At 39.2% G+C, this 72,089-nt stretch overlaps 1 protein-coding gene across 1 annotated transcript; it reads left to right on the top strand.

The window, feature by feature from the left end:
• The first annotated feature begins 22,658 nt into the window (after positions 1–22,658).
• On the top strand, positions 22,659–26,695 carry LOC127117941 (KRR1 small subunit processome component homolog). Its single transcript, XM_051048069.1, has 11 exons — positions 22,659–23,064; positions 23,187–23,297; positions 24,140–24,208; positions 25,024–25,080; positions 25,214–25,252; positions 25,364–25,468; positions 25,555–25,637; positions 25,725–25,806; positions 25,947–26,090; positions 26,184–26,255; positions 26,392–26,695. Exons 1-11 carry the CDS (start codon positions 22,774–22,776, stop codon positions 26,506–26,508), a joined length of 1,170 nt encoding a protein of 389 aa, XP_050904026.1. The 5' UTR covers positions 22,659–22,773; the 3' UTR covers positions 26,509–26,695.
• Positions 26,696–72,089: the final 45,394 nt, after the last annotated feature.

Here is a 72,089-nt window from a genome sequence, read left to right as displayed (position 1 = left end):
ATTATTGAACACTTAGAATGCCCCAAAATTTTGCACTTGTTAATTAAAAATTAGTCTTGATGGGGATGGGCTTAAAGATGCCATCCAGGAAGGTTGATGATGAGAGCTTCAGAGTGCGTCGTACGTTAGACTACATCTGGAGACATGGGTGCCACACTGGGTCGTACGCTAGACCGTATAGTGAGTCATCCATTAGGCTATCAACTTCACTGGGGATAAAAGATCAGAATGGATCGTACGCTAGATCGTATCTGAGTTGCAGAATGAGCCATAAGTTAGGTTGTATCTGACGAAATAAGGATCAGAATGGATCGTAAGCTAGATCGTATCTGAGTTGCAGAATGAGTCGTACGTTAGGTTGTATCTGAAGAAAGTAGTCGTACGCTAGACTACACCTCGGAATGTACCGTACGCTAGGTAGTATCTGAGGAATGAAGATCAGAATGGATCATACGCTAGATCGTATCTGAGTTGCAGAATGAGTCGTACGTTAGGCTGTATCTGAAGAAAGTAGTCGTATGCTAGACTACACCTCGGAATGTACCGTACGCTAGTTAGTATCTGAGGAATGAAGATCAGAATGGATCGTACGCTAGATCGTATCTGAGTTGCAGAATGAGCCGTACGTTAGGCTGTATCTGACGAAATAAGGATCAGAATGGATCGTACGCTAGATCGTATCTGAGTTGCAGAATGAGCCGTACGTTAGGCTGTATCTGAAGAAAGTAGTCGTACGCTAGACTACACCTCGGAATGTACCGTACGCTAGGTAGTATCTGAGGGGATGAACATCCAAATGGGTCGTACGCTAGACCGTATTGGAATAGTTGAAGAAATCATATGTTGGGCTGAATCAGAATAAACCGTATGTTAGGCTATATCTGATAGTATTTGTATACGTTGTATTTGCAGTAAATGTCTGGGATGGGCTTAAAGATGCCATCATTAGGAGGATGTCAGAATGCTTGCCAGAATGAATGTTTATATAGAGTATATCTGATAGATGTATCCGAACCTTGAATGTAATCAATAAGAGTACCCGTCTGAATGGATCTTTATTTTGACTGTATCAGGAGGATAATTAACCTGAAAAATAAAGTTAGCTTCATGCCATGTCATGATGCATGAGATGTTTTATGTTTTCGAAAATAAATGCGAATATTGTACGCATGCGTATGCCGTGAAATGATGTAATGAATGAATTATGCGTCTGAAAAGTTTTTCCAGGGAAGATAAATCCCGAGATTCCGGTCGGAGACATTTGTGTTGATGACCCTTTCTCAGCTGAGGGTATTTGATTTCTGTCTGATGGTAGAAATATTCAACAGAAGCCTGGCTGGGGATGGAAGAGATGACCAGTCTGTCTAGTAATTCCAATTTCTTATAGGGAATAACTGGCTTTGCTGGGGAATAGAATTAGCAACGGATTCATTGGAAAGCATGGTTAGACCTTCTCCTCGATCCTGAAGTCTTTTAGTAATCGCTATTTCTATTTTATGCATGTATTTTTGGTAAACATCGATCATATTCAAATGCATATATTAATTCAAATTAAATCAATGGACGTTTACGCAAACAAAACAGAGAAAGTAAAACAAAAGCATCTTTTTGGAAATAAAATTGTATTGATTCTGAAAGAGGGCCTATAAACAGGCAATTTGGATACAAGGAGACAGAAATCCTAGTAAGAGAAAATTGTCGAGAAAACAAAGAAAAGCTATGAAGAAAAAATCCTATTGATTTTAATTCTGCCACTGTCATTATGTCTTCAAGCATCTCATCTCCTACTGTCGGATAGAAGTGATTGGCTTGTTCAGTCGCTTTGGCTTGGGTGAAGCTGACTGAGAACGGGACATAGTCATACGCTTTAATCCCTAATTTTTGCCTGGACCGCCTTTTCAGGTTTTCAGTCCACCAGGATACCCTTTTATGCCCAAGCCGCCTTTTCAGGTTTTCGACTTGCCGGGTGTACATTTTTATATGTTTATCCCTAATTTTTTCCCAAACCCTTTTGGTTCGCCGGGATGCCCTTACTTTTGCCTAGATACGTTGACCTAGCGGGTCTCTTTTATGCGTAGTATTTTTTGACTATGTTTGCGTTCACGGGATGCGGGAAGTCTTCGCCATCCATTGTAGTGAGCATCATGGCTCCACCAGAGAATACCTTCTTAACTACAAATGGCCCTTCGTATGTGGGAGTCCATTTGCCTCTGGGATCACCTTGTGGTAGAATGATACGCTTTATCACTAAGTCGCCAACTTGATACACCTGTCTTTTGACCTTTTTGTTAAATGCATGGGTCATGCACTTCTGATATATCTGCCCATGACAAACAGCCGCGAGTCTCTTCTCATCAATCAAATTTATCTGATCGAGTCGAGTCTGAATCCATTCATCCTCATCTAAGTCTGCCTCTTTCATGATTCTTAGAGAGGGAATATGAACTTCCACTGGTAAAACGGCTTCCATTCCGTAGACTAAAGAGAAGGGAGTTGTCCCTGTCAAAGTGCGTACTGAAGTGCGATAACCATGAAGAGCAAACGGTAACATCTCATGCCAGTCTTTGTATGTTACTGTCATCTTTTGTATAATCTTCTTAATATTCTTATTAGCAGCTTCTACGGCGCCATTCATCTTTGGCCGGTACGGAGAAGAGTTATGGTGTTTTATCTTGAACTGCGTGTAGAGTTCAGTAATCATCTTGTTGTTCAAATTAGTGCCATTGTCAGTGATAACTCTTTCAGGGATGCCGTATCGACAAATGAGATTATTCTTGATGAATCGTGCCACCACATTCTTGGTGACAGAAGCAAATGAGGCTGCCTCTACCCACTTTGTAAAGTAATCAATAGCAACAAGGATGAAACGATGTCCATTAGAAGCAGTAGGTTTAATCTCTCCAATCATATCAATGCCCCACATTGCAAAGGGCCAAGGTGATGTTAACACGTTCAATGGAGCAGGAGGTACATATACTTTGTCCGCATAGATCTGGCACTTGTGACAAATTCTGGAGTGATGGTGGCAATCAGCTTCCATGGTAGACCAATAATACCCTGATCTCAGAATCTTCTTGGCCATCGTATGTCCACTAGAATGAATCCCAAAAACACCGTCATGTATGTCTTCCATAATCTTTTCTGCTTCCCTTTTATCCACACAGCGCAGCAAAGTCGAATCATGATTACGTTTGTATAATACTCCATTACTCAAAAAGAATTTAGCGAAGAACCTCCTCAGAAATTTTCTGTCATTGATGGATGCCCCTTCAGGGTATTCCTGAGTCTCTAAATATCTTTTTACTTCGTGGAACCAAGGTTTCTCTTCTACTTCATCGGTATTAAGTTCATAACAATATGCTGGTTCATCTAATCGTTCAACGGTGATCATGGGAGCTTCATCATCCCATCTGACTCTGAACATAGATGACATGGTGGCCAATGCGTCTGCCAACTGATTCTCTTCTCGTGGAATATGTTTGAATGTAATCTCTTCAAAGTATGGGATTAATGTCAACACCCGCTCTCGATAAGGGATGAGATTCGGATGTTTAGTATCCCATTCTCCTTTGATTTGACTGATTACCAAGGTTGAGTCTCCATACACACTCAAAAACTTGATTCTCAGGCCTATAGCAGCTTTGAGTCCCAAAATACATGCCTTATACTCGGCCATATTGTTGGTACAATCAAAACATAGTCTAGCAGTGAAAGGCGTGTGGCAACCCTTGGGGGAAATAATTACAACCCCAACCCCATTGCCCAATGCATTAGAAGATCCGTCAAAAACCATAGTCCATCGGGATCCCCTTTCGGGTCCTTCATCCGATCCAGGTTCTTCATAATCAGTAACAAGCATGACATCCTCATCTGGGAACTCAAAAGTCATAGATTGGTAATCATCAACTGCTTGTTGAGCCAAATGATCCGCTAACACGCTTCCTTTGATTGCTTTCTGGGTAGTATACTGGATATCATACTCTGTTAAAATCATCTGCCATCTTGATATTCTTCCGGAGAGGGCAGGTTTCTCGAATATATAATTGATAGGATCCATTTTAGAAATCAATAAAGTGGTATGATTCAATATATACTGTCTTAGTCGGCGAGCAGCCCAAGCCAAAGCATATTAAGTTTTCTCGAGCAATGAGTATCTTGTTTCACAGTCGGTAAACTTTTTGCTAAGGTAGTATATGGCATGCTCTTTTCGACCAAACTCGTCATGTTGCCCCAACACACACCCCATCGAATTTTCCAACACGGTCAAATACATGATTAGAGGTCTTCCTTCAACTGGTGGCATCAGAATTGGAGGTTCTTGGAGATACTTCTTGATTTTGTCGAAAGCTTCTTGACATTCATCATTCCATATCATCTCTTGATTTTTCCTCAGTAATTTGAAGATGGGTTTGCAAGTAGCGGTCAAATGGGAGATAAATCGGGCAATGTAATTCAAACGTCCCAAGAAACCTCTGACTTCTTTATTTGTACGGGGAACTGGCATTTCTCGAATAACTCTCACCTTGGCCGGGTCAACCTCAATTCCTTTACCACTGACAATAAAGCCCAAGAGTTTACCGGATCTTACTCCAAAGGTGCATTTGTTCGGGTTCAATCTCAACTTGTATTTCTTCAACCTCTCAAACAGTTTGTATAAATGATCGAGATGTTCTTCTTCAGTATGAGATATGGCTATCATGTCATCCACATATACTTCTATTTCATGATGGATCATGTCATGGAACAAAACCACCATAGCACGCTGGTATGTTGCCCCTGCATTCTTTAAACCGAATGGCATTACTTTGTAACAGAAAGTGCCCCATTGCGTCACAAACGTAGTTTTCTCTATGTCTTCAGGCGCCATCTTGATCTGGTTATAACCCGAGAATCCATCCATGAAGGAGAATACCTTATGTTGAGCGGTGTTATCTACCAGAACATCAATGTGCGGAAGTGGAAAGTCGTCTTTAGGACTCGCTTTATTCAAATCTCTGTAATCTACACACATTCGCACCTTACCATCCTTCTTCGGCACCGGTACCACATTAGCAACCCATTGAGGATAAGAAGTAACAACTAGAAAATCGGCATTGAACTGTTTCATAACTTCGGCTTTGATTTTCTCGGACATTTCAGGACGCATGCGACGAACCTTTTGCTTAACAGGGTGACAATCTTCCTTCATCGGCAAACGATGTACTACTACATCAGTATCCAGTCCTGGCATGTCTTCATAAGACCAAGCAAAAATCTCAATATAGTCATGTAACATCTGAATCAATCTTTCTTTGATACTGTCTCCCAAGCCTGCTCCTATTTTGACTTCTTTCTTGTCTACTTCCGTACCCAGATTTACAATTTCGATTGATTCCTCATGCGGCTGTATAGTCTTTTCTTCTTGCAGTACCAGTCTGGAAAGCTCTTCAGGTACTTCACAATCTTCCTCACTTCCATCCTCGGCTTGGTAGATCGGATTTTCAAAGTCATAATTAACAGTAGCAGAACTATTATCAACAGGATCCAGAGTGGATATGGATCTGCAATTCGTTACGTGAGTGTGTGTAAGAAAACATAGCTTGTTTGAAAGATGATAGGAAAGATAAAGAGCGCAATATTTGAATGCAAAACGTCCATTGATTTATTGAATGTGAATATGCTTATGAAGATGACAAAACCCTTAACAAATTAGCTGTTGTGCCCCGGGCATAGACACAATGCTTTTAAGAAGTTCAATTGTAAAAAATTAAAATTTACAACACTAAAATAGGCAATAACAATTACTCCTGACTAAAGGAAATCGAGATGGTGTCTTCAGCCTTCCAATTATTGAGTCCGTCACCGATTGTTGGGAAAATCCAGCTATCCAAGTCACAATCGCTATCAGCATCTTCTACAGCATTAATCTGATCTTTGACTATCTTTTCAGAGTTAAACCCCAGGCCAGACTTATCAGACTTGTACGGTACATCGATCAGTTGACCCCAGCCAGTATGACCACCATTTCCAACCACGGCTTGAGCATCTTTCAGAGAAATCATAGTAGGAGGAGCACGAATAACCTTGGGCACATGGGAAGTTGGCTTAAGGACGAGACTGGTCAGAGGAACCATTTCAAATGACTGAGAAGGAGTCTCAAAGAATTCACCATCCATCTCGACGTATCTGAAGGCCTGCACACTACTGACAATATACTCTTCTTCTCCACACACAGTGACAATCTTGCCCTCTATTGGATACCTCAGCTTTTGATGGAGAGACGAAGCTACCGCACCGGCCCCATGGATCCAAGGGCGTCCCAGCAAGCAGGAGTAGGCAGGACGAATGTTCATTACGTGAAAGGTAGTGTTGAAGACTTGAGGTCCTATCTTGGTAGGGAGAACTACTTCACCATGGACAACACTCTTCGCACCATCGTAAGCACGTACCACAAAGTCACTAGGTTTCAACTCAATGCTTTTACAGTCCAGTTTATCGAACACAGCTGTCGGTAGCACATTCAAAGAAGAGCCATTGTCGATCAATACGTGAGACAAGGTGATCCCCTCACACTCAATGGAGATATGCAGAGCTTTATTGTGATTCTTTCCTGCCGGTGTCAGGTCAGCATCGGAAAAGCCTAGGCCATTGTCAACAGCCAAGTTAGCAACATAATGTTCTAACTGATCCACAGATGTCTCCTGAGGTACATGAGCGGTCTTCAAGAATCTTATCAACGCATCAGCATGAGATTCAGAAGATAACAACAAGGATAACATCGAAATTTTAGACGGAGTATGCCCCAATTGTTCTACCACATCAAAGTCACTCTTACGGATGATTTTCAGCATCTCTTCCATCTCCTGCTTGGCGACATCTTCGGTAGTAACTTCGACTGACGTCTTTGACTGAGAAGGATCGATTACTGGTTCTTTTCCTCGAGTTTCAGGGGCGGGAGGTGAGATCTCTGGAGAGAAGATCCTTCCACTTCGAGTAATTTTACTAGTCCCAACAATGTCATTAGGATTAGCAGAATTATCAACTTGCTTTATGCCATGGATGTAAACATCACCTCCATAATTCCACGGAATGGCTTTGCTTGAGGAATACGGTACTGGGCCAGGTGCAGTAATGATTAGGGGAGCCACCTTGGGCTCAGTAGTAATCTTCACAGGCACTCTAGTAGCGGTAATCTTCACTGGAACTTTGGACCTAGCAATCATAGATATTTCTTCAATAGGGTTTTCCACCTTAGGAATCTTTTCAAAGAGAATTGTACGATCATCCATCAGCCGTTGAATACCATTCCTTAACTTCAAGCAATCATTGGGTCGGAGTATACAGAGATCACAATTTTCAGCACAACCTGGAAATAAACCAGCTTGCAATAAATTCCTCTTGATGATCAGGAGGGGAGATGCTAAGTCGGCCATATTAGTAATGTGAGAATTGTCATCCACAACATTAACAGTCTTGTCATGATTAGGCATAGGTGCAGTGATGACATTGGGAGTCTCCGGAGGATCAAATTTGATTTCTCCCGCGTCGATCATATCCTGAATCTTATTCTTCAACAACCAGCAATCGTTTGTATCATGCCCGGGGCTATCGGAGTGATATGCACACCTGGCATTAGGATTATAACGAGGAGAAGTAGTGTTGAGATTTGCAGGAGGGCCTCTGAGGGTAATTAAATTTGCCTTTAGCATACCCTGCAGGGCTTGTGCTAAAGTCATATTGATCTTGGTAAACTGCCTTCTTGGCCTGTCTTGTCTGTGCTGGAAGTTTTGAGATGGCGGTGCTGCAATCGTAACTGCTCCAACGGTATGGTCACGGTTTTTCTTGTTATGACCTCTTTCACCGTACACGGCATTTGATTCATTCTTTCCCTGATAGGACTTTTTGGTGCTTGTAGAGGTAGCTGCCTGTATCTTTCCACTTCGAATGCCGCTTTCCACACGTTCACCTGTCAATATGAGTTCAGTGAAACCCGATGAGGAACTTCCCAATAGGTGGCTGTAGAATGGGCCAGTCAGTGTACTCATGAACATGTCCACTAATTCTCGATCAGTCATAGGGGGTTTGACTCTGCCAGCCAAATCTCTCCATTTTTGAGCATATTCTTTGAAGCTTTCTTTAGATCCCATAGTCATATTCTGCAACTGTAGCCGAGTAGGCGCCAATTCAGAATTATACTGGTAGTGCTTGTAGAAAGTTGTCGCTAAATCAGTCTAGGTGCGGATGTTAGAGCTCTCGAGCTGATAATACCACTCCAACTGTGTGCCAGACAGACTCTCTTGGAAGAAATGGATCCATAGCTTCCTATCAGTGGTATACGGCTGAATCTTTCTCACATAAGCTCTCAGATGCATCTGAGGACAAGACGCACCATAATACTTAGTGAAAGCGGGGATCTTGAATTTGCGAGGAATGACCACATCAGAGACCAGCCCCAAGCTTTCGAAATCCAGACGGGGCGCCTTCTGACCCTCCATAGCTAGCATACGTTCTTCCAGCAACTTGTACTTATCATCTTTTGGAGAGTACTGTTCATTTTCATAATCTTCATCGTCGTCCTCATGGTTGAGAGGATCAGCATTCTCATCTTCCGAATCATTTTTTGTCTCTCCTTCTTGATCCTTCAGAATTCTAATCTTGACTCCTGCAGCCTGTCCTTTAAGCCTTCTTCCCGGGTTAATGTAACTCACAGGTTTCTTGTCTTTCTTCTTCTCGAGCAAGAGAGCCTTCAGTTCCTCCTGCCCCTTGGATAAGCTCAAGATCATCTCCTGGAATTGAGCATTTTGAGCCTGGAGATCTTTGACAGTTTGTTCGAGGGCCATTTTTCTGTTTAATAGGAAGACTGTGAGAATATTGATCCTTTGGAATACCTGTTATGCAATGTTATGTTATGCTATGCAATGTATGAAATGTTTTCAAGGACTTTTGGAATTTAACTTTGCGTAAACTGCCAAAAAAAGGAAACTTTTATTAATAATTTTTAATCAATATTCATTACAAAAAATAATAAAATACAATAAAAGCTCAAGTCTCCCAGGGGCGGCTTCTTTTTGGGCGAAGATATGCGTTGAGTCTTCGTTCCTCATTAAGCTGGCTGGTGAGCTCTAACACTTTCTTCCTTTCAGCACAGAACTGAGCTTCAAAAGTATCCCTTTCCTCTCTCAACTGGATCCAGGATTTCTTTAATTCTTCAACATTGGTAGGCATATCTGGATAAGGGATGATCTGAGGAGTACCTCATTCAACTTCTGGTTCAACAATCAGCGGTCCGACTGCAAGATATGGCATGACAAGTTCACGAGCTCTGGCGCGTACCCATCTGAGATAAGGTTCCATAGGAATAGAGTTTTTCTGTCCTAAAGTGCTTCTTTTCACCATGCCCCAAGCTCGTACAAACCTTTGACGGAGACCTTGAGAGTCGTTGTCATAGTCAAACACAGTGCCTTGGATAATTATTTCATGTGGACCATCTCTTCGAGCACAACCAAACTGACGTAGGGCTAAAGCAGGATTATAAGTAATACCTCCTCTTATCCCCATGAGTGGTACATTAGAGAATTCTCCACAACGGTCAATGATGATAACATTTTCTTTGAGATGAGGACACCAACGGATGTCTGAATGGGAGAGCGACATTATCGTTTGAGACCATTTCAAATTCTGCTCATTCTTCAAGACTGATTGAGGAAGGTGCGAAATAAACCACCTAGATAATAAAGGTACACAACACATGAGAGTCCCTTGCCTTTTCATAGTACGACTGTGAAGGGAATGCAAAATGTCTCCAAGCAAGGTGGGCACCGGGTTATGAGTGAGAAATATCTTAACGGCATTCACGTCTATGAATTGATCCGGGTTAGGAAATAGCACCAAACCATAGATTAGTAGTGCTAGAACATCTTCGAAAGCATGGACATTCATAACTTTTAGGAATTCTCGGGCCTTATTTATCAGAAATTTGGCAAGTAAACCCTTAACTCCACTTCTTATTACCCAATTGGTTTCAATGTCGGACTTTGTCATGTGTAAAACTGCGGCAATTTCTTCAGACTTCAGGACCTTTTCTAAACCACTGAAAGGTATTTGATCAAGGATAGGTATCCCAAGCAGCCTGGAAAACTCTTCTAATGTGGGTACCAACTGATAATCTGGGAAGGTGAAGCAATGATGTTTAGGATCGAAGAACTGGAATAGGACTCTCATCATATCTTCTTTGAAACCAGTGGTAACCAAATTGAGGAGAGAACCATGTTTCTTGATGAACTGAGCCTGATCGGGAAGTTCTGACACTAAATCCTTGAGTTGAGGAGAGATGGCTACAAAATTGATCCGGATGGTCTTCCTGGGAGCCATAGCCTTACAAAACAGAGCAACGTTAAATCCCTAAGTCCTTGAAATGGTTAGTACAATGCCATGATGTTATGATGTTATGATGTTAAATAAGTAACAAGCACAAACAAGTCACACAACAATCATTCTTAGGTTTTAAGGCCTGCATGAGTTCCATAGGTAAGTACCCTCCCCCCTGAAGTTTGGTTGGTTCAACCTGTCCTATAATAGTAACCGGGTTCTAGAAGGATCTCAAATCATTGACCTTTCCTTAAGTCCACTTCAGTGCAACACCAAGTAGTTGACCAAAGCTTCCATAAAGTCCAATCTCAAAGAGTGTAGTATCGAGTCTCAACCAACCCCAGTCGGAACCGAAGTCAGTTATTTCACTACTTTCTTATGGCTAGGATGAGTCAATTAGGGTTCTAAAGGTCTGGTTAACGCTTTGATGACACCACGCGGACGCCAAATTTTTCCTCAAGTAAACATGACGAACATCAGGACATCCAAAGTGTCACGTTAACCGTAGCCATCATTTTAACCATTCCAGTATACGCCGGATAGTCGCGATGATCTCTTGCTACTTACCTAAGGTACACTAGATCCGGGTGTAGGATCTTTCACTCAAGCATAAAATACCCAAGCAATCCCTTAAAAGTAAATCAGACAATTCGAATACATAAGTGATCTTGTTTTTTAAGGTAACCTCTCTTTTTAATATTCCCCAGTGGAGTCGCCAGTTCTGTCATACGGTGAACTGACTTTGTATGTTTTTGCTTTGGAAAGCAAATGTCGCGGATAGCAAGAGTCGCCACCGACTTTTCTTTTATCCAATAAGGAAAGGCGGAAAAGAACATGAAAGACCTTGATTAGATTTTGGGTTCGGGAGGTACATTATACAAAGGGAAGGTGTTATCACCCTTTGTATCCATGGTTATCCATGGGCTCTTAATTGCTTAATCACTTATGTTTTTCTTGTTTGAAAAAGTGTTTGAGAAATGTTTAGAACATGCTTTGAAAAGAGAGTTTAACTTTGTAATGATTCTTGTACGAATGTATACAAAGTGTTTATCTCGTTTAACTTTGACAGTTGTTTAGAAAAATATAACTCGGTAATGATTCTAGTGTGAATGTATACCAAGTGGTGATTTTCTAAAAGATGTTTTGAAAGGTGTGAGGTGTGAAAAGTATTTTAAGTTGTGAGTAAGCATTTAAGAGTTATACCTACCCGAGGTCTTTATAGGTATTTCCTATCCTTATGAGGGTAAAACTGTCCTTACTATTGAGAAGTAAGTAGGCTTATCCTTTGGATGTAAAGGGGCATCGTAGGGTCATCGATTGGTCATAGAAGGCAACATTTGTAAGGATACCTTAGCATTCGAAGGGACGGTCATCATTTAACCGTAGGCTACAACGACGGGCCATCGAGGGACAAAATCATATATTCGAAGGCAACATCCGAGGGACTATGATTTATCTTATAGGGACATGATGATTTAATCGAAGGGTCTTTGCTAAGTGTATCCCCACATTCGCGGGACATGACCGTAATACCGTAAGGCAACAAAGAGAGGGCCAAGATCACATGTATTTAAAGGCAACATTTGTAATTAGTTAGGTAATTAGAATAGATCTCCACAAGGGTATCCCACAAATAAAGTGGAATACCTAGCAAGCTACCTTCTTCGGGAGTATGTGAACCCTCAGAAAAGTCAACAAACGGGTTAGAATACCAAAACGGGATGCAATCGAGAGTTGCACCAAACAAAAGAATCACAGTAGTAAGAATATCAGGCAAATAATAAACGGTTATAATAAAACATGTCAGATAAGCACAGAACAGAACAGCAAAATCAGCGACTGTCATGTTCGCTACTGCCTCGCCTAGCGAAGGCTTGGCGAACACTCGCTACATGTTCGCTGAGCGAGGTGCTAGCGAACGGTTGCGAGTTTTGAGTTTGATAACAGTACGATTTCCGGAACTCCGAACTCTATGGCATCCATTACAGAAATTACACGGTTAAACATTCAGGATATTCATGCATACTTAAACCCACATGCAAAATTTAGTTACATATCCAAAAATTCAATCACAATGCATCATGTATTTAGAGATTACAAATTGGAAGCATAAAACGGTAGTGATGTGCAAACCTGTTTGCAATTGAATTGCACCGATAAATTTGCAGATCACTCTTAGGGTTTGTACCGGATTGAGTTGGGCGGAGGTAACCTTTGTGCAGATGAGTTTCCTTCAGGGTTTCCTTTAGGGTTGCTCTGAATTCTTTTGGTTAGCCTCCCGGGTTTGCTCTCTGTGTATGTTTGTGTTTCTCCTTTTCTCCTCTGTCCTCGTCCTCCCTTTTTCTGAATGAGGTCTTGGTATTTATAATAGTTTTTTTGTGACCTGATGGGCTCAGAATGAAGCCCAAAATTTCTGGTATTCGCAAGCTTCGCTAGGCGAGTGGTGCAGCGAAGAGTTCGCTAGGCGAATGGTTTTGCTCGCCTAGCGAGCATGCCAGTTTGAGTCATTTTCTGGATTTGGCCACCTGTGAACTGGGTCTTTGTTCCTTTAAGATCAATGTCTTGAACAATGAGTTGGAGTGCCTTGAAGAATGTCTTGAAAGACTAACGGGCAAATTTTGGGGTATGACAATACCAGTGATGCTATTCTTGCCCAAAACAAGTTACTTTCTCAACAAGTGGATTTACTCACTCAACAAATGTCCAAACTTCCACAACAAATGAAGGAAATTCAAGGATCTCAAGCTAGACATCAAGTGGCATGTTATGAACTATGTCAAGGAGATCATCCCACCGGTTATTGCCCTCCATTGGAAGAAGTGAGTTATGTGAACAACCAAAATCAAGGTTATCAAAGGCAACCTCTACATCACAACAACTCATATCAAAGGAACAACCAAGGCTATCAACAATCAAGATTCAACAAGCAAAATTTTCAGCAACAAAGTCCATATCAAAGTTCAAACTCTCAAGTCCAACAATCGCAAGGCGGAAGTTCAAAGATAGAAGATACTCTCACACAATTCATGCAAGCCTCCATGGCAAACCAAAAGAGTAATGAGGCAGCTATCAAAAATTTGGAGAATCAAGTAGGTCAACTTGCGAAGCAATTGTCGGAACAACAAACGGGTTCTTCTTTCTCCGCCAACACTCAAACCAATCTGAAGGAGCATTATAAAGCAATTGTTACTAGAAGCGGTAAAGAGGTGACAAGTGGAAGAAGTGAGGAGGTTGCAGTAGAGGATGATATGAATGTCGTAACTGAAAATGAAGAGAATGAAGTGGTGGTAGAATTTGAAAAGAAAAAAGAGGAAAAAACTGTTCAGTTCGCGCCGCGACCCCCTTTGGCGCTGCGAAATGAGCATGGTCTGAATGGTTCAGTTGAACAGGAGGGTGAAGCAGGTGAGAAGGAAGAATCAAAGGCAAGAAAGAAGAAAAAAGGAGATAAAGGAGTGAGTGCTATTCCAGCTCAACATCTACCTTACCCGCACGCACCATCAAAGAAGGAGAATTCTAGACATTATGCATGATTTATGGATATATTTAAGCAACTTGAAATAAATATTCCATTTGCCGAAGCATTAGAGCAAATGCCAAGGTATGCGAAGTTCATGAAGGATATCCTCACAAAGAAGAAGAGATATGTGGAAGATGATACAATCTTGCTTGATGCACGTTGTTGCGCCATAATCCAAAAAACTCTCCCAAGGAAGGAATCCAATTCGGGCCGAGTCGTTTTACCGGTGACCATTGGAGGCACTTACATTGGCAATGGTTTGGTCGATTTGGGATCTAGCATCAATTTAATTCCCTTATCCATTGTTAAAAGATTGGGGAATGTTGAGGTGAAATCTACGAGGATGACTTTGCAACTAGTAAAGGTGGACAAATTCTTATTTCCGGTAGATTTTGTGGTAGTGGACATGGATGATGATCATGATGTTCCTCTAATTCTTGGAAGACCATTTATGAAAACATCCCAAATGATGATCGACGTTGATGATGGACTCATGAAAGTAAGAGTGCAAGATAAAGAGGTAACTTTCAATCTTTTTGAAGCCATGAAGCACCCTAACGACAAGCATGACTCTTTCCGAATCGATGCCACCGAGGAGGAAATCGTGGAGGTTGCAAATCAAGTTCATCTTTCTAATCCGTTAGAGAGATCTCTTATAGGAGCTTACAATGTTTTAACCGAAAATGAAGAAAAAGAAATTGAAGCATTTTTGGATGAATTGGAGTCTTGCAGATAGATTGCTTATCAGGAGGAGAAAAATAAGGACTTGGATGTGAAAAAGAAAGTGGAAGAGTCAAAGTTAGAGTTAAAGATGCTACCTCCACACTTGAAATATGTGTTCCTTGGTGATGATTTCACTAAACCGGTGATCATTAGCAATGCCTTGTCCACAAAAGAGGAGCATACGTTGATACAAGTGCTGAAAAAGAATGAAGGTGCAATAGGGTGGGTATTATCCGATTTAAAGTGTATTAGTCCGGCTTATTGCATGCATAAGATCATGATGGAAGAAAATTACAAGCCCGTTGCACAACCTCAAAGACGCTTAAATCCATCAATGAAGGAAGTGGTGAGAAAAGAAGTTGTCAAACTATTGGAGGCCGGAATGATTTATCCTATCTCCGATAGTGAATGGGTGAGTCCGGTGCAAGTAGTCCCAAAGAAGGGTGGTATGACGGTTGTTAAAAATGATAAAAATGAGTTGATTCCAACTAGAACGGTAACCAGATGAAGGATGTGCATTGACTATAGGAGGCTAAATCAAGCTACAAGGAAAGATCTTTTCCCGCTACCTTTCATGGACCAAATGTTGGAAAGGTTGGCCGGCGAGAATTTCTATTGTTTCTTAGATGGTTATTCGGGTTACAACCAAATTTTGGTCAATCCGGCAGATCATGAGAAAACGACTTTTACATGTCCTTTCAGCATTTTTTCTTACCGAAGAATTCCTTTTGGATTATGTAATGCACCGGCAACATTTCAACGGTGTATGCAAGCAATATTCTCGGATTTGATTGAAGAGTGCATCGAGGTGTTTATGGATGACTTTTCTGTTTATGGGTCGTCCTTTGACTTATGCTTGAAAAATCTTGATGTGGTGTTGGAAAGATGTGTGAAAACAAATTTAGTGCTCAATTGGGAGAAATGCAATTTTATGGTCACCGAAGGTGTTGTTCTTGGTCACAAAATCTCTTCCGAAGGGATGGAAGTTGATAGAGCAAAGGTGGAAGTCATTGAAAAACTACCACCTCCAACAAACATTAAAGGATTAAGAAGCTTTCTTGGACATGCCGGATTCTATCGAAGATTCATCAAGGACTTCTCAAAGATAGCAAAGCCCTTGAGTAATTTGCTCAACAAAGGTACGCAATTTCTTTTTGATGAGTCGTGTCTAAAATCATTCCATGAATTAAAAGAAAATTTAGTCACCGCACCCATAATCGTTGCACCTAATTGGACACTTGATTTTGAACTTATGTGTGATGCAAGCGATTATGCGTTGGTGCGGTTTTGGGTCAAATAAGAGCTACATTTTTTCATGCCATCCACTATGCTAGTAAAGTTTTAAATGAGGCGCAAGTCAATTATGCGACAACTGAAAAGGAGTTACTAGTTATAGTGTATGCATTGGAAAAATTTTGAGCTTATTTGATCGGGTCCAAAGTTGTAGTTTACACCGACCATTCGGCAATCAAGTATCTGCTAACCAAGCCGGATTCCAAACAAAGACTAATTTGTTGGATTTTGTTATTACAAGAATTTGATTTGGAAATCTGGGATAAAAAGGGTTCAGAAAACTTGGTAGCGGATCATTTGTCCCGATTGGTTAATGTGGAAATTACAAATAAAGAAGAAGAAGTGAGGGAAGAATTTCCGGACGAAAAGCTTTATGCGATTCAAGTGAGGCCTTGGTTTGCCGGTTTTGCTAATTATAAGGCAACCGGTTTGACACCGGAAGACCTCACTAGTAATCAAAGAAAGAAATTTTTAGCGGATGCAAAGTACTATGTGTGGGATGACCGTATTTGTTCAAAGCGGGTGTCGACAACATTTTAAGAAGGTGTGTGACACTTGAATAGTCAAAAGATATCCTTTGGCATTGTCATAACTCTCCGTATGGAGGTCATTATAGCGGTTTGCAAACAACCACTAAAGTCCTCCAAGCAGGATTTTATTGGCCGTCCGTGTTTAAAGACGCACATGAACATGCAAAGAACTGTGACACATGCCAAAGAAGCAGAGGGATAGGCAAATGAGATGAAATGCCCCTAACCAACATGTTGGAAGTGGAAGTCTTTGATTGTTGGGGCATTGATTTTGTTGGCCCATTTCCCTCTTCTTTCTCTAATGAGTATATTCTTGTAGCCGTTGACTATGTGTCAAAGTGGGTGAAAGCAATTGCTTCACCTAAGGACGACTCCAAAACCGTGATAAGATTTCTAAAGAAAAACATATTTTCACGTTTTGGTGTGCCTAGGGTGTTAGTAAGCGATGGTGGGTCACATTTTTGCAATACACCCTTGGAAAAAGTCTTGGAACATTATGGTGTAAAGCATAAAGTGACTACTCCTTACCATCCACAAGCAAATGGTCAAACGGAAGTGTCAAATAGAGAAGTAAAAAGGATACTTTGAAAAAACTGTTTCGAGCTCAAGAAAAGATTGGTCTTCAAAATTGGATGAAGCTTTGTGGACGTATCGTACCGCCTACAAAGCTCCTATTGGACTAACCCCGTTTCAGATGGTATATGGGAAGACTTGTCATCTCCCGATAGAGATGGAACATAAAGCACTTTGGACTCTTAAATTCTTGAACTTTGACTCCACTCTAGCCGGTGAGAAAAGAAAAGAACAACTCCATGAATATGAGGAATCAAGGAACAATGCTTACCACTCAAACAAGCTTTACAAGGAGAAGGTGAAAGCATGTCATAATGGAAAGGTCCGTCCCAAGGAGTTCAGAGTTGGACAAATGATGCTCCTTTTTAATTCAAGACTCAAGTTGTTTCCGGGTAAGTTGAAGTCCAAATGGTCGGGACCGTTTGTAGTGAAAGAAGTGCGAGATTATGGAGCCATTGTGGTAGAGGACCCAAAGTAAAAAGAGAGTTGGACTGTGAATGGGCAGAGATTAAAAGTCTACCATGGTGGAGAAGTAAACCCAGACGTCTATGTCGTTTCGCTCGCCAAACCGTGAAGTATCGTCGAACCGTCGAGCTCAAACGACGTTAAACAAAGCGCTTGTTAGGAGGCAACCCAACTTCGTAAGCCTTCATTTCATTTTTTTTGTTACTTCATTTGTGTAATGTATTCTGTTTTGTTTTAAAGATTATAATGGAGGTCAGTCAAATTTCCAAAATTTTTAGAAAATTCCTTCAGTTCGCCCCGCGAACTGAATGGAAAATTAATTCCCCTATTTTTGTGTGATACTTTGGAAGTTGGAAAACCCTCAGTTCACGTCGCGAACCGAGTTGGCCCCGCGAACTGAGCGGAATAGACCATTTTAATTTTTGTTTTGTTTTACTTTTGTTTCTTTTATATTTTTTTTATAACTTCATCTCTCTCTCTCTCTTCACCACTTTCACAACTCACTCTCTCACTCCTTAACTCAAACCTAACAATCTTAACCCTCTCAATCTCAATAATCCCATTTTTTGCAAGAATCGTCTCAATCTCTTTCTCTCGTCAAGGTATGTTTACTCTTTTTCCTTTTTCCTTCTTTGCTCTCTCGTCAAGGTGAATTAGAGTAATTGTTAGAGGATGATTTTTGTTGAAATTCACTTTGCATGTGTAGAGATTCTTCAAAGTAGGACAAGTTAAGAGTTTGTGGTATCAATTTTGAAAAGATTTTAGCAGTAGGAAAAACCATATGGCTGCTGGTTTTTCTGGTTTTCGCAGAGATCACGCCGTGTTCTGGCCTTCACGCCGCGAACTGGAAGAATTTCAGCACTTCATTTTTTTTTGTTACGTATGCTGACTTAAGTCTTGGCTGTTGTGTGGTTGCTTTGTGGTTTTCTTGCGGATGTCTAAACGCACAAAAATAGTAAGCTTCGGTCCCTCAAGGTCCGTGCGGAGATTCATAAGTAATGAGCATGAGGAGAGGTTTGAAAAGCTGATCAAAAGAACCATCCAGCCAGAGAGGTTCATTCGTTTGTCACCAGGTGGCAACTATAGGAAGATTGTGTTCAAATTTTGAAAAGAGAAAGTGAGGAAAAGGTTATGAGCCGGAAGCGGAGATCAATTATGACATTGTGCGTGAATTTTATGCCAATGCTCTTCAATTGGAAGAAGGTGTAGCATACCACTATCAAACTAAGGTGATTGGGAAGATCATCGCTTTCAATAGGGATGCAATCAATACTTATTTGGGTCATCCTCTCACCTTGGCGGATAACATGCGGTGTGAATACCGTGCTAAAGAGATTGCAAATGATTGGGATCTTGCTGTTGTTAGTGCTCACCTTTACCTTGAGGGAAGGACGTATGACTTGAATATCATCAATAATTTTGAGTCCATATAGTTGTCACTAGGGAAACATAAGAAAGTGGGATAGTGAACTCCAATCTTGGCAAGCCTTTTATATTTGATTTTAAACTAATTTCATTGTCTTAGTGTCATTTTAATTAAGAGATAACAATTCACTCAAAAACAACTTGGTTACTTTTCAAACTTACAACAATTGAGATTATTGAACGGCGGTAGTATCACCCAATCTCTGTGGATACGATATAAAAATATTTGTCGGAAATATACTTTTCAACAATAACACTTCTTCCAAGTGACATCCGGTAGATGTACTGAATATTTAGAGCATTTAAGTAGCAATAACTTCCATGTATCAGAGTTAAGCATCAACAGCAGAAGAAGTCAGAAGCATTAACATTCATATGCTTACACACAGTCCATTTAGTTGCTCCAAACCAAACAAACAACTATGCAATTATTCACATACTTAGTCATGCATGAATATACTATCACATAGTTAGTAACATACAATCCTACTAACTAACATATATTAATATGCAATCATTCAGATACTTAGTGATGCATACATAATCAGTTAGTAGTTGATATAAGAATATGTAATGAATACTACTAACACAGATATATCTGTTTTCACAAATTCAAGGACCAGAACCAGATGTCATGCCTGATGCTCTAACATGGAGCACATCATAAGAACTTTCCTAAAAAGGTTAGTACTAAACAAGTACATATTGCATAGCCAACACCACTCCCCCCCATTTCATAATTTGGTAAAGGGTAAAGTCTCCAACTTGACATCTAGAAGCTAGTCACCCATAGGTTATTATGTTAACACATACACAACCAGATTATGAAAGAACAACTAGAATTGACTGTCTTTAATTTGAACACACCAATCTTAACAGGTTGTGAATCCTTTACATGATCAGAACATTACAATACAAACACAATGACATATAATATTTTGGAGACAACTCTCCTCATATTTGGTCTTTAATTCATCCTCTTGAGTTTATGAAGGTGACCCAATCATTATATGCATCCTAGTCACTATCTTGCAATGAGCCTTCTTCAAAATCTTCATATTAGTCACTTAAGTCTTCACAGTAACAATTACTCCACTTGATGGTCCATCATGTGGTCATTCAACACTTGCATGAGAGGAGGAACCCATTCCTTGTTCTTTTTATCCGTGGCTTCCTTGGTTCTCTCATTATACTTGCTAGTGTTTATTATCAAACTAGAAGTATTCGTCTTAACTTTCTCTTGGTTTTAACTCATGTTGAATAGCAAACACTTTTATAGGGTAGAAGAAATAGTATATTTCACAGAGAAAAATAAGGTTAGATGACCTTTTTCTTGACAATATTTAAAGTCCATATATAAGGAATGATTCGAAATAGATAAATCACCCTGAATAAACGTGCACCATCTAGAATAGGAGAGAGAATTTGGCTTGGTCTCCCAACATATTTCCTTATATTTGATTGTTATAATATCTCACATGTGCACACACCAAGTGCACTTCTTGATATTTCTTCCAATATGTCTCAGTCTAGTGACATTCCATCTTGTCCCACATTATACTCCTTCATTATTTGCTTTATCCGGAGTATTTGCTTACCATTACTTCCTATAATAGTAAGTTCAACTTCATCGAGAGATAAGGTCACAATGACCTTCTTCTTGTTAGCCCATGATAAGATGTTAGTGGCAATAAGATAGCATCTATGAGACGTACTCTTTTCGTTATACTTGTGACTTAACATGATAAGCTCATTGTTTGTCACATAGGCTTCCTTCAGCAGTTGTTATATTTCCTCGAATATCAAAACTCATTTTGACATTTCCTTTTAAAGACATGTCATTTTATGATACAACAACGCACTCTTTAGCAGACTTCTTGTAACTAAAAAATGCACGTTAAGGGAGAGAATCTCTGTCGTTCAGCCTTCTCGGGATATTGGACCTATTGACTAAGGCATTTGCTTTAGTATCAGATTCTGATTTGACCATTCTAGTTTCTTAAGTTTGTACATCCTTCCTTTGTAACTTAGTCTTCAACATGTCTTCCACATCTTGGACAACATATTCCTTATCAACTTTGATGACATCCTTGAGCATTGATTTACTCCACCATAGTTAAGTGCAACTTTTTTCTTGGGAGTCACTTGAGTAATCCTTCATTTGCTCGAGATTAATCTGCCCTTGATGAATAAACTACTTTGTCTAGCTTACCATCAGATCCTCACAATCTACTATGATGACACTATCAAGAGTAGCATTCCGAGAATTGTTCTTATTCATTTCAGCAGATGCCAAGGAAACCTCTTGTTTCTCATTACTTACAATTAAGGATTGATCTTCATCATTATGAGGCGACATATCATCCATAAATTATGTGTTCTTTGACATTACTCCCAACTTCTTTCTATTAGTAACACAATCTATAAGAATGATTTCATTCTCACATATCACTCAATTACTTAGAGTATTCATATCTTCTAAAGCCCGGTCATGGTTATTATCACTGTTGTCAGCTATACCATAATCATCTTAAACATCTTCATGGTTATGACCATCAACTTCCTTAGGCACTTGATATTCAGCCAACATGTTGGACATGATGTCTGACACATCATTATCATCATAAGGATTTCTCAAACCCGAATTTTGGGAATCTTCATCATGAAACATTTTCATAGACCCAATTCCGAGTGAAACCATATTCAGGATCCCCTCAACATATTTATCATACATGTCTGATACATACCCCAACACACCAACTTCCAATTTATCAAGCACCATGACATGTTGTTGATTAGTCATACTTTCATATATATGAGAAGGAATTCTATCATAACCATTATTCTCCATTAGCTGAACTATATTAGGTTGTTCAAAGTTGGGATGACCTCCAACCTGACCGTCAATCTTGCCTTATGTGACACAACCCTCATGAGTTACTTCAGACTCATGAGACATATGTTTGACCATCTATTTAGACATCTTGGTAGACTTTTCTTCTACAAGTATAACAAATTTATCAATTCAGAGGTCTTGCACACCCTTAATGTCTTCCTTCTTTTGCACAAGAACTTCTTTACCCTTGACATAATGCTTAGACGATTTGAAGTTCATAATCCACCTTTGACCTGGAGTAACCAATTTCCATGAGCCTTTGATTCTTCCCTTTAGTCAATTTCCTTAAGATGTCTTATTTATAGCAGTGTGTCCGATACACTCACTATTAAAATACCAATTTTTACTTGAGGAACTTTTGTGTTCTACGGAGCCAGTTGAAGTAGTATTGAAATTTCACTTCTTTTTAGCATGAACTTCCGTGCGTCCTCTGATGTCTAGCTTCAACCATTTGAAGAAACAAGGTCTTGTATGTTCATATTTTCCACAATAGTGACACATCAAAGATTATTTATTATTTCTCCAGTGATAAGGTGACACATATTAAACACGATGCTGGGACATGTGATCTAACTTTAGAATAAAAAATATAATTAATAAATAAATTAAAATAATTTCACTATTAATAAACAAGTCATATATATTTGAATTTACTACATAAAAAAACACAAATGTGTCATTAATAATATAAAGAAATACATCAAACAAATATTTATAACACTATTGTTTTTTACAAAATAATAAATTATTAAATATGGAATAAATGATATTAAATGAAATTTATATTCACATTATTATTAAATATATAAAGAGTGAAGACTCGTTTTACTATTCCTTTAGGGAAAAAAAATCATATTTAATCCTTTAGAAAAATATATTCGGTTTATCGTTTATTTATTTTTTAATAAAAATATCCACACAAGAGTATACGAAAGTCACAAACTGAAACCTAACATTCACATTTCACTCCCTCCTCCGCCGCACCGGCTAACAAACCCGCCGTAATGAAGTCACCATTCACGGAATCAACACTGGACGAGAACGACGTAGAAAACGAAGTACCGAAAGGAAAGAAAAAAGGTAAACACGATAAACCAAAACCCTGGGACGACGACCCCAACATCGACCACTGGAAGGTCGAAAAGTTCGATCCATCATGGAACGAAGGTGGAATGCTCGAAGTGAGTTCATTCTCCACTCTCTTCCCTCAATATCGCGAAAAGTATCTCCAAGAAGCTTGGCCTCTCGTTAAGTCCTCCCTCAAAGAATTCGCCATCTCTGCTGAACTTAACTTGGTATGTATATGTATAATGTATGCTATTCGTATTGATACTGTTTCGCGCTTTTTGAAACCCTAATTGATTGATTTGAGTTTAATGATAATGTGTAATTTTTTTATTACTTTTGGAATTTATAGGTTGAGGGTTCAATGACAGTTTCAACTACCAGGAAGACTAAGGATCCTTATATTATTGTTAAAGCTAGGGATCTTATCAGGCTTCTTTCTCGGAGTGTTCCTGCTCCTCAGGTTATTCTTATTATTGCTTTAGCTTTAGTATATAGGGTTAAATTTGAATATAAGGGTTTGTTCAAAATGTTTTATTTGAGCTTATAAACACAACTTGTGACTATCCATAAGTTGTTTTTAGCTTATTTATATAAGCACTCCATAGTAACTTATGAAAACAACTTATAGCTTATGTGAAAATAATTTGACCTTGGTTTATCTTTTGTTATAGACATCTTATATTTAAAGCGCTTAGTTGAACTGTTTATCCGAACATGTTTTTTTTTTGCTAGGGTCTTAATCTCTCTAGAGAATATCATCTTATCCAATTTAGTTCCTCTGTTATTTTCGTTAATGTTTAGACTCTGATTTGTTGATATCGGGATGTTGGTCCCTAAATTGTTGACTTTGAGGCTAAACATAGATGAGAATTTTCACCAAACTATGCCTAAGCGTTGATAGAATAATTTGTAGGCGCTGACAGTGTTATCAAATAGCGGCGCCATGGCCGCTATGGCGGATATACATAGCGGTTTTTGGGCTTGCCGCAATGGTAAGTATCGGCTGATATTGCGGGTTTTTCCGCTATAATCTGCTATAACAGCGACGCAAAGCGGGCGGTATGGTGGGATTTTGGCTCTCCGTCATGGACCGCCATCCACCATCAACAAGACTGGGTGCTGTATTTGATAAGCGATTGTTTTGTAGGAGTTAAAAACATTTTTAAGTTTAACCCTAAATTATTACCAATATCCAAGTATTTAGATGGATGACTTAAATTTTAGTGTTATTTTTTAATTTATGATATATGAAATAGTTGGTTGATTTAGGTGTTTGTATGTTATGTTGATTGTGTTTCTCAGGCAATAAAAATACTTGACGATGAAATGCAATGCGACATCATTAAAATTAGCGGGATGGTTCGCAATAAGGTAACTTCAATGAGCTGCCTCTCTAATTTTAGTTGACAATATTTTCTTGACTTGTGGGGTTAGTTATCAATTTATTTTGTTGCCATTCTGCCCATTCTTATTGCTGGTTCTTACGTTTATGATGTTCTCTTGTTCCCCCTTTCATCCTGTGTGGTTTTCTTTTCTTTGTTTTGTTTTTAACTTAGAATATTGAACCCTCTGCTGGATTCATATTTAGTTTAATTCTTAATCCTCCGCATTCAGCATGTTTTCTATTCAGTCCGAACTTAAAAATGGCTGGAAAACAATTTGGTAAACTGAACATATGTACATCAAGGGTCAAATTTAAAACAGGCCAGATTATGTGTCTTTGTTTGAATCTTCAAATGTGTACTCTTGTTCACCATAGCAGCTGTGATTTGCTGCAATGGAGGAAACCACGGAGTAGCCCCCTCTGGCTGCAACGCAAAAATTCTGCTACCTCTATTCACAATTGACTGCCACGAGACAATGTTAGGATACACATGCTGTTGACCAGATTGTGGCTCAATAATCATTCAACCTGCGCGACCTATCATTCTGAGACATCACATTAATAAGAGCAACACTTTCAAGTCTTCTTCCTTGATGAAGTGCTGAAAGTCCTAAAATTTTGTAACAAAAAGAACTATCAAACCCTGGAGGTTTTTCCTTCCATGCTCAATCAGCTCTTTGGACTTCTTATTTTGCATATAAGCTCATATTGATTTTGTATAAAGCGTGATGGTTTTCAAAAAATAAGCGTTTCAAAAAAATTAATCTGATGGTAGGAAGCTTCCATTGATATTTGACTGCAGGAGCGTTTCGTGAAAAGAAGACAACATCTTGTGGGTCCCAATTCTTCTACTTTGAAGGTATGTTTTGTGTAGATTTGTTTTTTTAGTACTGAGGATTGACTTTATTGTCTTTTCTATTATTACTTTGTACTCCATTCCCTTGCTTAACTTAAGCTTTGTGACTCACTCTTCTTCATCTACAACTGTGCAGGCTCTTGAGATACTCTCGGGCTGTTACATTCTTGTCCAGGTAATTAATTGTTGCTTCAAATTCTAAAGGCTGAAACATTTACCTTCACTAAGATTTGGGTTGAGTCCAGAATAAGGTGACTGCCATCTAATTTTGCTCGTAATTTTACAGGGAAACACTGTTTCTGTGATGGGTTCATACAAAGGTTTGAAGCAAGTTAGAAGGATTGTTGAGGAATGCATGCTGAATAAAATGCATCCCGTCTACAACATAAAGGTTTATAAATTTGTATTTTTCTCCAGCTTATTTTCTAGTATAGATTTCAGGTGTAGAAAATATCTTATTTCTTTTCACATTGTCAGATTCTTATGATGAAGAAGGAACTTGAAAAGGACCCAGCACTTGCCCAAGAGAACTGGGATAGGTTTCTTCCAAAGTTTAACAAGTATGACCTTAATTATTTGATAATTTGTATATAGAGTATGTATGCATCATCTGCTTCAGTTTTGTTGACACTTCTTTCTTTTTCCAGGAAAAATGTAAAGCAAAAGAAGGTTAGCGCTAAACAGAAGAAGCCATATACTCCCTTCCCTCCTCCTCAACAGCCTAGTAAGGTGAGACAACCAATATCTCCTTCCTCCTTCCAAGACTGATTTTGTTTAGATCCAAGTTTATTTGACAAGCTATGCTCTTCCATCATCTATTCTGTGAAGTAAATTCTGAAGCACCCTTCGTAATTTATGTGATATTTCAGGTTGATATAGAATTAGAAACTGGAGAATACTTTATGAGTGACAAAAAGAAATCGAAAAAGAAGTGGCAAGAGAGGCAGGAGAAGCAGGCTGAAAAAACCGCTGAAAACAAAAGAAAACGAGAAGAATCCTTTATCCCACCCAAGGTATTCTGCTGTTTTCAAAATAAATTATGTCATGCATATTGCTTTATAATTTCCTTCATGGAGTTTCATTAAACTTCTATTTATACTCTTTAGGAATCTGCAAAACCGGTGGATAACTCTGAGGATGCTAATAATAACGTAACTGAAATGGCAATGTCCTTAAAGGTGCGAGATTCTATTGGAATTTGCTGTTGGCATGACGGTTTTTCTTATTTTGTTATTACAAGTTTTCTTTGCCAAGCTAATAGTTTATTTTCAATGGATGATTATCTCACTTGAATACAAAATGGTTCCTCCACAGGAAAAAACAAAGAAGTTTGGGAAGCGCAAATCTGAAGAAAATATAAATGCTGAGACATATATTATTGGGTCGTCAGAACAGTCATCAAGAAAGAAATCTAAGCAACAAAGGTCTTAAGCATGATCTTCATTCTAGAGATGGAAGAGGCATTTGTGATATGAATTTGATCCATAAATTTTGATCCAATGGCTGTAACATGTACCCTTCTGGGTCCTCTACAACTTTTCCCTTTCAAATTCGGTTCCAGACACTTATGTATAAACTATATATGAGACAAATTTGGTGCAGTACAATTTTGGCGGATGTGGAAGAAAAATCGATACATTTTAATCTAGGTTGACACCTTTTGTTGATCAATTTGGTATTGATCTTATTAGAGTTTAGGAAGTGATAAAGAAGTAGTAATATGTTGAGTGTTTGGTTCAGGTGTTTTCATGTTTAAGTGGTTTTCTCTCTTACTCACTCTCTTTACTATATTCACATCATATGCATCATTTTTTCTTAACGTGGATCTGATATCACACTCACCGGGAGCCTCACATACTATGAAATCACCCTTAACTGAATCGTCATCAAATAGCCAACCATAGGCCTAACACAAACTATCAATTTTAATTGATACTAGATAATAGTGAGGACTGGATTATGGATCAAATGTAAGATGTTTTCTGATACACAAGATCCTCATTTGAGGCAAGTGTGTACTTGCATCTATGTGGGGGAATTATGATATGAATATAGTAACTAAAGCTTTTAGGGAGAAAGAAAAGATAATTAGAACATAGTTGTTCTTAAACACACAAGGAGGTTTATTTGTGATTGCTTGATGAAAATATGTTACAAGAGTTCTCCTTTATAGGCAAGGAGGTACATAAAGGACAAAAACAACACTATTTACAAGCATGACATTTTAATATTATAGAAATGTCTTTTTCAAAAGTCTGACACACTTATCTCTTATGGATAAATAATGAAATTATTTTTACACAAAAAGACGAGAAAACACTATTCATAGGTATGCTTATGACATATAAGGGACACTTGTCAACTAGTCTTTGAAAATGAGTTCATGAGATAGGGACATATTCTGATCGGATAAATTCTCATCAGAAAAGCAATCTCCAAAGCGAGATGACCCATGTTGTCAGATGTCATCCATCATGTAAGTGCGATCCATTAATTTTCTATTAGCTTCTTCCACTTGTCCTTTTGAGAATTCTACTTTCATTGGAGAATCTGGATTCTGCTGTGTGGCTTGGGTTGAGCTTTCTCCAATTTCTGGTCTTCTGAATTTTTCATGACTTATACAAATTGTACTATCATCAAGGTTCTTTGGGTCATAGACTAGGAGGATAATATAATCACCAATTGTTTCCCATAAGTGAACATAACTCTTACAATTAAATAACTTAGTTGCGGTATTTGTCTGATAGGGCCTGTGTAGAAAGAAAACAATCTTGAGCTTGCTAATAGCTTCTAAGGCTAATCTTCTCTATTTGATCTCGTCTATGACCGATTTTAATCGATTTCTCCACCATTGTATGGAGAATACCATTCAAGAGTAGTCCAAATCAAGGACTTGTAGTTCTCGGGATTCATTATGTGTTGATACATGGCTTCAGTGGGAATAAGATCAGACATAAATACAATACAGTGGCACACCAAATATACCATAAAAGGTTTTTTGTGAATTTGACATTTGAATTTATTAAAATTGGTAAGAGGAAAGGTATGTCAGGGAAATAAGGAGTATGATCTGGGAGTTTATTCCTTATGATTTTTGTCATGTAATAAAAGAGATTGTTCCTGGCATACTGTTTGAGCTGGGATGGTGAAGAGGAGACTGTTATTTATGGAGGAAGATTCCTGGTTGTGAATGCATGAGCTGGTAGTGGTTTGACCATAAGAATCAGAGGGAAATTGTGCTTGGATGTGATGATTTGGATATGTTTCATAGGTCGGGATAATAGATCAGGGATTACATTCTGGGTTCCTTTGATATGTTTTACAGAGAAATCATATATAGAAAACCAATCTTTGAGGCGAAGGGTTTGAGCATCAGGTAACATCTTATTTTTGAATTCAAGAATCTTGGGAAAAGAGGAATTATCCATCTGGACTTCAAATTAGTAGCCTCTTAGGTGGAAGTCAAATTTTTGAATTTCCATTTTTACAGCGAGAGCTTCCTCGTAGGTGGTGTGATAGTGTTTTTCAGCTTCTTTAAATTGGCCGCTGGCATGACCATAATAGTATCTTTTCCCCTCAAGTTCTTCTATCAGAACTGCTCAATGATCACTGACATTGGTCTGCAGAATTCTTTTCCTATTTCCAGGGATTTTTAGGGCAGGTGGAGTTTATGCGATCTTCTTCAACGCTTTTAATGCTTCAGTTTGCATTGTTCCCCATGGTGTTTTTTTTCTCTTTAGCATTTTTGATAGAGGACTCGTGTATTTCGCAAGTCTTGACAGGAAATCTCTGATATAATTAATTATACTAAGAAATTGTTGAATTTTCTTAACTGTGAGATTTTCATCAGGAAAGTTTAACAGTTCTTGGGCAATATGAGGCTGGGGTTGATATTTCCCTTGGGAGTAATGCATCCCTGAAAAATTAATCTCTGTTTGGCTCAATTGACTTTTCTTTTCAGAGAGCATCATTCCATGTTGTTGGGTTATTTGAAGGAATCAACCCAATAATTGTTTATGGTTTTTTTCCATCTTTTGAGAACAATAACACATCATTGATATATATGAGGATACTATTGATAATGGCCTAAAAAATTATTGTCATGGCTTTTTGAAAAAGTGACGGAGTTACTTTAAGCCCAAATGGTAGCACAGTCCATTGGTACCGGGCGTTAGGAATGCAAAATGCCGTTTTGTAACGATCCTCGGGGTTGATACCTAATTGCCAAAATCCTTGTTAGACTATGGCACGGATCTAGAAGGGGGGGTTGAATAGATCCCAATTAAAAACTTGAGTCGGCGCTACCAATTTGAAAGAAAATTGGTTTTGAAAATTTGTTTTAAGTGCGGAAGCGGCCGAGGAAAATTTTAGTCTAAAACGAACCGTTATTGGAAAACCGGATATGCGTTAAGCTAATGGAGTAGAGATAAAATGAAATACTAATTACTACACTATTTGCACACTCAAGAGATATATTTCACTAACTAGCAAGCCTAGTTCCAATGATCCAAAATACCAGATAAAACTGAATGTAAACTTAAGACAACTTTGGCTTATGCAAATTTACAAACACTTGGTGTGCATACACTCCAAGAGATATTTGAGTTGAGTAAGTAATTCAAATTTATCTAGTACAATACACTATTGTACTTTGTATTCTAACAACAGTTTTAATCTCTTACTCAACTTATATCAACGTTTGGGAAAATTGCTTAAACTAAAATCACTTAATTTTTAAGCTGAAAAACAGATTATGCAGAAAATTAAAGAAGACAGAGATTTGATGAGGCAGTTCCCCCGCCGTCCTCGCTTCGAGGTACGTCTGCCCTCAATTCTAAAAATAGAATTGAGATGATTAATTAGATATCACCTGTGAAATTTAATCGTTTATACAAGGATTGCAAAGCATGTAAACAACAGAACTTCCAATGTGTTGAACGATGCTTCCTATCCTTGCTCTTTGATTCAAGATGAATCAAGACCTTCGATCGTTGTTGCTAGACCTCCGATTCCAGCCCCTTTGTTGAAGAATCTTCCGTTCTTCAAACCCTCGGCCCGGCTGATCTCAAACACAACGAGTCGAACCCGAATCCTTCACTTCAATGCCCCCGAATCCGCTACTAGACTGATGAAGACTTCCTCTTCTCAATCACCTTCGCTCGGCTGAATATTGAAGAACGATTCGTCCAAAAACCCCCAAACACAAACCCGTATTGGAGGACAAAACCCTAACGGTTTTATTCAAGAAAGAACCTGCCACAAGCTTCAACCCGAACTGGATTCTTCGATCACAGCTTCGAACCTTATCACCTTTGCTCGATCACGAACCACATCAAAAGTAATTGTTTGCAGATGATGAGTTGTGAAATGTTGAAGATGAAGATGATGAGTCTTGGACACCTTTTTCACTTTTTCTTGTTTCCTTGAACACTTGAACTCAATTAGCAAATGTTGGTTAATAAAAGTGTTTTAACTTCTATATATAGTAACAAACAAAACCAATTAAAAATAACAGAATTTCAAACATTGGAAATAGCTCAGAAAACTGAGTTTACGCACGAGCGGTCGACCATAGGTCGGCGTGCGCTGAGCCGTGAGTGATGCGCCGACCCCTATGGTCGACCCATGGTTCTATGCGCTGACCCAGGGTTAGTTCATTATGCCATGCGCTGACTTCTGGTCGACGCAAGGAGTTTTTGCGCTGACCCGTGAGTTATGCGCCGACCCTTATGGTCGACGCAAAGGAGCATGCGCTGACCAATCTCAGTTCTGCTGAGCTTTGCGCTGACCCGTGAGCTTTGAGCTGACCCCTATGGTCGACTCAAGGCCTTCAAATCTGCATAAAACTGTGTTTTGTGATTTTCATGCATTTCGTCATGATTACACTTTGTCCACATATGTTTTTGATCATTATAATAGGTTTAGACAAACGTAGAAAAGGATATGGTGGATAATGTGTTTCATTTGTTTGTAGACGTGCATGATGGTCTTTTGTCATCATCGAAACTTGCGATCGTATGTTGTCTGACTCTTTGTCTTTACATACTCCCCCTTTTTGATGATGACAACCTGTATAATTCAGCATGACGAACAGCATGCGATATTGACACATTTTCCACACTCCCCCTTTCTTTTGTAATCTAAGGCTATCTGCAGAAAGCTACTGTTGGTTGTGGGCATTTTTGTCTTTTGTCTGCCTGCTTTGTGCACCTTTCTCCCCCTTTGACAACATCAAAAAGAGAGACAGAGTGATTTTTCAAGATATCAAGGAAATTTCACAGGAAATAACATAAACATATAATAGTAACACACCAATGTCATTTCTGAGCAATAGTCATTGATAAGGAAAACAAGTAAAACATAGAGATACATTCAATATAACAGTCAAACTACATAATGCATGTGAATGTCTATGTCCTAGTGGCGGTGTCCTGGATGATAATAAATTCCCGGGTTTTTGTAAGGGTCAGCCAGAGATGATAGGTATTCGGTGACACCGTTCAGATTCTTGAGACTCATGTCGATCGACTTTTCTTGAAGTTCAAATAAAGCCGAAAAGGTTGCAAACCGGTCATTCATGCTTGTAGAGAAGGAGTCGAGACGTGCATTTTGGGCTTGAATTTGCTCGTTGATATGAGCATAGCGCTCATCTTGAGCTTGCATGAAGGACTGTTGAGCTATCTGCATATTATGCATCATATCCAACAGTTCTGAAGAATCAGCTTGTTGTGGAGGGGACGGAGGAGATTCTTCCTCATCTTGGTAATACGGCTGGTAAAATTGACGTTGAGTTGACCAGCCCTTGTGTTGCCATTCACCCCAGCCACCCCAACGTGGAGCATCTTCTTCATTTGAATGCGACTGCTGAGCCCAAGCGGAGTCCGAATAGTCGTGAGTGTCAACGGGTGGAGGATCATCATCTCCACCATTGTGATCCACATCGTGCCTGACTTCTTCTTCTTCATTTTCTTCTTCATCTTCTTGGTCTTCGCTTTCATCACTATCATCATCTGCAGGAATATTTGCTCTCCGAATAAACTTATACATCCTCCGCTCATTGCACCAAAGATATCCCATCATAGACATAGTTTTTGTACTGAACTCTTTGTCAGATGAGATGGAAGTGTACTTGAAAGACGGATGATGAACGTTAGCTGCAGTCAGGACCTCTTGAATGAAGGATCCGTAGGCAAGCGCCGTTCCTCGTCCGGAGTCACGTAGCCCAAACATTTTACTGGCAATGTAGTACGGTCGGTTGATTTTTATCTTATTTTTCAGAATGTAAATCAGATGAACCTCGGCCGGTTCGACTCTGGAGAGGCCTCCCTTCTTTGGGCGCAGGATTCGTGAGACAACCCACTGAAGGATCCTTTCTCCGGCTTTCAGCTTGCCGGCAGTGACAGTTCGTGGGAACGCGTCATTGTTCACAAACTGATCAGTATAGGGTCGTCTCAGCATGTCATTCAATGCATTCTTAAACTCATAGCCAGCTACGTGGTGAGAGTCAGTGACCTCAGGTAGAAGGTTTCCATCATCATCAACAGACATATCAAAGTATTGGTTCCAGATATTTGATTTAAGCGGTACCTTTGTCGGACCAATTCTAGAGTGGAACTTGTGCCCGCGAAAGTTGTCATGAAGGCCGGCATAGAACACGCGAACAAGGTCTTCACTGTATTTGGTATTACATTCCAAGAAGTTGATAAAGCCCTGATGCTGCAGCAGAGCCAGGACTTCAGGAAGGTGCATGCGTTCAGCGGTAAGTTTGTAGAACGCATGTTGTTGCATAACGCCTCTTTTGCTGATGTCTATGTTGAAGACTTCGACGCGAGCGGGTGGAACGAGTGATACAGCAGATATGGGTAGAGATGCGGCGGATGATTCTCGGGATCTCTTGCCGGAGGGTCTGCGTGATGTGGTAGCCATTTGAGCAAGTTTGAAACGGAGTGTTTGGGTATAGAGAGAAGGTTTAAGAAGGGTTTTGAGAGTGATTCTGCTAGATAGAGGTTTCTCCCAATTTATAGTGGAAAGGTTAGGGTTTTGGGAAGATGGAAGATCAAAGAACAATAGCCACTAGGTAGATGCAAGTTACAAAGTAGTGGGTAGTTTGAAAGGTGATGGAATGTAAATGCATAATTAATGATGATTTTTGGATGGGAATGCATGAAAAACGATTTAAATTTTTCTACAGAAAAACGAAATTTTTGAGCGATGCGTCGACCATAGCCCTATATGCGTCGACGCATACTGTTTGGTTTTTGTGAAAATGCAGAAATTAATTTGCTTGCGTCGACCATAGCCCTGCTGCGGTCGACTCATACAGTCCAAATTTCAATTTTTCACTATTTTCCACATGCAATGACAGGTTTGATGCATAATTAACACACCATACAGCAATAAACATCCAAAGGGAGAAATCATATATATATATATATATATATATATATATATATATATATATATATATATATATATATATAAACAACATCATTATGGGATATAACTATTGTAGTCATGAGATTTTGCAGAGAGAGAAAGAGAGGAACAGTATCACCTCAATGCCAGAGTGACTTAGTGAACGGTAGACTTGTGCTTACAACAACATAGTTTGGTTAGAGGCACAAGATTAAAGTCTTATATGTAATAAGGTAAAACAGCAGATTACAGTCCCCGTTCCGAAATATCGAGAATGCCAAGTTCTCGGCGGATATGAAAGAAAGGTTCAGTGGCTAGCGGCTTTGTGAAAATGTCCGCTAGTTGATTTTCAGTATTGACATGTTCAAACACGATGTCACCTTTCTCTACATGATCCCGAAGAAAGTGGTGTCGTATTTCGATATGTTTGGTGCGAGAATGTAGCACAGGATTCTTGGTTAGGTTAATGGCACTTGTATTGTCACAAAAAATGGGAATACGTTCAAGTTTGAGGTTAAAATCCAATAGTTGTTGCTTAATCCATAGGATTTGGGCACAACAACCACCGGCGGCAGCGTATTCCGCTTCGGCGATTGACAAAGCAACAGAAACCTGTTTCTTGCTATGCCAACTGACCAAAGAGTTTGAAAATAAGTGACAAGTGCCATTGGTGCTCTTCCTATCCGATTTGCAACCGGCAAAGTCGGAATCAGAAAAACCTACCAATGAACAATCATTACCTTTGGAATACCATAGTCCATACTTCGGAGTACCGGATAGGTATCGAAGTATTCGTTTGACGGCTTTTAAATGGGATTCCTTGGGACATGATTGATATCTTGCGCACATGCATACGCTAAACATAATATCGGGACGAGAAGCAGTAAGATAAAGGAGTGAACCAATCATACCTCTATACCGTTTTACATCTACTTCCTTACCGTCTTCATCTTTGTTCAAGTTTGTACACGTAGGCATGGGGGTGTCTATGGCCTTAGATTTTGCCATGTCAAATCTCTTGATAAGGTCCAAACAGTACTTTGTCTGGCTCACGAAAGTTCCTTCTTTGAGCTGTTTGATTTGCAGACCGAGAAAGTATGTGAGCTCCCCCATCATACTCATCTTGAATTCGCCCTGCATAAGGTCAGAAAACTCTCTCACAAGATTCATGTTAGTAGATCCAAATATGATATCATCTACATAAATTTGCACTAATATCAAGTGCTTTCCTTGACGTTTAATGAAGAGGGTTGTGTCAACCTTTCCTCTTGAGTATTTTTGATCGAGTAAGAATTTGCTTAGTCTCTCATACCAAGCTCTAGGAGCTTGTTTGAGGCCATACAAGGCTCTTTTTAGTTTATAGACATGATCAGGATACTCATGGGATTCGAAACCCGGAGGTTGTGCGACATAAACCTCTTCATTTATGTGACCGTTAAGGAATGCACTCTTGACATCCATTTGGAATAGCTTAAAGTCTTCCGCACATGCGAAAGCAAGGAGAAGGCGTATAGCCTCGAGTCGGGCAACCGGCGCATAAGTTTCCTCATAGTCGATGCCTTCCTCTTGGTTATACCCTTGCGCGACTAAACGTGCCTTATTACGGGTTATTACCCCGTTTTCGTCCAGCTTGTTCCTAAACACCCATCGGGTGCCGATTACTCGATGATCTCGCGGAGGAGGGACAAGGTCCCAGACCTCATTTCTGGTGAACTGATTAAGTTCCTCCTGCATTGATAAAAACCAGTGTTCATCGAGTAGGGCTTCTTTAGGGTTTTTAGGTTCCATCTGCGAAACGAAAGCGAAGTGATAACAGAAGTTACTTAGCTTAGATCGAGTTGTTACGCCCTTTGATATGTCCCCGAGAATGTTGTCTATTGGATGGTCTTTGGAAGACTTCCAAGCTTGAGGAAGATCATCGTTTGAAGGCGGATGAACTACCTCGGTTTCCTCATGGTGTACATCTTTTTCCTCCTCAATTTTGACTATGTCGGGTTGATCAATCCCCGGCTCGCCACCTTTGAGTATGTCTTCAGTAGATGTACCTGCACCATGTAAAACACTACCCTTTCCGACATTTCTCGGATTGGATTCATCAAAAGTGACATGTACAGACTCTTCTACAGTAAGTAATCGCTTGTTGTATATTCTATATGCTTTGCTAGATTGAGAGTATCCGAGGAAGATACCTTCGTCGGCCTTGGAATCGAATTTTCCTAAGTTTTCCTTTCCATTGTTCAATACGAAACATTTGCAACCAAAGACATGTAAGTGAGAAACATTTGGCTTTCGCCCTTTTAAAAGTTCATACGGTGTTTTGTTTAGAATGGGACGAATGAGCACCCTATTCAAAACGTAACAAGCCGTACTAATGGCGTCAGCCCAAAAATATTTCGGTAGGCCACTTTCATTGATCATTGTTCCTCCCAATTCTTCCAAAATTCGATTTTTACGCTCCACAACCCCATTTTGTTGAGGAGTACGTGGAGCGGAGAAGTTATGATCAATACCATGGTTACCGCAATATTCTTCAAATAAGTGATTTTCAAATTCACCTCCATGATCGCTTCTAATTGCAACAATGTTTGTATTTAGTTTATTTTGGGAAAGCTTAGCAAATCGTTCAAAGGCGGCGAATGTGTCACTCTTACTTACTAAGAAAATAGTCCAACAAAATCGAGAAAAGTCGTCCACTATTACGAAACCGTAATAGTTTCCTCCTAGACTTTTAATCCTAGATGGTCCAAATAAATCCATATGGAGAAGCTCGAGAGGTCTAGTTGTTGAAACGATATTTTTGGATTTAAATGAGATCCTCGTTTGCTTCCCCTTTTGACAAGCATCACAAAGGTGATCCTTGGTGAACTTAATTTTGGGGAGACCTAGGACTAGATCTTTTGAGACTACTTTGTTGAGTAAGTCAAAGTTAACATGTGCTAAACGCCTATGCCATAACCATGAATCTTCACTCATTGTTACGAGGCATTTGTCACTTGTTAACGATACTTCATTTAAGTCAAGCATATAGACATTGTTCACACGAAGACCATTAAACATACTCTTCTTATCATCATTATGTACAATTTTGCAACAATCCTTTGAAAATGATACATTGTATCCTTTGTCACATAATTGACTGATGCTAAGTAGATTGTGTTTAAGACCTTCGACAAGCAACACATCAGAAATAGTAGTAGAGGAGGGATTACCTACACTACCTTTACCAAGTATTGCTCCACGGTTGTTATCACCATAAGTTACATATCCCTTCTTCTTAGCCACAAAGTCAATGAAGAGAGATATGTCACCTGACATGTGCCTTGAGCATCCACTGTCGAGAAATCATCTTCTCTCGGTAGTCTCGAGGCATTGTACCTGTGACAAGATAATTAACAAGAGAAGGTACCCAATTGCTTATTGGGTCCTGAGTGGTGAGGAACGAAATGGTTGCATTTGGGCATCCATTGATAAATGCCTTTAGGAACTAAAAACCTCCTAAATCTACATTTAGCAATGGAATGACCTTTCTTGCAACAATAGAGACAAGAGAAAGCTACATTTGGATTGCTTTTGCTATCTTCATCTTTTATAACATATTTATATTTTTGATATGGATTAACCATACTTTTTCGAAAATTAGATTTGTTGATAGCAAAAGTAATCTTGGGCTCAAGAGCCTTGTCAAGTTTGGCTTTTAGGTTTCTTACTTCACCTTGCCAAATGTAACAAGTATCACACCCAAAGTTCATCATTCTACTTTTAAGGTCCTCATAACTTGTTTTTGTGCTTTCCACTATAGAAGCTTTAAGAGCCTCAAGTTTCCGTTCGGATTCTTGAATTTTATGTTCCAAATGAGAAAAAAAATTCTTATTTGAGGCAAGCCTTTTAAAGGCTTCTTTTGCTTCATAGTGTAAAGTATCAAAAGTAGTTTGCAATTCATTATGAGACATACTAGAGGTTTTTTCATATTTAGCATGTCGTACCTGTTTCTTTTTGTTCTTTTGATGAGCAGAAAGGCATAGATTTGCATTTTCATCTTCATCACTAGAGCTTTCATCATCAGAGGAGTCGCTATCGCTTTCCCAAGCGATGTATGCTCTCCTTAGCTTTGATGGTTTCTTGTGTGGTTTGTATGAGTCTTTTTCTTTTGTCTTTTTGTTCATCGGACAGTCCGGTTTGTAGTGACCCGGCTTTCCACACTTATAGCACGACCCTCTAGTTGTTTTTCCTTTTGAGTCATCATTTTTGGAGAACCTAGATTGCTTCCGGAAGTTTACCAGGTTCTTCTCGGAATGTTGGATGCCGTTCTTTCTTACGTAACGGTTGTAGCGTTTGACGAACAGCCCCATATCTTCACTCTTGTCCTCTTCTTCTTCGTCACTCGATGAATAATCACTTTGCTCTTTTGCTTGAGACTTTGAGGAGGAAGTCTTTAGAGCTATTGATTTCTTTTCACTCACCTTTGCTTTGTCTTTCTTGTCTTTCTTTTCGTGTTGTTCCATGCTTAAGAGAACTTGTTCGTGCTCTTGTAGTTTACCGAACAATGTTGTCAAGTCCAATGTGGTAAGATCATTTGCCTCTTTTATGGCGGTCACTTTCAGCTGCCATTCCCTGTTAAGACATCTTAAGATCTTATTAGTAGCAATATCATTGGAAACAGGCCTACCAAGTGAATGTAATCGATTGGTGAGATGAGTGAATCTCTTTTGCATGTCGGCAATGGTTTCCCCTTGCTCCATGAAAAAGATATCAAACTCTTGTGTTAGTGTATTGATTCTAGCCAATTTAACATCATTTGTCCCCTCATGGGCAATTTGTAGTGAATCCCATATGGCCTTAGCAGTAGGACAATGGGATACACGATAGTATTCATCTACACCTAATGAGGAGATAAGGATGTTTTTGGCTTTCCAATCATAATTGTATTTCTTTTCATCATCATCGGTCCATTGTGCTTCGGGCTTAGGCACAACTTCGTTGTTCTCATTGGTCATGGTTATTTGAATTGGACCATTGAGAATAACATTCCATATTTTTCTATCTATGGAATTTATGTGCACCCGCATACAGTCTTTCCAATAACTATAATTTTCACCATTGAAAACGGGAGCTCTATTGTAAGCCCCTTTAGGTTCGTTAGCCATTTTCTATCAACGTTGTATTTTGAAGCACAGAGTGAACCGGAGCTCCTGATACCACTTGTTAGACTATGGCACGGATCTAGAAGGGGGGGTTGAATAGATCCCAATTAAAAACTTGAGTCGGCGCTACCAATTTGAAAGAAAATTGGTTTTGAAAATTTGTTTTAAGTGCGGAAGCGGCCGAGGAAAATTTTAGTCTAAAACGAACCGTTATTGGAAAATCGGATATGCGTTAAGCTAATGGAGTAGAGATAAAATGAAATACTAATTACTACACTATTTGCACACTCAATAGATATATTTCACTAACTAGCAAGCCTAGTTCCAATGATCCAAAATACCAGATAAAACTGAATGTAAACTTAAGACAACTTTGGCTTATGCAAATTTACAAACACTTGGTGTGCATACACTCCAAGAGATATTTGAGTTGAGTAAGTAATTCAAATTTATCTAGTACAATACACTATTGTACTTTGTATTCTAACAACAGTTTTAATCTCTTACTCAACTTATATCAACGTTTGGTAAAATTGCTTTAACTAAAATCACTTAATTTTTAAGCTGAAAAACAGATTATGCAGAAAATTAAAGAAGACAGAGATTTGATGAGGCAGTTCCCCCGCCGTCCTCGCTTCGAGGTACGTCTGCCCTCAATTCTAAAAATAGAATTGAGATGATTAATTAGATATCACCTGTGAAATTTAATCGTTTATACAAGGATTGCAAAGCATGTAAACAACAGAACTTCCAATGTGTTGAACGATGCTTCCTATCCTTGCTCCTTGATTCAAGATGAATCAAGACCTTCGATCGTTGTTGCTAGACCTCCGATTCCAGCCCCTTTGTTGAAGAATCTTCCGTTCTTCAAACCCTCGGCCCGGCTGATCTCAAACACAACGAGTCGAACCCGAATCCTTCACTTCAATGCCCCCGAATCCGCTACTAGACTGATGAAGACTTCCTCTTCTCAATCACCTTCGCTCGGCTGAATATTGAAGAACGATTCGTCCAAAAACCCCCAAACACAAACCCGTATTGGAGGACAAAACCCTAACGGTTTTATTCAAGAAAGAACCTACCACAAGCTTCAACCCGAACTGGATTCTTCGATCACAGCTTCGAACCTTATCACCTTTGCTCGATCACGAACCACATCAAAAGTAATTGTTTGCAGATGATGAGTTGTGAAATGTTGAAGATGAAGATGATGAGTCTTGGACACCTTTTTCACTCTTTCTTGTTTCCTTGAACACTTGAACTCAATTAGCAAATGTTGGTTAATAAAAGTGTTTTAACTTCTATATATAGTAACAGACAAAACCAATTAAAAATAACAGAATTTCAAACATTGGAAATAGCTCAGAAAAATGAGTTTACGCACGAGCGGTCGACCATAGGTCGGCGTGCGCTGAGCCGTGAGTGATGCGCCGACCCCTATGGTCGACCCATGGTTCTATGCGCTGACCCAGGGTTAGTTCATTATGCCATGCGCTGACTTCTGGTCGACGCAAGGAGTTTTTGCGCTGACCCGTGAGTTATGCGCCGACCCTTATGGTCGACGCAAAGGAGCATGCGCTGACCAATCTCAGTTCTGCTGAGCTTTGCGCTGACCCGTGAGCTTTGAGCTGACCCCTATGGTCGACTCAAGGCCTTCAAATTTGCATAAAACTGTGTTTTGTGATTTTCATGCATTTCGTCATGATTACACTTTGTCCACATATGTTTTTGATCATTATAATAGTGTCATACCCCAAAATTTACCCATCATTTTTCCTGAAAAAAAAAAAAAAATTTAAAAAAAAAAAAAAAAAAAAAAAAAAAAAAACGAAAAAAAAAAACGAAAAAAAAAAAAATAAAAAAATTAATTAATTAATTAATTAATTAATTAATTAATTAATTAATTAATTAATTAAATAATTAAAATAAATAAATAAATAAAATATAACAAATTATTTTGGACTTGGGTCTCCCTCATTCCAAGCCCATTACCCACAAAATTAGTCTATAAATACTGAAGTTTCAGTAGAGGAAAAGGGACTTGGAGTTAGACTTGGAGTTACACTTGGAGTTACACTAGGAGATTCACTTGAGAAAAAGGGAGAGAAGCAAAAGTACTCTGAGGTTTCCTTAGAACAAAACCACGAGGAAAAAGATAGTGAGAGAAGGAAATCTAGGAACTACTCTGCAGCAACCTCCAGGCAACTCTGAAAGGTTCATTCTGACTCAAAGACTTTCAGCTCAAGCAAACCCTGCCATTTGATTTTTCTTCTCCAATCAGGTTTGCCCTATATCCATCATCTTTATGCCTTTAATTTGAATGCTCTAAATATATGAAGTATTATGGGTGAATTTGATACCCTTTTGATGCATGTGTTTGACAAGAGGTTTAGGCCTCCTACCCTTTATTGTTTTTTTGTGAATTGAAAGGGCATGATTCATGTGGTTACATTTTGATTTGAGGGCAACTCTTGGTTACCCTATTTTGTTTCACTAACCCTTTTGTTGAGTTTTTGTGAAGGCACATGACTTTTGCAGGGATAACTCGCGTGGTTTCCCACTTTATTTGTGGGATACCCCTAGAGGTTTCATTCCGATTACCTGTACTGACTCACTTTCTTTGATGGTGTTTAGCTTGGAAGGATCCCTGGGTTTCCCATTCCTTTAATTGCTGTAACTTCGGATCTTTATCCGTGTGGTAATTTTTTCCCTTTCTCATACTTTATCGCTTTCTTAGCTGGAAGACCTCGATAGGAGGCAATGTTTGAGCCCCTTGGTGGCATTTTACTTTGAGATACATGTTTTGTGTTTTGTATTCATATCCCTGCAGGTAGCGCGGTTCCTTCGTCAAGGACTGCCTTTTTGCCCTCGAGCATCCCAAACCCTAAAACCCAAAGCAACATGTTTACTCCTTCTACTACAGGCGAGTAAGTCTCCAAAGGTCGAGCATCCGGTAGATTGCGTAGTGACGTCGTTCGTCCAAAACCCAATCCATAACCCCGTAGTTAGCCGAACTACGGTTTGCTCTGATTCTCATTCCAGATGAGATACGTAGGCATAAGACGCGATGTCTTAGCGAGCACACATCCCCCAACCCATAGGTCAGCCGAGCTACGAAGACTCTGATTCTCATATTCAGATGAGATACGTATGCAGTGGATGCGACATCCACGCGAGTCATTTTCATTTAACCCTTTTTTTTTGGGTAAACAGCACAAGATAAACTCACACCCTTTAGACAAGAACTACAAAAGTGGATCCCGTAGAGTACTACGGATGTGTAGGGGTGCTAATACCTTCCCTTCGCATAACCGACTCCCGAACCCAAGATTTGGTTGCGAGACCTTGTCTTTTCCTTTCCTCTTTTCAGGTTTACTTCGAGCGTTTCCTTTCCCTCCTTTGGGATGAATAACGCACGGTGGCGACTTTTCTGTCATTTTCTTTCGCCGGTTGTTTTTTCGCACACTGTATTTTTCAGGTTGCGACAGTTCACATATCCCAGGAAAAGGTTATTGGCTAGGTATTCCACTTTATTTGTGGGATACCCTTGTGGAGTTTCACCCTAAATTAATTAATTTCTAATGTATTAATTTTTTAATATATTATTTTTAATAATTTTAATGTGGAGTTTCATCCTAATTATATAATTAATTGTAAAACTTTGCCTTTGAATAAGTGATCTTGGACCTCTCTTTGTTGCCTTACGATTACGATATTACGGTCATGTCCCGCGAATGTGGGGATACCCTTAGCAAAGACCCTTCGGTTAAATCATCATAAAATAAATTATAGTCCCTCGGATGTTGCCTTCGAATATACAACTTTGTCCCTCGATGACCCTCCGATGTTGCCTACGATTAAATGATGATAGTCCCTTCGAATGCTAAGGTATCCTCATAACTGTTGCCTTCAATGACCAATCGATGACCCTACGATGACCCTTTTACATCCAAAGGATAAAACTACTTATTTCTCAATAATAAGGACAGTTTTACCCTCATAAGGATAGGAAATGCCCGTACAGACCTTGGGTCGGTATAACTCTTAATTGCTGGCTCACAACTTAAAACACTTTTTCACACCTCACACCTTTCAAAATACCTTTAGAAAATCACCACTTGGTATACATTCATACTAGAATCATTACCGAGTTATATTTTTCTAAACAATTTTCAAAACTAAACGAGATAACCACTTTGTATACATTCATACAAGAATCATTACAAAGTTAAATTCTCTTTTCAAAACAATTTTCCAAACAATTCACAAACACTTTTTTTAGACAAAAATAATATAAGTGATCGAGCAATTAAGAGCCCATGGATAACCATGGATACAAAGGGTGCTAACACCTTCCCTTTGTATAATGTACCTCCCGAACCCAAAATCTAAATTAAGGTCTTTCCTGTTCTTTTCCACCTTTCCTTATTGGATAAAAGAAAAGTCGGTGGCGACTCTTGCTAACCGCGACATTGCGATTAAAACCACAAAAAGTCCAGTTCACCGTATGACAGAACTGGCGACTCTGCTGGGGAATATTTAAAAAGAGAGGTTACCTTAAAAACAAGATCACTTATTCAATTTGTCTGATTTATTTTTAAGGGATTGCTTGGGTATGTTATGCTTGAGTGAAAGATCCTACACCCGGATCTAGTGTACCTTAGGTAAGTAGCAAGAGATCATCGCGACTGTCCGGCGTATACTGGAATGGTCAAAATGATGGCTACGGTTAATGTGGCACTTTGGATGTCCTGATGTTCCTCATGTTAGTTGAGGAAATATTTGGCATTCGCGTGGTGTCATAAAAGCATTAACCAGACCTTTAGAACCCTAATTGACTCATCCTGGCCATTAGAAAGTAGTGAGATAACTGGCTTCGGTTCCGACTGGAGTTGGTTGAGACTCGATACTACACTCTTTGAGATTGGACTTTAGGGAAGCTTCGGTCAACCACTTGGTGTTGCACTGAAGTGGACTTAAGGAAAGGTCAATGATTTGAGATCCTTCTAGAACCCGGTTACTATTCTAAGACAGGTTGAACCCACCAAACTTCAGTGGGGAGGGTACTTACCTATGGAACTCATGCAAGCCTTAAAACCTAGGAATGATTGTTGTATGACTTGCTTATGCTTGTTATTTGTTTAATATCATAATATCATAACATCATAACATCATAACATTATGACATTGCACTAATCACTTCGAGGACTTAGGGATTTAACTTGGCTCTATTTTGTAAGGCTATGGCTCCCAGGAAGACTATCCGGATAAATTTTGTAGTCATCTCTCCTCAACTCAAGGATTTAGTGTCAGAACTTCCTGATCAGGCTCAGTTCGTCAAAAAGCATGGTTCTCTCCTCGATTTGGTTACCACTGGTTTCAAAGAAGATATGATGAGAGTCCTATTCCAGTTCTTCGATCCTAAACATCATTGCTTCACATTCCCAGATTATCAGTTGGTGCCCACATTAGAAGAATTTTCCCAGCTGCTTGGGATACCTATTCTTGATCAAATACCTTTCAGTGGTTTAGAAAAGATTCCGAGGTCCGAAAAAGTTGCCGCAGCTTTACACATGACAAAGTCAGATATTGAAGCTAATTGGGTAACAAGAAGTGGAGTTAAGGGTTTACTTGCCAAATTTCTGATGAATAAGGCCCGAGAATTCTTAAAAGTCATGAATGTCCATGCTTTCGAGGAGATTCTAGCATTACTAATCTATGGTTTGGTGTTATTCCCTAATCCAGATCAATTCATAGATATGAATGCTATTCAGATATTTCTCGCTCGTAACCCTGTGCCTACCTTGCTCGGCGACATTCTGCATTCCCTTCACACTCGTACTATGAAGAGGCAAGGGACTCTCATGTGCTGCATACCTTTATTATCCAGGTGGTTTATTTCGCACCTTCCTCAGTCAGTCTTGAAGAATGAGCAAAGTTTGAGATGGTCTCAAAGGATAATGTCGCTCTCCCACTCAGACATCCGTTGGTGTCCTCATTTCAAAGAAAACAATATCATCATTGACCGTTGTGGAGAATTCCCTAATGTACCACTCATGGGGATAAGAGGAGGTATTACTTATAATCCTGCTTTAGCCCTACGTCAGTTTGGTTGTGCTCGAAGAGATGGTCCACATGAAATAATTATACAAGGCACGGTGTTTGACTATGATAACGATTCCCAAGGTCTCCGTCAAAGATTTGTGCGAGCTTGGGGCATGGTGAAAAGAAGTACTTTAGGATAGAAAAACTCTATTCCTATGGAACCTTATCTCAGATGGGTCCGCACAAGAGCTCGTGAACTTGTCATGCCATATCTGGCAGTCGGACCACTGATTGTTGAACCAGAAGCTGAAGGAGGTACTCCTCAGATCGTTCCTTATCCAGATATGCCTACCGATGTTGAAGAGTTAAAGAAGTCCTGGATCTAGTTGAGAGAGGAAAGGGATACTTTTGAAGCCCAGTTCTGTGCTACAAGGAAGAAGGTGTTAGAGCTCACCGGCCAGCTTAATGAGGAACGAAGACTCAATACATATCTTCGCCCAGAAAGAAGCCGTCCCTGGGAGACCTGAGCTTTTATTGTATTTTACTTCTTATTTTAATGAATATTAATCAAATATTATTAATAAAAGTGGCTTTCTTTTTGGTAGTTTATGCAAAATTAAATTCCAAAAGTCCTTGAAAACATTTCATACATTGCATAGCATAACATGACATTGCATAACAGGTACTCTAAAAGGATCAGTATTCTCACGGTTTTCCTTCAAACAGAAAAATGGACCTCGAACAAACTGTCAAAGATCTCCAGGCTCCGAATGCTCAACTCCAGGAGATGATCTTGAACTTATCCAAGGGGCAGGAGGAACTGAAGACTCTCTTGCTCAAGAAGAAAAAGGACAAGAAATCTGTGAGGCACATTAACCCGGGAAGAAGGCAGTTTACGAAGATCAATATGACTTTAGCACAAGCACTGCAGGGTATGCTAAAAGTAAATTTAATTACCCTCAGAGATCCTCCTGCAAAACCCAACACTACTTCTCCTCGTTATAATCCCAACGCCAGGTGTGCCTATCACTCCGATAGCCCCGGGCATGATACGAATGATTGCTGGTCACTGAAGAACAAGATTCAGGATATGATCGACGCTGGGGAATTTGAATTTGATCCTCTGGATATTCCTAATGTCATCACTGCTCCTATGCCCGATCATGACAAGACTGTTAATGCTGTAGAAGATGTGAATAGCGATTGCAACTTGGATAATTGGAAGGCTGAAGACACTATTCCAACTTCCTTTAGTCAGGAGTAATTGTTTGTTGTTTATTCAATGTATCAAATTTGGTTAAATGTTTTGTCATTCTCATAAGCATATTCATATTCAATAAATCAATGGACTTTTTGCATTCAAATATTGCGCTCTTTATCTTTCCTGTCATTTTTCAAATAAGCTATGCTTTCTTGCACACACTCACGTAACAAATTGCGTATCCACATCCACTCTGGATCCTGTTGATAATAGTTCTGCTACTGTTCATTATGACTTCGAAAATCCGATCTACCAAGCCGAAGATGGAAGTGAGGAAGATTGTGAAGTACCTGAAGAACTTGCCAGACTGTTACTGAAAGAAGAAAGGACTGTACAGCCGCATGAGGAGTCAATTGAAACTGTCGATCTGAGTACTAAAAGTAGACAAGAAAGAAGTCAGAAGCCTCTTGGGGCACTTGAATTACATTGCCCGGTTTATATCCTACTTGACTGCTACTTGCAAACCTATCTTCAAATTACTGGGGACAGTCAAGAGATGATGAATGTCAGGAAACTTTTGATAAAATCAAGAAGTGTCTCCAAGAACCTCCAATTCTGACACCACCAGTTGAAGGAAGACCTCTAATCATGTATTTGACCGTGTTAGAAAATCCAATGAGGTGTGTTGGGGCAACATGACGAGTCTGGTCGAAAAGAGCATGCCATATACCGCCTTAGCAAAAGGTACCGACTGTGAAACAAGATACTCATAGCTCGAGAAAGCTTGCTGCGCTTTGGCTTGGGCTGCTCGCCGACTAAGACAGTACATGTTGAATCATACCACTTTATTGATTTCTAAGATGGGTTCTATCAAATATCTATTCGAGAAACTTGTTGTCTCCTGAAAGAGTTATCACTGATAATAGTGCTAATTTGAACAACAAGATGGTTACTGCACTCTGCACGCGGTTCAAAATAAAACACTCTAATTCTTCTCCGTACCGGCCAAGGATGAACGGCGCCGTGGAGGCTGCTAACAATGTCCAGAAGCTTATACAAAAGATGACAGTAATGTACAAAGACTGGCATGAGATGTTACCATTTGCTTTTCATGACTATCGCACTTCAGTACGCACTTCGACAGGGGCAGCTCCGTTCTCTTTAGTCTATGGAATGGAAGCCATCTTACCAGTGGAAGTTCAGATTCCCTCGCTAAGAATCATGAAAGAGGCGGGCTTAGATGAAGAGGAACGGATTCAGACTCGACTCGATCAGATAAATTTGATTGAAGAGACTCGCGGCTGTTTGTCATAGGCAGATATATCAGAAACGCATGACCCAGGCATTCAACGAAAGGGTCAAGCGACAAGTGTGTCAAATTGGCGACTTGGTAATCAAGCGTATCGTGCTACCGCAAACTGATCCCAGAGGCAAATGGACTCCCACGTACAAAGGGCCATTTGTAGTTAGGAAGGTATTCTCTGGTGGAGCCATGATACTTGCCACAGTGGATGGCGAAGATTTCCCGCATCCCGTGAACGCGGACATAGTTAAAAAATACTACGCATGAAAAAGACCCGCTAGATCGACGTATCTAGGCAAAAGTAAGGGCATCCCGGCGAACCAAAAGGGTTCGGGCAAAAATTAGGGATATATATAAAAAAATGTACACCCGGCAAGTCGAAAACCTGAAAAGGTGGCTTGGGCAAAAAAGGGTATCCTGGTGGACTGAAAACCTGAAAAGGCGGTCCAGGCAAAAATTAGGGATTAAAGCGTATGACTATGTCCCGTTCTCAGTCAACTTTCATCCAAGTTCGAGGGACTGACCAAGCCAATCACTTCTATCCGACAGCAAGGGATGAGATGCTCGAAGACATAATGACAGTAGTAGGCTTAAAATCAATAGGACTTTTTCTGCATAGCTTTCTCTTTGTTTTTGACAATTTCCTCTTACTAGGATTTCTGTCTCCTTGTACACAATTTGCCTGTTTATAGGCCTTCTTTCAAAAATCAATACAACCCTCTTTCAAAAAAAGATGCTTTTGTTTTTTACTTTTCTGTTTTGGTTGCGTAAATGTCCATTGATTTAATTTGAATTAATATGTGCATTTGAATATGATCAATGTTTATCAAAAATACGTACATAGAATAGCAATAGCAATTACTACAAGACTTCGGGATCGAGGATAAGGTCTAATCATGCTTCCAATGAATCCACTACCAATTCTCTTCCCCCAGCAAGCCTGTTTTTTTTCCCCAGAAGAAGTTGGCAGTATTCCCCGGCACAACCAGCTATTCCCCAACAGAGGTCGGCATCATCAGACAGATTGATCATCTCATCCATCCCCAGCCATGCTCTGTTGAATATCTCTACCATCAGACAGAAATCAGAACCCCCAGCCGAGAGAGGGTCCTCAACACGAATATCTCCAATCAGTAGATGGGGATTTATTTTCCCCAGTAGAGTCCCCAAGCAGAACTTCTCATACGCATAACTCATTCATTGCATCATTTCACAGCATACGCATGCATACAACATTCGCATTTATTTTCGAAAGCATAAAACATCTCATGCATCATGACATGGCATAAATCTAACTTTTCTTTGCAGGTTCATTATCCTCCTGATATAGTCAAAGTAAAAGGCTCATTCAGGCAGACGCCTTTATCAATCACAAACAAGATTCAGATACATATTCCAGATGCAATTCATGGGAACATTCATTCTGACAACACTTCGATATCCTCCTAGCGATGGCATCTTTAAGCCCATCCCAGACATTTATTGCAAGTACAACGTATACAGATACAGCCTAACATACGGTTCATTCTGATTCAGCTCAACATATGACTCCTTCAACTCAGATACGATCTAGCATACGATCCATTCTGACCTTCTTCAACTCAGATACGATCTAACAGACGATCCATTCTGACCCTCAACAACTCAGATACGATCTAGCGTACGATCCATTCTGACCTTCTTCAACTCAAGTACAGTCTAATGCACGACCAAGTTAGACCTTCATCTGACCAGATGCTACCTTCGGACAGGTACATTTCTGGATGGTAGTCCAGTATACGGCTACTCCCTTTCCCAGATGCTACCTTCGGACAGGTACATTTCTGGATGGTAGTCTAGTATACGGCTACTCCCTTTCTCAGATGCTACCTTCGGACAGGTACATTTCTGAATGGTAGTCTAGTATACGGCTACTCCCTTTCCCAGATGCTACCTTCGGACAGGTACATTTCTGGATGGTAGTCCAGTATACGGCTACTCCCTTTCCCAGATGCTACCTTCGGACAGGTACATTTCTGGATGGTAGTCCAGTATACGGCTACTCCCTTTCTCAGATGCTACCTTCGGACAGGTACATTTCTGAATGGTAGTCTAGTATACGGCTACTCCCTTTCCCAGATGCTACCTTCGGACAGGTACATTTCTGGATGGTAGTCCAGTATACGGCTACTCCCTTTCTCAGATGCTACCTTCGGACAGGTACATTTCTGAATGGTAGTCTAATATACGGCTACTCCCTTTCCCAGATGCTACCTTCGGACAGGTACATTTCTGGATGGTAGTCCAGTATACGGCTACTCCCTTTCCCAGATGCTACCTTCGGACAGGTACATTTCTGGATGGTAGTCCAGTATACGGCTACTCCCTTTCCCAGATGCTACCTTCGGACAGGTACATTTCTGGATGGTAGTCCAGTATACGGCTACTCCCTTTCCCAGATGCTACCTTCGGACAGGTACATTTCTGGATGGTAGTCCAGTATACAGCTACTCCCTTACTCAGATGCTACCTTCGGACAGGTACATTTCTGAATGGTAGTCTAGTATGCGGCTACTCCCTTTCCCAGATGCTACCTTCGGACAGGTACATTTCTGGATGGTAGTCCAGTATACGGCTACTCCCTTTCCCAGATGCTACCTTCGGACAGGTACATTTCTGGATGGTAGTCTAGTATACGGCTACTCCCTTTCCCAGATGCTACCTTCGGACAGGTACATTTCTGAATGGTAGTCTAGTATACGGCTACTCCCTTACTCAGATGCTACCTAGTGTACGGTACATTTCTGAAGTGTAGTCTAGTGTACGACTACTCCCTTTTACCATCAGATTCAGCCTACTGGACGGCTCATTCTGCAACTCAGATTCGATTTAATGTACGATCCATTCTGAGCTCCAGCAACTCCAATGCGGTCTAACGTACGACCCATTCGGATCCTCAACTACTCAGATGCTACCTAGTGTACGGTACATTTCTGAAGTGTAGTCTAGTGTACGACTACCCCTTTCATCATCAGATTCAGCCTAACGGACGGCTCTCTCTTCAACTCAGATACGATCTAGCGTATGGTCCATTCTGATCCTTTATCCCCAACAGCATATGACACACTCCGACTCCCCAGCGAAGTCGGCAGCCTAATGGATGACTCATTATTCGGTCTAATGTACGACCCAGTGTGGCACCCATGTCTTCAAATTGGCCTAATGTACGGCTCGATCTGAAGCTTTCGTCATCAAACCTCCCGGATGGCATCTTTAAGCCCATCTCCATCAAGACCAACTGTCGATCCTCAAGTGCAAATTTTTGGGGCATTCTAGTGTTCAATAATCTTCCACCTCCAGACCACGAATGGCATACACGCCATCCTAACTCTCTCGGTTCAAGAATATTGAACAGGGGCAGCTGTCATACCCCAAAATTTACCCATCATTTTTCCTGAAAAAAAAAAAAAAATTTAAAAAAATTTAAAAAAAAAAACGAAAAAAAAAATTTTAAAAAAAAAAAAAAAAAAATTAATTAATTAATTAATTAATTAATTAATTAATTAATTAATTAAATAATTAAAATAAATAAATAAATAAAATATAACAAATTATTTTGGACTTGGGTCTCCCTCATTCCAAGCCCATTACCCACAAAATTAGTCTATAAATACTGAAGTTTCAGTAGAGGAAAAGGGACTTGGAGTTAGACTTGGAGTTACACTTGGAGTTACACTAGGAGATTCACTTGAGAAAAAGGGAGAGAAGCAAAAGTACTCTGAGGTTTCCTTAGAACAAAACCACGAGGAAAAAGATAGTGAGAGAAGGAAATCTAGGAACTACTCTGCAGCAACCTCCAGGCAACTCTGAAAGGTTCATTCTGACTCACAGACTTTCAGCTCAAGCAAACCCTGCCATTTGATTTTTCTTCTCCAATCAGGTTTGCCCTATATCCATCATCTTTATGCCTTTAATTTGAATGCTCTAAATATATGAAGTATTATGGGTGAATTTGATACCCTTTTGATGCATGTGTTTGACAAGAGGTTTAGGCCTCCTACCCTTTATTGTTTTTTTGTGAATTGAAAGGGCATGATTCATGTGGTTACATTTTGATTTGAGGGCAACTCTTGGTTACCCTATTTTGTTTCACTAACCCTTTTGTTGAGTTTTTGTGAAGGCACATGACTTTTGCAGGGATAACTCGCGTGGTTTCCCACTTTATTTGTGGGATACCCCTAGAGGTTTCATTCCGATTACCTGTACTGACTCACTTTCTTTGATGGTGTTTAGCTTGGAAGGATCCCTGAGTTTCCCATTCCTTTAATTGCTGTAACTTCGGATCTTTATCCGTGTGGTAATTTTTTCCCTTTCTCATACTTTATCGCTTTCTTAGCTGGAAGACCTCGATAGGAGGCAATGTTTGAGCCCCTTGGTGGCATTTTACTTTGAGATACATGTTTTGTGTTTTGTATTCATATCCCTGCAGGTAGCGCGGTTCCTTCGTCAAGGACTGCCTTTTTGCCCTCGAGCATCCCAAACCCTAAAACCCAAAGCAACATGTTTACTCCTTCTACTACAGGCGAGTAAGTCTCCAAAGGTCGAGCATCCGGTAGATTGCGTAGTGACGTCGTTCGTCCAAAACCCAATCCATAACCCCGTAGTTAGCCGAACTACGGTTTGCTATGATTCTCATTCCAGATGAGATACGTAGGCATAAGACGCGATGTCTTAGCGAGCACACATCCCCCAACCCATAGGTCAGCCGAGCTACGAAGACTCTGATTCTCATATTCAGATGAGATACGTATGCAGTGGATGCGACATCCACGCGAGTCATTTTCATTTAACCCTTTTTTTTTTGGGGTAAACAGCACAAGATAAACTCACACCCTTTAGACAAGAACTACAAAAGTGGATCCCGTAGAGTACTACGGATGTGTAGGGGTGCTAATACCTTCCCTTCGCATAACCGACTCCTGAACCCAAGATTTGGTTGCGAGACCTTGTCTTTTCCTTTCCTCTTTTCAGGTTTACTTCGAGCGTTTCCTTTCCCTCCTTTGGGATGAATAACGCACGGTGGCGACTTTTCTGTCATTTTCTTTCGCCGGTTGTTTTTTCGCACACTGTATTTTTCAGGTTGCGACAGTTCACATATCCCAGGAAAAGGTTATTGGCTAGGTATTCCACTTTATTTGTGGGATACCCTTGTGGAGTTTCACCCTAAATTAATTAATTTCTAATGTATTAATTTTTTAATATATTATTTTTAATAATTTTAATGTGGAGTTTCATCCTAATTATATAATTAATTGTAAAACTTTGCCTTTGAATAAGTGATCTTGGACCTCTCTTTGTTGCCTTACGATTACGATATTACGGTCATGTCCCGCGAATGTGGGGATACCCTTAGCAAAGACCCTTCGGTTAAATCATCATAAAATAAATTATAGTCCCTCGGATGTTGCCTTCGAATATACAACTTTGTCCCTCGATGACCCTCCGATGTTGCCTACGATTAAATGATGATAGTCCCTTCGAATGCTAAGGTATCCTCATAACTGTTGCCTTCAATGACCAATCGATGACCCTACGATGACCCTTTTACATCCAAAGGATAAAACTACTTATTTCTCAATAATAAGGACAGTTTTACCCTCATAAGGATAGGAAATGCCCGTACAGACCTTGGGTCGGTATAACTCTTAATTGCTGGCTCACAACTTAAAACACTTTTTCGCACCTCACACCTTTCAAAATACCTTTAGAAAATCACCACTTGGTATACATTCATACTAGAATCATTACCGAGTTATATTTTTCTAAACAATTTTCAAAACTAAACGAGATAACCACTTTGTATACATTCATACAAGAATCATTACAAAGTTAAATTCTCTTTTCAAAACAATTTTCCAAACAATTCACAAACACTTTTTTTAGACAAAAATAATATAAGTGATCGAGCAATTAAGAGCCCATGGATAACCATGGATACAAAGGGTGCTAACACCTTCCCTTTGTATAATGTACCTCCCGAACCCAAAATCTAAATTAAGGTCTTTCCTGTTCTTTTCCACCTTTCCTTATTGGATAAAAGAAAAGTCGGTGGCGACTCTTGCTAACCGCGACATTGCGATTAAAACCACAAAAAGTCCAGTTCACCGTATGACAAATAGGTTTAGACAAACGTAGAAAAGGATATGGTGGATAATGTGTTTCATTTGTTTGTGGACGTGCATGATGGTCTTTTGTCATCATCGAAACTTGCGATCGTATGTTGTCTGACTCTTTGTCTTTACAATCCTGACTTAAGATCAAACTTAGAATAGATTTGAGCATCTTTGATGAAAACATTTAAGGACGAGGCCTTTGAAATGGGAAATTTATCATCTTTGAGAAAATGATTTGGAGGTTTGTAATCAATTACTAGCCTTTTTTTCCCTCACAACTTTTCAGATCTCTTCTCCACATAAAATGCTTGACAAGCCCATTCTGATTTGGTGGGTTCTATCAGACATTGCTTGAGCAGCTGGTTGCATTCTTCCTTAGCCAATGTATAATATGATGGACTCATTCCTGGATGAGTGGACTTGGTTAGATTAATATCTTCATTGAGCTTAAAAGTAAGTTGAAAAAAAGTCTTTATTTTTCCATAGATATTTTGGATGGCGGAATTTTGCATGGCTGTCTGCACAGAGTTTGAGTAGCTTGGACTTGATTTCTTCATAACCAACAGGGATTTTAGACAATGAATATAATTTCAATATTTCGGAATAAGGCTTGGATTCTCTTTTGAATTTGATTCATGTGGGGAGAATTTGAAGTCTACTCGTTGCTGAATAGACATCCATTCCTACTACAATATCTTTGTTTGGAAGATTACTGCCAACGACCCTGGTCCAGACGATGCAGTATGGGAAGAATTTAATTCCTATTTTCTCCTTGGTCATTAAATCTGTCTTAGAAACCTTCCCATCTGCTGCTACAAAGTATGCAACATGTGGTACCCATGATTCTGCTGGGAGAATGCTAGGATTCGTCATTGTAATTTGATTCCTAGTGTCCATATAAGCTATAACTTTCTTTGGACGTGAAAACTTTGTTGCGAGGATATGAACTTTAACACAAGGGAGAGGTGGAGTAGGAAGAGAACTTCCTATCTCTTTGAAGGAGTAAACATGGAGATATCTGTCATCTTCTGACTCCAAAGATGATACTTCATCAGGCTAAGAGTCTTGAAGGGAAAAATTATTTCTTCGTCAGCAGAGCTTTGCTTAGAATACAAAGATTCCAAGTCTCCTTCTAGGGGCTAAAGAGAGATAATCAGTTTTGCGGCTTTATGGGTATTATTAGAACATTCTTTAGAGAAATGTCCCTTCTTCCCACAAATAAAACATCTCTGATTTTTCCCCTTTCCTCTGAAAGGTCTTTTTCTAAAGAACTTCATAGTCTTATTTTTCTTTCCCTTGAAGGTCCTATGAAATTTGGTGTATTTTTGTTGATGATGCTTCTTTTTTGTTGCATAGTTACAACTTTTGTATTTACACTTAATCTCCAGGTAGGGATTTCTACATGCATGAGTGAATTTTGACTTTTGTTCTATAACTTCTGAAAATTGGTGATGAAAACTGCAAAGCTTTTCAAGTGCTTATAACATCACCTGGTGAATTTATCCAAGACTCATGGTTTTAATATCCATTTGAGTTGTGGCTAACATCCTATGAATCTATGGTCGGAGTTCTTGTGGTAGAGAGGAGACATATGTATTCTTGAGACTAGGGTCATTGTATCCATTAAAGACATAATATCTTTGTACCATCCAATGGTAGTGTTTGTCGAGGTCCTTTGTTTTGAGAGAACAACACTTCACCTCAAAGAATTCTTGTCTATTTTTCCTATCAAATATCTCCATATCACCAATAAATTCACGGTGAAGCACACCAAGAATATTAGCTGTAGTTTCTAGACGGTGTAACTCATCTTGTTTGAGAGTTCCAAGATTGTGATACCATTCTTTCATCGTGCCTGTCATTCTACAAAAAAATTCTTCAATGATCTTATACATATCTGGAATTGTTTTCAACATTTGGGTGTCAAGTCAAGCTCCAAATTCAAGTAGTATTTTTCTCCAACGGCTGGGTGGTATATCATCAAAAGTGAACCAAGGACCGCCATTTGGTTTAGTCCTTTCAGGGATTAAAGTTTCTTCAGGGGACTCTTTCTCAAACAATAATTCTTCCTCTTTTATATTTTCCATGAAGAGTCTTGGGATATAGTTGTCTTCAGATTCAGATTTTGATGAAACTGATCTTGGTGTTTCATGAGTAGATGTTTCTTGATGAGAGTTGTTGTCAGTATCTGTCGAGGACTCATCTTCCTTTTATGCCGATGATTCAGCAAAAGGGTAATTTTTCTGGGGAGATTCATAATTTCTAGTGATCACCATGGCTTGAAAACCTTTATCAGGAGTTTCTTCTTCCTTTTGGATTTTTGGAGGAGGTGTTTCAGGGATATCCTGAGAGTCTAGGGATGAAGTGCTCAGGCAGGAAGCTTTGACTTTTGTCTTGGAGGTCGAGGGAGTTGTAGTCCTAGTAGATTTTGGCCTATAAGTTGTAGGTGTGTATCTAACCTGATCTGGTGGTGATGAAACATAGACAGGGTAGAAATGCAATCATCCTTTTTGGTTGTTTGAAATATGTGGGAAAAGCAGGAGGGTCAAAGAAAGAGTTTTCAACAGGCTTGAGCTTTCTTTCATGAAAGGCTCTTAAGAAATAATCTATCTCTTTTACTTGGCCTTATAGATTTATGATTTCTCTTTCCTTTTATTCAAAAGTTTTACAAAAAATTCTCTCTTCTAACATCTGCCGCAAATCACGATCCAACTGGGATACTTGGGCTTTCAAGCTCCTGTAATGTTTCTGCATTTTTTGGGATAAAACCTTGAGATACTCATCTGTCTCGTCTATTTTCTCAGCAATCTTATCCACCATTTTTTCAAGGTTTTGGAGAATCTAATCTTGAGAAACCATGTTTTCAAATTGCCAATTTAGAACTTCTTCAGCTTGAGTTAAAGGTTTAAGTTTCCCATCGGGCTGGACTTCACTATGATGAATGAAGGGTTTAGATGTTCTGCCTATGATTGAATCCATCTTTTTTTCTAGGGAAGGAAATTATCGGCCGTACTCTGGAGTCGTGGCTGAGTACATAAAGCAAGGAATTGGTTGGACAACGGCTAGAGGATGTAGTGACTTACAATGGTCTGTTGGTCACCATGTAACAAGAGTTGGATCATCAGGTGGTAACAATCCTTCTTTCTTAAGGATTTTAAGTCTTTCCTCATAGATAGATATGGGTTTCTTTTTTCCATGGATTCCTACCCATGGACCATTGTCTGGATCAAATCTTCTTTGAGGAGGTGGAAAGGGTTTACACCTCCCCTTTTTCTTTATTTTGGGAAGAATGATATCTCGATCAATATCATTGTCGTGCATCCAACAGTCATAATCTGGGTCACATTTTGTTGGATCAATATCCCAAATAAAGTGGCCATCTATTTTATCAGTGTAGATGGGTTTTCCTTCTATTGTAACAACATAGACAGGACATCGGTTTTCTTTTAAAACTGCTTGGATCATCATTGTCTAGAAGATTGGAGACATTGAGGTCGACCATTCGTCTGGCTTTTTGAAAATCGTCTTGACCGTTTTGTCAATAGATCTTCTGAAAGTAGCCTTTTGGGATTGGATATGTCTTCTATTAACATGGAGTCTCTCGCAGTTGGTTATCTATTCAAGGGGAATTAGCTGAGTTAACTCTTTCCTTGTAATCCTTCTCGGAATCAGAACTATAGAGGGTATGTCTTCTTCTCTATTGGTGATAAACAATAGTGAATTAGAAGAGAAACTTGAGAGAGGAAAATATATCGAGTGATTCTGTAAGCGGTATATTATCTGGTGATGGAGAGTAGCTGACATGGCTTCTGGTACTTGGTCAAATCCGGTGATCTGGACCTGTACCTTTAGTCTCATAGATAAAGAATTATCATTGACACTCACATTATAGTTTGGAAAAATTGTGAGGATAACACTTCCTGCATGAAGTGTGGTTAGAACAGTTCCTATCACAGTGTTTTCATAGTGGAGGTAGCTTGAGTCAAGTATAGCTATTTTGCAAAAGACATGTTGGTTCTTCCTTCCATGAAGAGAAAGTATGAGCCTGACAATCCCAAATGTAAGGCTATATATCCTTCAATCTTTCAGTGACTATTGGGGAATCTCCAAATCTACGTACTGCTCCTGGTTCATAGCTCTTAAGCTACATTGGTCTAGTCTAGACGACTGGACATATTCTTTCATATGAGGGCGGTTTGTAGAGATAAGATTTCAGATGGATCTGGTAACACTTCTTTGTCTTTTGAAGATGTTGTACAGACTTAATATAAGAGGTATTGTTTCGGAAATTTGAGCATCTTCTGGAACATGAGAATACTCAATAAGGTTTTGTATTTTATGAGAATTTATCTTTTTACAGAGTTTAGGAAGCGATAAAGAAGAAGTAGTAGTAATAGGTTGAGTGTTTGATTCAGGTGTTTCCATGATTAAGTGGTTTTCTCCCTTACTCACTCTCTTTACTATATTCACACCATTTGCACCCCTTCTTCTTAATGAAGCTCTAATACCACACTCACCGGGAGCCTCACATACTATGAAACCCCTTGTTAACACCTTTTGTTTTTTTCGTCATATCATCAACAATGTTTTTATCGTTTGAGCGAAACATGTATGAATTATAGAAATATATCGAGACATTGTGGGAACTATTTGGTAGCAGTGTAATATGTATATATCTGCTTCTGTCGAATTAATTGGTTTAAAGGTGCGTTTTAGCCTCCTAGTCTTACTAGCAACGATGTGACATAACATGTTGGATGAATGTCAAGATGAGTGTACAAATCAATATTTTAAAAATCGGATTGGAGATTGAATTGATGAAACTTTTAATTTGAAGTTTAATTGTTTAATCGATTAAACATACGATCGAACAATTGATTAAATAAATTAATAATATAAAACTAAATTTTATAGTACAAAATTATATATTCAGAATTTAATAGAAACTTAATACAAGAATATTAATATTAATAGGACACATAATAATATAATACACTTAATTTTTGTTTAACAATAGTAATATAGTACACTTAATTTCAATATTTGTTTAAGAATAGTTAGAATAAATTAAAAAATTATAATAAAATAAGTTAAACTAATTCAAACTATTAATAATATTTAAAATAAAATTTAAATAATTAAGAATATCTAAATTAAATAAGATATAATTATAAAAAATAAACAATAAAATATACTTATTTGAACAACAACAATCAAATTTGAGTTGAAGGAAGATAAACAAGTCATAACTGAACAACTACAAACAATATTTAATTGAGTGACAATAAACAAGTCATAATTTGAGTTGAGCGGCACTAAACAAGTCATAATTGAACAACGACAAACAATATTTAATTGAATGACAAACAAGATGATGAAGTGTGGTTGAAAGAAAAATTATAACGAAGTGATATAACTTAAAAGTTTGTATGATTGTAAAAAAAAGTTTTTTTTCGAAATAGGAATATTTTAAGTTTTGATATTGACATATTATAAAAAAAATATAAAAAACAACCAACTTAATGCATTTTTTAATCGGGCAATTTACATAATCGATTCCGATTCTTTGATTCAAACCGTTTTAGATGGTTCAATTCGATTTTGATCCACTAATAATTTTGAATGATTGACCGATCTAATTCTCAGTCCAATCGGTTGAACCGAGTGATTCATTCTGATTTTTAAAACACTTACAAATTATTGAAATAATTTAAATAATAATTATAATTTATAATAGAGATTAATTGTTATGCACTGTCGGTGTAAAAAGTTTTACATTGTCAATGTATCACAATCATCCGTTTGTATTATTTTTTAAGTGGTTAAAATAAAAGTCAAACATTTTAAATAAATCAATGGTTGTGATTAACTGATAGTGTAATAGATCTTTACACTGTCAGTGTATATCAATTAAATTCTTTATGATATTAAATGATTTTAAAAAGATTAAACAGTTAATATACTCTAAACTATCAGTCTCTTAAGAATTCAATCCATAAACTGCTGAAATTATTTAAAAGGTTCGTAAACTATATATATATATATATATATATATATATATATATATATATATATATATATATATATATATGCTGAAAACGAAGAAAAATATGATAACTATGACGATTAGGTCCTTTTTTTAATCCTTTGCACTAATCCTTTTGGTAATTCGCTTGTACACCTAATTGTTTTTTTAATTATCACAATTAATTTAGGTAAAAATTACACTAAGTCCCTTAAGTTATTTCTTTTTAATATGTTGGTATTTACTTTCCTCAATTGCAACCTTAATGTCTCACTGTTGGTCAAAATAAAAGAGAGATAAAGAGAGTATGAAGGAGAAACAAGAAAAATAATAGTAAAAAGAAACAATAATGGTTATGAGAATTTTGAGGAGATGTTAAATAATAACCATTCATCTTTCTTGTTTTATTGGCTATAAAAGCCTTGTATCTTTCATTTGTAATCATCAGAACATAATTTCAATAAATTCTTTTAGTGTAATTGTCATACGGTGAACTGACTTTGTGTGTTTTGCTTTGGAAAGCAAAATGTCGCGGTTAGCAAGAGTCGCCACCGACTTTTCTTTTATCCAATAAGGAAAGGTGGAAAAGAACAGGAAAGACCTTGATTAGATTTTGGGTTCGGGAGGTACATTATACAAAGGGAAGGTGTTAGCACCCTTTGTATCCATGGTTATCCATGAGCTCTTAATTGCTTGATCACTTATGTTTGTCTGGAAAAAAAGTGGTTGTGAATTGTTTAGAAAATGTTTTGAAAAGAGAATTTAACTTTGTAATGATTCTTGTATGAATGTCTACAAAGTGGTTATCTCGTTTATTTTTGAGAGTGGTTTAGAAAAATATAACTCGGTAATGATTCTAGTATGAATGTATACCAAGTGGTGATTTTCTAAAAGATGTTTGGAAAGGTGTGAGGTGTGAAAAACATTTTAGGTTGTGAGCCAGCAATTAAAAGTTATACCTACCCAAGGTCTTTTATGGGTATTTCCTATCCTTATGAGGGTAAAACTGTCCTTACTATTGAGAAGTAAGTAGTTTTATCCTTTGGATGTAAAAGGGTCATCGTAGGGTCATCGATTGGTCATTGAAGGCAACATTTGTAAGGATACCTTAGCATTCGAAGGGACGATCATCATTTAACCGTAGGACACAATGAAGGGTCATCGAGGGACAAAATCATATATTCGAAGGCAACATCCGAGGGACTATGATTTATTTTATAGGGACATGATGATTTAATCGAAGGGTCTTTGCTAAATGTATCCCCACATTCGCGGGACATGACCATAATACCGTAGTCGTAGGGTAACAAAGAGAGGTCCAAGATCACTTATTTAAAGGCAAAGTTTTACAATTAATTAGGTAATTAGGATGAATCTCCACAATGAAATCAATACATTAAAATCAGCTAGGTAATTTAGGGTGGGTCTCCACATTAAAATTAATGCATTGAAATCAGTTAAGTGATTTAGAGTGAATCTCCACAAGGGTATCCCACAAATAAAGTGGAATACCTACCAAGCTCTCTTTTCCGGGGATATGTGAACCTTTACAAAACTCAGCAAACATGTCAGAATACCAAATCAGGGTGCAATCGAGAATTACACCACAAAAGAAATCACAACAATAACAGGATTAGATAAACAATACATGGCTATGATAAAACATGTCAGATGGGCAAGAAAAAAAAGAACAGAAAAGTCAGCTACTGTCACATTCGCTCCTGCTTCGCCTAGCGAAGGCTTAGCGAATACTCGCTGCATGCTCGCTGTCGCATCCGCGAAAAAACAACCGGCGAGACTCAAATAAAAACACAACACAGAGCCGCCACTACGCGTTATTTATCCCAAAATAGGGAAAGGAAACGCTCAGAGAAACCTGGAAAGGAAATGGTCTTGCGACCAAAGAGAAAGGGTAAGGGAGTCGGTTACGCAAGGGGAAGGTATTAGCACCCCTCACGTCCGTCGTACTCGACGGGATCCACGTTCTAAAATAAAGAATAGGTTGCTAAAACATCACACACACACACGGGGAACGCAGGTGGGGTTAGGAGAAGGGAGCTCGATAGGACGTCGCATCCTATGCCTACATATCTTGTCTGGAACAAGAATCAGAGCCACTGTAGTTCGGCTTACGCACGCCAAACAACACAAAACAAACAAACAGATGGCAAACATGGAGCCCGACAACCACTCGATGGAATTACGTCAGCATCCGAACCAAAACACGCACCAAACGGCAAACATGGAGCCCAACTGCCAATCAATGGACTTACGTCGGCATCCGAACCAAAACACACGAGAAGATAACAAACAAACACACACAAAAAGAAAAAAAAGTGCCCGGAGTGGTCTCGCACGACCACCTGCCTACATACCTCGTCTGGAACAAGGATCAGGGCGATGTAGTTCCCCCTCAAGGGAAAGAAAAACTGGCCAGAAACCGAGGGAAGACACACTACCAGGGAGCTGGACTCGAGCCTAGTGTTGTCATGCATCGTTACCCTACGTTCAGGTTTCTATCCTACTTGCATAAGCAAACTACTCCTATCCAGGAAAGAAGCAAGCATACAAGCATACAGGCATACATCAAATGAGAACAAGCATCTCAAACAGATATTCACATAGCACCCACTATAACCAAACAAGGGGCTCAATCAATGGGTTTGACTGTCGAAGCGAGTCGTCTGTACAAGCTGTGTTTGCTCTTAACCTTGCCATTACGAGGCTAAGGTGAAGCAGATGAAAAGGTGAAGTGAGGATGAGACCTCACAGCTCTTATCCCTGACCAGGGAGAGCTTCTGACAAAGGAGCGTGGGTCCAGAATGGAGGGACCCTTCTACGCTCAAAGACTCTGACTCGATTGTGCAACAGCACAGATCTTGGGTTTGTGTCCCAATGCATCAACACACAGCAGTGTGAGCAGAGGGACGACACACAGAATAGTGGGGGATAGATTGCATATCCCTTGGCTTCCACCAATTGCCTTGATTAAGGACTTTACCTGCTTAGGCACAATTTTAAACAATCACAACCATCGCCTCTTAAGGAGGACTTCAGACATTTTGCCCGGCCACATAACAAACCGGGTCTCCAGACTACATGAAGTCAAGAGGACCTACCTCAAATGGTCTACACAACCAAGCAGCAGCAAGCAAGTTCTTAAAGAACTGTAAGCGACTAAATGTACCTGAAAACAATCAAGTATCATCAGTGCTCAGACAGACAAACATAAACATCAAATGTTAATCAGTCAGACTATACAAGCTAATGCACACAAAGGCAAGCTATGAGCTCAAGCCCAAACTTCACAACCTACAAAACAAAGTTATGTTAGTGTACAAACATCAAACAAACTCAATTGAATTAACTTGATTCAATCTCCTTGAGCATTGTGCTTTTGATCCTGAAAAATCAAGCAAATGTGAGAACCTAGACCACTAGGCCAAGCCTAGGGTCCAAAAGGAAGAAAAAAGTCTAAACAACAAAGGATTCTCAACCAAAATCAAATTAACACAAATAGAAAACCAAAGCAATTGATCCCATGATTATATCATTTACCATATTCATTTCATGACCAAAACAAGCCAAACTAGGTCAAATGCAACATCAAAAGTCCCAACAGAATGAATTCAATCAAATCCATATCAAAACCAATCAAAAAATCCTCAAATAATTTACACCTAAACAGGACATATTCAAGGTACAACATGTCAAGTTTTAGCCCAATTGGACAAAAGGAACTATGTCAATGAAAATCAAGAAAAACAGACACAAATATATGAGCCAAACCATAACATCAACACATGCATTCACTTCAAAAAAATCATAAGTCAATGAAAACAGTTAAGAAATGAATGGGATCAAAACAGGGATGTCCTACAATGTGTCTACAACCAGCATACCAAATTTCATCATCATCCAATACCATATGAGCATTTCACAAAGATATTCCAAACATGTACAACATGAACTTGCACATTTGACCAACAGAGATGAAAAATATCAATCAAATTGAAAATGACACATAAAAATCCAGAAAAATTCACATAGCATCTTAACATGTTAATGATCACACATATAAAATTTCAAGTCATTTCAACAAGCCTAGGTCATGAAAATAAATCCAGAAAGTTGACCTAGCTAGGTGTGACACAAATTGTCACACCTAGATTCAAAAATTCATAACTCAATCACCAGGTATCCAAAATTCACAAAATTTACATGTAAATCACCAGTAACATGTCTAGAATCACCACAAAAATTTTCAAGAATTTCTTTTAAGGCATGAGAATTTCACATCAAAAATGGCAAAATGCACACAATTATACCACAAGTCAAACAACCCTAGGTCAAACCAATTTTTCACCAAGCACAATTTCTAAAATCATGTCCATAAAATTCTACAGGGAAAATGGAAGCTATAGAAAAAATCCTCATATTTTTCTGATTAATAAAATATTTTTTTATGAATTTTTTAAGGCGTTTTTGATTTTTTAATAATTATTTGAATATATTATAAATTAATTGAATTCATTAATGGCAATTTCGTAAATACTGCAACAGTGGCGCGGTAAACATCCATTTCAAACTTTCAAACGGAAATATGGATCAAATGAGATTATTTTCCAGAAATTCTCTCTCTTCCTCACGCGTTTTCCAGAAACTCAAGAACATGAAGAACAACGAACCATCACCAAAATCCACAAACCGCATATGGTTGGAACCGTCTCACCCTCAGGATCTTAGATATCACAATGATTTCACCTAATTGTCTCTAAATTCTTCGAATCGAAGGGATTAGGTTTTTGCATCCTACCTAAAATTCAACATAACTTCCTCTATGTTTATCCGTTTTACAAACCACTTACATCATTGAACTCTACATCAAACAAGCTATACAACGCATATGACCAATTGAAGAAACATGAAACTCGAATTCTGACCTTAATTTTGAAGGCAGTGTTGATTTTGGAGCTTTCAAGGTGTTTTGATGCGAAACAGGTGGAGAATAAGCTTCAAGGAGTTGACTGGAATGCTCTGGATCAATGGCAATGGCTTCTAGAAGAAGAAATTCGGATTCACCATGGATGGATCTTGTATGGACAGTCGCGATTTGGTGTGCATTTGATGATGAATTCCAAAAACAGTCCAAGAAGAAGTTGAATGAAGATTGGATCAACAAGAATTTTCGAATTCCATGGAGAATTGGAAGAGTTTGAAGGATTTTTGCTTTTTGTGTTCTTGAGAAATTTTCAGAAATTGGAGGGAATTTGAGATGTGATTTTGGGAATTGTGATTTTCTGTTATGAATTGGTTGTGATTAAGAATATATACTCTTGATTAATCCACACTTAATCACTCTAATTAACCAATTGGAATGTGTTAAGCATAAGTGTCATTTTCACACCAAGGGCAAAATGGTAACTTCACATGCCAGCTCATGACAGCTCAATACCAGCTCATACAAACCCTAAACACCTGTCATGAACTGTTGCCACTTGTTTCATGTTGATTGGACAAATATTTTGCATTTTCCACATGTGATGGCTATGTGTTCACTTGTTCAAGTTCATTTTAAAAGCCAATTTTCAAACCACAAGGCCTTGGCATGTTATGATGATTCCAAAAACTTTCAAATGTCAATTGTGAAGTGTTGCAAAAACCCCCATCCAAAAATTCCCATTATTTCTCAAGTTGGACCATTTTGCCCCTGGTCATTTTAACTGTACAGTTGAAATTTGACTTTTTGCATTGACCATTTTTGATGAAATCCAATTATGCACCATGAAAGTACATGTCAAATGGAGTTTGTGCATAAAAAGATCACCCAATTTGGACACTCCATGTGGAAGTTATGCCCTCCTGATTATGGGTCATTTTTGAAATTCACTGGGCCATATCTTGACAACCATACATGGGATTTTCAAGTTCTTGGACTTTTTGAAAAGGTGAGAACAAGATCTACAACTTTCATGTTGAACAAATTTTCATTTGAAGCTTCCTTTGACACGTAATTTTGAGGTCAAAAACTTTCCATTTTTGAAAACTTCTATTACAAGTCACTTTCTATTTTTGGCAATTCTTGTCCTGACTTGATTTTCTCCATTCTTAAGCTTTGAAATGTCAAATAACACTTGTTCTAACATGAATGAAGTGTATCCAACTCATTTTCACCTCCAAATCCATAAAATCAAGCACAGTTGACTTTTTCAACTGATAGATGAATCTGGCAATGCATTGATCAACCTGAGCTCCAATCCTCTGATGAAATGGCCCAAGGGTGAAACCCTAGCCTCAATAAGCTCCATACAATCACATAATTATCCCCATATCCATCACAAACCCCTCCTCCTGATCATGCCCTGACTGGCCCAATGCAACTGATTAGGGTTGACCAGTGGTCAAAACCCTAATCTCAAGGAATGTACTTCAACACTTGAATCTTCTGATGATAACAAACCATGATGATGATGTATCATTTCAAACAAGATGAAGACCAATCTCCTTTGAGAATCACAAAACCCTAATTTGGACCTCCACATCCTTAGATGATTAATGACCAGTCCAATAAAACCCTAGCTTACACATGACCTCCTATCTTCTGATCAAGACTTGTGAGGATGACTTGCACAATGTAACCACATGATATGCAATATGCAATGCCTAATGACCTAAAATGATATGCAAATATGTTATGCTATTCCCAAGAGAGGAGGGCAAATTTTGAGGTGTTACACTCGCTTAGCGATGTGCTAGCGAGCGGCTGCGGGTTCCGGTTTTGATAATAGTACAATTTCAGCCAATTTTATGCCTTATGGCTTTCATTACAGCTATTACATGGTTAATCATTTAAGGTATTCAGATACACACTAAAAATTCACATGCCAAACTTAAGATATTTTCATAAATTTAATCATAATGCCATATGCAAATTAAGAACATAAGGCGATAATAGCGGTGCAAACCTGTTTGCAAACTGAATTGCGACTTTGGATTGGCGAATTGGATTGGATTGGGCAGAGGTAACCTTGATGCCACTCGGTTCCTTCAGGGTTTCTTTACTCGGAATTCTCTGAGTTAGTCTCCAGGGTTTCTATGCCAGGGTTTCTGTCCGTCTTCGTCTGTCCATTTTCGTGACTGAAGTGTCGGTATTTATAGTGATTGAGATGACCTAATGGGTTCGGAATGAAGCCCAAAAATTCTGATATATCGCAAGCTTCGCTAGGCGAAGGATTTGCTCGCCTAGCGAGCAGACCATTTGTGACCTAATGGGCTCAGAGTGAAGCCCAACAATTCCGGTATTCGCAAGCTTCGCTAGGCGAAGGATTTGCTCGCCTAGCGAGCAGGCCATTTTGGGTCATCTTCTGGATTGGGCCCCTTGTGAGCTGGGCCTTTGTTTCTTTAAGGTAAACTCCTTAAAAAATGAGCTGGGGCGCTTCGGAAAATGTTTTGCGAGATTGACGGGCAAATTTTAGGGTATGACAGCTGCCCCTGTTCAATATTCTTGAACCGAGAGAGTTAGAATGGTATGTGTCATTCGTGGTCTGGAGGTCGAAGATTATTGAACACTAGAATGCCCCAAAATTTTGCACTTGTCGATTAGCCTTGATGGAGATGGGCTTAGAGATGCCATCGGGGGAAGTTTGATGACGGAGGATCAGATGGATCATATGCTGCTGGGAATAAAGGATCAGGATGGATCGTATGCTAGATCGCATCCGAGTAGCAGAATGAGTTATCCATTAGGCTGGTGACTTCGCTGGGGAGGAAAGATCAGAATGGATCGTTCGTTAGATCGTATCTGAGTTGAAGATCCAAATGGGTCGTACGTTAGACCGTATTGGGGTTGCAGAATGAGCCGTACGTTAGGTTGTATCTGAAAAGGGGTCAGAATGGATCGTACGTTAGATCGTATCTGAGTTGAAGATCCAAATGGGTCGTACGTTAGACCGTATTTGAGTTGCAGAATGAGCCGTACGTTAGGCTGTATCTGAAGAAGAAAGTAGTCGTGCGCTAGACTACACCCCGGAATGTACCGTACGCTAGGCAGCATCTGAGGATTTGAGTATCCAAATGGGTCGTACGTTAGACCGTATTGGAGTTGAAGATCCAAATGGGTCGTACGTTAGACCGTATTGGAGTTGCAGAATGAACCGTACGTTAGGCTGTATCTGAAAAAGGGTCAGAATGGATCGTACGTTAGATCGTATCTGAGTTGAAGATCCAAATGGGTCGTACGTTAGACCGTATTGGAGTTGCAGAATGAGCCGTACGTTAGGCTGTATCTGAAAAAGAAAGTAGTCGTACGCTAGACTACACCCCGAAATCTACCGTACGCTAGGCAGTATCTGAGGATTTGAGGATCAGAATAGATCGTACGTTAGATCGCATCTGAGTTGCGGGAGTCATATGTTGTATTTGCAATGAATATCTGGAGTGTATTTGAATCTTGAATGTAATTGATAAAGATGTCCGTCTGAATGGACCTTTGTTTTGACTGTATCAGGAGGATAATTAACCTGAAAAATAAAGTTAGCTTCATGCCATGTCATGATGCATGAGATGTTTTATGCTTATGAAGGTGAATGCGAACAATGTATGCACGCGTATGTTGTGAAATGATGTAATGAATGAATTATGCATCTGAAAAGTTTTTCCTGGCGACTCCCTGGGGAAAATAAATCCCCATCTTCCGGTTGGAGATACTTGTATTGATGACCTTTTCTTAGCTGAGGGTACTTGATTTCTGTCTGATGGTGGAAACACTCAACAGAGCCCGGCTGGGGATGGAAGAGATGACCAGTCTGTCTGGTGATACCAACCTCTTCTGGGGAATAGCTGGTTTATGCTGGGGAATGGAATTAGCAACCGGATTCATTGGAACGCATGGTTAGACCTTCTCCTCGATCCTGGAGTCTCTTGTAATTGCTATTTCCGTTTTATGCATGTATTTTGATAAACATCGATCATATTCAAATGCATATATCAGTTCAAATTAAATCAATGGACGTTTACGCAAACAAAACAGAAAAAGTAAAACAAAAGCATCTTTTTGGAAATAAAATTGTATTGAGTTTGAAAGAGGGCCTATAAACAGGCAATTTGTGTACAAAGAGACAGAAATCCTAGTAAGAGGAAATTGTCGAGAACATAAAGAAAAAGCTATGAAGGAAAAGTCCTATCAATTTTAATTCTGCTACTGTCATTAGGTCTTCAAGCATCTCATCTCCTGCTGTCGGATGGAAGTGATTGGCTTGTTCAGTCCCTTGAACTTGGATGAAGTTGTCTGAGAATGGGACATAGTCATACGCTTTTAATCCCTAATTTTTGCCTGGACCGCCTTTTCAGGTTTTCAGTCCACCAGGATATCCTTTTTTGCCCAAGCCGCCTTTTCAGGTTTTCGACTCGTCGGGTGTACATTTTTATATGTTTATCCCTAATTTTGCCCGAACCCTTTTGGTTCGCTGGGATGCCCTTACTTTTGCCTAGGTACGTCGACCTAGCGGGTCTCTTTTATGCGTAGTATTTTTTGACTATGTCTGCGTTCACGGGATGCGGGAAGTCTTCGCCATCCATCGTAGCAAGTATCATGGCTCCACCAGAGAATACCTTCTTAACTACAAATGGCCCTTCGTATGTGGGGGTCCATTTGCCTCTGGGATCACCTTGTGGTAGAATGATACGCTTGATCACCAAGTCGCCGACTTGATACACCTGTCTTTTGACCTTTTTGTTAAATGCCTGGGTCATGCGCTTCTGATATACCTGCCCATGGCAAATAGCCGCAAGTCTCTTTTCATCAATCAAATTTATCTGATCGAGCCGATTCTGAATCCATTCATCCTCGTCTAAACCTGCCTCTTTCATGATTCTTAGAGAGGGAATCTGAACTTCCACCGGTAAGACGGCTTCCATTCCGTAGACTAAAGAGAAAGGAGTTGCCCCTGTCGAAGTGCGTACTGAAGTGCGATAACCATGAAGAGCAAATGGTAACATCTCATGCCAGTCTTTGTACGTTACTGTCATCTTTTGTATGATCTTCTTGATATTCTTATTAGCAGCCTCCACGGCGCCGTTCATCTTTGGCCGGTACGGAGAAGAGTTATGGTGTTTTATCTTGAATCGCGTGCAGAGTTCAGTAATCATCTTGTTGTTCAAATTAGTGCCATTATCAGTGATAACTCTTTCAGGGACGCCATATCGGCAAATAAGACTATTCTTGATGAACCGTGCCACCACATTCTTGGTAACAGAAGCAAATGAGGCTGCCTCTACCCACTTTGTAAAGTAATCAATCGCAACAAGAATGAAGCGATGTCCGTTAGACGCAGTAGGTTTAATCTCCCCAATCATATCAATGCCCCACATTGCAAAGGGCCACGGGGCTGTCAACACGTTCAATGGAGCAGGAGGCACATGTACTTTATCCGCATAGATCTGGCACTTGTGACAAGTTCTGGAGTGATGGTGGCAATCAACTTCCATGGTAGACCAATAATACCCTGATCTCAGAATCTTCTTGGCCATTGTATGTCCACTAGAGTGAGTCCCAAAAATATCGTCATGCATGTCTTCCATAATCTTTTCTGCTTCCTTTTTATCCACACAACGATGCAAAGTCGAATCATGATTACGCTTGTATAATATTCCATTACTCAAAAAGAATTTAGCGGAGAATTTCCTCAGGAATTTTCTGTCATTGATGAACGCCCCTTCAGGGTATTCCCGAGTTTCTAAATATCTTTTTACTTCGTGGAACCAAGGTTTCTCTTCTACTTCATCAGCGTTAAGTTCATAACAATATGCTGGTTCCTCTAGTCGTTCAATGGTGATCCTGGGAGCTTCATTGTCCCATCTGACTCTGAACATAGATGACATGGTGGCCAAGGCGTCCGCCAACTGATTCTCCTCTCGTGGAATATGTTCGAACGTAATCTCTTCAAAGTATGGGATTAATGTCAACACCCGCTCTCGATAAGGGATGAGATTCGGATGTTTAGTGTCCCATTCTCCTTTGATCTGACTGATTACTAATGCTGAGTCTCCGTACACACTCAAAAACTTGATTCTCAGGTCTATAGCAGCTCTGAGTCCCAAAATACATGCTTCATACTCGGCCATATTGTTGGTACAATCGAAACATAGTCTAGCAGTGAAAGGCGTATGACAACCCTTGGGGGAAATGATTACAACACCAACACCATTGCCTAACGCATTAGAAGATCCATCAAAAACCATAGTCCATCGGGATCCCGGTTCGGGTCCTTCATCCGGTTCAGGTTCTTCATAATCAGTAACAAGCATGACATCTTCATCTGGGAACTCAAAATTCATAGATTGGTAATCATCCACTGCTTGATGAGCCAAATGATCAGCTAGCACGCTTCCTTTGATTGCTTTCTGGGTAGTATACTGGATATCATACTCTGTTAAAATCATCTGCCATCTTGCTATTCTTCCGGAGAGGGCAGGTTTCTCAAATATGTATTTGATGGGATCCATCTTAGAAATCAATAAAGTGGTATGATTCAACATATACTGTCTTAGTCGGCGAGCAGCCCAGGCCAAAGCACAGCAAGTTCTCTCGAGCAGTGAGTATCTTGTTTCACAGTCGGTAAACTTTTTGCTAAGGTAGTATATGGCATGCTCTTTTCGACCAGACTCGTCATGTTTCCCCAACACGCACCCCATTGAATTTTCTAACACGGTCAAATACATGATTAGAGGTCTTCCTTCAACTGGTGGCATCAGAATTGGAGGTTCTTGGAGATACTTCTTGATTTTGTCAAAAGATTCTTGACACTCATCATTCCATATCATCTCTTGATTTTTCCTCAGTAGTTTGAAGATGGGTTTGCAGGTAGCAGTTAAATGGGAGATAAACCGGGCGATGTAATTCAAACGTCCCAAGAAACCTCTGACTTCCTTATCTGTACGGGGCACTGGCATTTCTTGGATAGCTCTCACCTTAGCTGGGTCAACCTTAATTCCTTTACCACTGACAATAAATCCCAAGAGTTTACCGGATCTTACTCCAAAGGTGCATTTGTTCGGGTTCAATCTCAGCTTGTATTTCTTCAACCTCTCAAACAATTTGTGCAAATGATCGAGATGTTCTTCTTCAGTATGAGATCTGGCTATCATGTCATCCACATATACTTCTATTTCATGATGAATCATATCATGGAACAAAACCACCATAGCACGCTGGTACGTTGCCCCAGCGTTCTTTAAACCGAATGGCATTACTTTGTAATAGAAAGTGCCCCATTGTGTCACAAACGTAGTTTTCTCCATGTCTTCAGGTGCCATCTTAATCTGGTTATAACCCGAGAATCCATCCATGAAGGAGAATACTTTGTGTTGAGCGGTATTGTCTACCAGAACATCAATGTGCGGGAGTGGAAAGTCATCTTTGGGACTCGCTTTATTTAAATCTCTGTAATCGACGCACATTCGCACCTTACCATCCTTCTTCGGTACCGGTACCACATTAGCAACCCATTGAGGATAAGAAGTAACAGCTAGAAAACCGGCATTAAATTGTTTCATAACTTCGACTTTGATTTTCTCAGACATTTCAGGAGGCATGCGGCGAACCTTTTGCTTAACAGGACGACAATCTTCCTTCGTTGGCAAACGATGCACTACTATATCAGTATCCAATCCTGGCATGTCTTCATAAGACCAAGCAAAAATCTCTACATAGTCATGTAACATCTGAATCAAT

This window comes from Lathyrus oleraceus, chromosome 2 (assembly GCF_024323335.1).
Source record: "Lathyrus oleraceus cultivar Zhongwan6 chromosome 2, CAAS_Psat_ZW6_1.0, whole genome shotgun sequence".
Classification (NCBI taxonomy): domain Eukaryota; kingdom Viridiplantae; phylum Streptophyta; class Magnoliopsida; order Fabales; family Fabaceae; genus Lathyrus; species Lathyrus oleraceus.
Note: the sequence above shows the minus strand (reverse complement) of the source record. Positions and strands in the feature narration are given on the sequence as shown.

Excerpts from the sequence above, each read along its gene's own strand:
- LOC127117941 (XM_051048069.1), top strand. The coding sequence starts at position 22,774 with ATGAAGTCACCATTCACGGAATCAACACTGGACGAGAACGACGTAGAA. Across the intron at positions 25,638-25,724 it reads TTTCTTCCAAAGTTTAACAA|GAAAAATGTAAAGCAAAAGA; the intron begins GTATGACCTTAA and ends TTCTTTTTCCAG. Across the intron at positions 26,256-26,391 it reads AAATGGCAATGTCCTTAAAG|GAAAAAACAAAGAAGTTTGG; the intron begins GTGCGAGATTCT and ends GTTCCTCCACAG.